This window comes from Acipenser ruthenus, chromosome 3 (genome assembly GCF_902713425.1).
Source record: "Acipenser ruthenus chromosome 3, fAciRut3.2 maternal haplotype, whole genome shotgun sequence".
Taxonomy (NCBI): domain Eukaryota; kingdom Metazoa; phylum Chordata; class Actinopteri; order Acipenseriformes; family Acipenseridae; genus Acipenser; species Acipenser ruthenus.
Genome location: NC_081191.1, coordinates 73,136,834 through 73,199,764, shown reverse-complemented (window position 1 = coordinate 73,199,764; position 62,931 = coordinate 73,136,834). Strand labels below are relative to the sequence as shown.

Here is a 62,931-nt window from a genome sequence, read left to right as displayed (position 1 = left end):
TAAATCCAGCTCAAAGTGTCCACACTAAAGTACCGTTTCATGTTTAGTCGGGCTTAATGCGTACACACACTATTAAAATTGTTTGGTTACAGTTCCTAGCAGCGCAATGGACTGTGGGACTTAATACGATAGTATCCCACCATGCACTGTCTGTTTACAACCTTGCAAATGTGGAGCCCGTGCCCACGGAAGACATTGCACTTCTTAGCATGAACGTTATGGGTTTATTTAAATACAGGTAAATTTGTATCATAATGTGTTCATTTCGTTTTGAACTGTGAAATTCTTCTTGACCTATTTCATCGCTCCAGATATCAATGTGCCTTGATTTTGGCATTTGATCACTTGGCTCCATGATCCACCATTTTACAACAAGCCTCGGAAATTGTATACAGTACAGCATTAGTGATAGTCGTTCTCAACTCCTTCAGGCGCCTGTTCTGAGTTCTGTATTTGTAATGTTCACGCGCCAAAACATCAGAAAGCGTTTGGGGATATTGGAGGATACACAAAAAATGTAGTTCGGTATGTAACTATCACTATTATCTGCTGTATTATTGAATTGTGGTTTGTCACACTTGAACAAAAGTTATTGTATTTCTTGCTCTTATTGTATTACTTGTATTGTAACACTTGAAATGTATTTGCTTACGATTGTAAGTCGCCCTGGATAAGGGCGTCTGCTAAGAAATAAATAATAATAATAATTACAGCATCCACACTTCTGACAAACCGCACTACCCGATGGGATCTAATTTAGAACCAGATTCGAGACTACCCCCTGAGGTGGTTTTGAGTCCGATTCTCAAGTATGGTATTAAACGCTGTGTAGTGTGGATGCTTACCGTATTTAACACTTGTAAGCCGGTTTAAAGGCATAGTGTGGACATGGCCTAATTATCTTTTGATTAGTATTCTGCAATTGGGACTAATCTTGATCAGGCTTTTTAGTCCAGAAGTAAGTCTGCTTGAAGGAGTAAATCACAGGTGCTCTGCAATTGATCCATCTAACTTATGCCTTATGTTAATGTTAGGAGAAAAGGGAAGAATGTTCCGATATGTCTTTAATTAATAATTATGTGAAAATGCTGCTCATATCCACAGGCTCAGTCAATGAGAATAGCCATGAACAAAACCATGAGGAGTAACTTCAGGGAGAAGTCACATCTTTGATTACTCTGAAATTTCATGTGAAAAGCAATCATCAGACACTAAAGGAGATTACAAATGAGCAGAATCATTTTCCTTCTTTGTTTCTTAAAGTTTACTGTATCATGTTTTATGGACTGTGACCGATTCATCTGTCTATGTCAAATACAGTAGGACACCGCTACATCCTTGAGGTCTGAATATTAAAGACTAAAACTGTTAACCCCAAAATGCTTTCTCCAAACAATGCCAACATTTTTGATAGCAGTTAGGTCTAGAGCACCTGTGAACTCCCTTGAAGCAATGGATTCAGTGCTGTGCACTGGTTTATCTAGCTCTGGTGCTGGAGCTCTTGACATGTTTTTAAGCAAATCATTCATAACTATGTGACAGAAACAGTTCTTGTTTTACATCATTCTTTAATGTTTTTTTGAACTTGCAGAGAACGGTTTTGATATTTTAAATTGATGCGTTGCTGATGTTAATTTGGTTGTCTACTTGGCTGGGTCTTGTTAAATAGATTTTTAATCTCAAGTGGATCCTGGTAAAATAAAAGAAGGTTACAAACACACACACACAGATTTTATATATATATATATATATATATATATATATATATATATATATATATATATATATATATATAATCAAGGGTGCCAACAATTTTGGAGGTGACTATATATATATATATATATATATATATATATATATATATATATATATATATATATATATATATATATATATATATATATATATATACACACATATACAGTCACCTCCAAAATTGTTGGCAATTTTCCAACATGTGGCATATATTTGACTGTATTAATGATTCAATGGAATCAACCAAAATTACACATTTCTCAAATTATAAATTTATTTTCAAAACAAAAAGTGTCACAATTATTGGCACCCTCCCTTTGCAAGGATAACGGCATTGAGTCTTTTTCTATAATGTTTAATGAGATTGGAGAACACATTGGGAGGGATCTTAGACCATTCCTCCATACAGAATCTTTCCAGGTCCTTGATATCCTTCGGTCTGCACTTATGGACTGTCCTCTTCAACTGAAACCACAGGTTTTCAATGTGGTTCAAGTCCGGAGACTGAGATGGCCATTAAAATGTTGATTTTGTGGTCAATTAACCATTTCGTTGTGGATTTTGATGTGTGCTTGGGATCATTGTCTTGCTGGAAGATTCACTTGCGGCCAAGTTTCAGCCTCCTGGCAGCGGCAACCAGGTGTTTGGCTAAAGTATCCTGGTACTGGGTAGAGTTCATGATGCAATTGACCTTAAAAAGGGCCCCAGGACCAGTGGAAGCAAAACGGCCCCATAACATCAAGGATCCGCCACCATATTTTACAGTAGGTATGAGGTTCTTTTCTGCACACGCATTCTTCTTTCGATGCCAAACGCACTGCTGTTGTGTGTGGTCAAAGAGCTCTATTTTCGTCTCATCTGACCATAGCGCCCGGTTCCAATCGAAGTGCCAATGCCGTTTAGCAAACTCCAGGTGCTTACGTTTGTTGGCTGCTCTCAATAAAGGCTTTTTTTCTGGCAACCCTTCCAAATAGCCTACTGGCATGGAGGTGGCGTCTAATTGTAGATTTGGAGACTTGGTGACCCCAAGATGCAACCAAGTTCTGTAATTCTCCAACTGTGGCCCTTGGATTTCTCTTTGCCTCCTGAACCATCTGCCTCACTGTGCGTGGGGGCAAGATACACTTGCGTCCTCTACCAGGCAAGTTTACCACTGTTCCAGTGGTTCTGAACTTCTTAATTATTGCCCTAATGGCTATTGTTTTGTACCCATTGCCTGATTTATGAAGATCAACAACCATTTGTCTCTTTTCATTCGTGAGTTCTTTGCCTTTCCCCATGGTGATGGATGACAAATTGATTTCATATGCGTGTTACCTCATTTTTATACCCCAGTGAAACAGGAAGCCATGGAATGCCACAATACAGTTCCCTAAGACTGAGATGAACTTAAAGTAGAATGTTAATGCAGATTTAATTTTGTTTGATTTTATTTATAAGACTCTTTAGGGGTGCCAATAATTCTGACACTTATCTTTTTGAGAACATTTTTTTTTATTACTTGTTAATAAAAAACTTTTTCTCTGAACAATTGTATTGGAATAAAAGAATATGGTTTTCCCATGTATTTGAGAATAAAATATAACTAATTACCTGTGTTGTTTATTTTATACAGCCTTTTTTGCTCATCTTTATCAAGGGTGCCAATAATTTTGGAGGTGACTGTATAGAGGAAATTACATTGAACCGCAAAGTCAGCTCAAAGCTTTATTATAAAAAGAAAAACACAATATTTTATCATAGCACTCAGAACCACTTCAAATGATTGCAAACATCACAAAAATGAAAATGGCAAGTAAAACATATAAAATGTAATTTGCAGTAATTGCTCTCTCTACTACCGCATCCTCACTCCTTATTTATATTGAAGAAAAACATGTAGCACATAGCAACAAAAAACGGTTTTATTGTATGAATTCATATCTTTTCACATAGGTGTCAGACTTCCAACATATGTTAATGCTGAATAATAAATGCTGCGGATACCAAAACTGCACATTGATAGAGTGAGAAAACATTTTGCAATAGTGTAAGATCGCTAGCAGCGTGATACAAATTTACCACAGAAAAAAATATTCTTCAAAATGATTGTTTAATACATGCAATGAAGGATCATTCTTACTTCAATTATAAGACGGATATATGTACACATTTCCAATTTCCCACCCATTGGGGGGCAAATCTTCCTCCCCAACATGGATGTAGAACTGAAATACTCATCATGAGTAAGATCCCCTGTCGGGACTCAATGTCCTGGCTCTGATGTAGAGATGGTTGGACTCTCACATTCAGCAAACTAGCTTCAAAGTGCTTCCAAGCTTCAGTGATCTCAAAAACTCCTAATGGGCTCTTTAGCTTTTAGATTAAAACAATTACATTATTCTGCTTATTTTTTTTTTTCTAAATGGTAAAACTAAAATAGAAATCCTAGACTGTAAAAGCATTTTACTAAACATATGATGTGTTTTCATTTCATTTTCTTGAACAATCTGAAATAAATACAGATGTAAATCCTAAAAACATTGACTGAATAGTCATTTTTTTATTGAAAATTCTTTGATAAACATGTAATATAACACACTTTGGGGTTCCATCTTACAATGTTTCTTTGATATCATCTTTTTTTTATTCCAAAAACTGATTTCTTCAGAACACACACAGCAGTGGACAATTAATGGTGTATTAACACCTCAAAATTGTATTTTGAATAAATATCAGTAAAATTAAAAATGGAAAGCAATACCTTGCAACTAATTAAAATCTTGTATTACAGTAATTGAGCTCAGAAAAATAACAGTGTACATTAAAGTAAAGTGCAGACTGACCCTGCCCAGGATTAAATCTATAGTGTTGCCATAGCCATTATAAAGTACAGTATAACTTAATTCAGGCCCCATCCTGTAATAGAAAAGCATTCATGACCATTGTTTGCTTAGGCTGGTAAGATATGTCCTGATACATGTTGCAGGGTAGTAAACTGTTGCTTACCCTATGTAGGGTGGCATCCAAAAGGTGTCTATTTGAAAAGCTTAAAAAAAACCCTGTAAAATGTAGTGGTATATTGGCACCACTGAAATGTCTTCAACATGATTGGTTGGTATGACTATATTCCATTAGGGTGATACCACAGCTGAATACCAAAGTAATGTGGTGGTGGGATAGTTAATAGCAATCATACAATGAAGGTGAATAATATAATACACAGTACAACCATTTCTTATAAAAAGTTAAAATGCCCTGTCCCTTCCCCCATTTTGTTTATATTTACAAACTGTGGTATGTTGTAAAGATGCCATCATATCACAGCCAAATAATAGATTTAGCATGACTTCTGAGGTCTCTTAGTAACATACTAGACCAAACTGAATTGAAATGCATGTGTAATATTATTGTATTATAAAATAATGCATTAGTGCCATTGTAATATTATATATTCTGATTTTATCATTCCTATTTAAGTTAACAATTTTCCTAATTTTGCCTCATATTTCAACATAAAACCATCCTCATCTTTTAAAAATGTGTACATGAAATTAGGTTAAAACAGTAATGTAAAGTTCCTCTGTAATAGCTTAACCTGTACCTCTATATACTTGTTTGTTCTCTTCAGAGTTAACCAGCATATACTTCAGTTCACTTCATTTTTCAGGCATAGGCATCCAATTTAACGTTCATTCCAGGTTCATTTAAGCTGAACATGCATTTTCTGAGCCTGAATGACTGACAGATTTCAGGCTGAATCAGGAAGCATCACAGATCAGCACACAACTGTGCACTTTATGCCAGCACCAGGTCACTGGAGCTGAATAAAATGGGTTCTGGCACCGATTCAATAGGGGATGTTTTAGCTTGGGTCAGAGCTGCATCAATTCAATTGTAGATTGAAATAAGGCAAATCGCCATATGTTGACAAACATGGACTTAAACGGCAAATTAGAAAATGGGGTTAACAACTTTTATAGCACATGCAAAGATTTACTAAACCGGGTGTTGCAAGTTCCTCTTTGGGAGGGATGGAGGCTGTAGCACTTGTATGCCAAGTTATTTACCGCTTGAAATATATTTTGGCAATTTCTTTCTGAAAATAGTGTTGGATATACTGAATAAGTATACATCATCTGGGCCATTTTTTGCAGAATTTGGACAATCTGAATTCTGAAACCACACTGAAACCTTTGGGGACTCACTTACCCCTAGCAAGCTGGAAATATACTGTATCTGAGCAGTATCAGTTTTTTTTTTAGTTTTTTTTTAAACAAATTAGAAAATGACAAATCAAAATTGTTTTAATTAGCAATAGTTGAATATTACTATTTCATTTTTTTTTTTTATCTTTGTACAGTTCTAATCTTAACCTTGTAATCATTCAAAGCAAGGCACACTTTAATTATATGCATTCATTTATTAAGAATATGTAGTGACTATTACAGAATTAATAACCGCTACAGATTTTTGAAGTTCATACAAAGCGTCCTGAATGGTTGTGCTCATCTCACAGGGTGTTCACTTGGCAAAATACAATATACAATTTCCTTCTTTTGTTTTGTGAAACTTACCAAATAAACATGCTTCTAACGATCTGCATAATAATAATAATAAAAAAGATTTTAATACATATTAGCACTGATTCTGATTAAAAATTAAGGGGCCAACCTCCCAGAACCAGATACTCAATGAATCCCACGAATTGCAGACAAGTCCATTGAGAGACAGCTCATTTGTATGTACAGTACCTGGGACATTCATTTTTCCACAGCATTGCTTTATAGATATTCAAACATGATGGAGTAGGCATGTCAAAAAAATATTAAAGATTTCTTTTTTGAGAGATGCTTTGTGAATTTGAAAAAGGGAACGTCTGAGGGCGTTAATAATAAAGGATTGAACCAGAAATAAGTAAAATATTTAAAGTGGCCGTAGCTAACAAAAAAAAAAAAATTCTATAAATCTTACCTGCCTTGTACTTCCATTTACTATACATATAAACATTTTAAAACATTATATGTTCACTTAGTTTTGGACAGTTTCTCTTACTAGGTCATTTAACTTCAGCAGTGTCTTTGGGGGCAAAGCTTCTCAGTGGCTGCAAAGCATTTCAGACAAAAACAAATAAATACAAATAAAGCATTGAAGGGGTGGGGACAATTTCACTCTGCAGGTGAAACAACTAAGTCTGCAAAACATCATGAAAGAAAGGATTTCTTATTTAATCTATAGTAATATCAGATATTTTAAAAGGACTAATATTAGCTAAAACAATGTTTCTAAATTAAATCTGCACATTTGGGAACAAAATAGCAAATGGAAGTGCATATTAAAACTAATGAATACTTTTTGTTAGTTACAACCACTTCAATGCAATGAATGCCACAGTATTGGAATGCAGGAAACAGTTTCATTTTGGGTAAACAAACTAGAACTCTCAGGCCATCAAAATATAAATTACTTCTGAAGAACATCTGTTCAGTTAAATGAATATATTAGAACTTCAGTGGTCGACTAAGTCCAGCTCTTCCAGCACAACAGCAGGTCTCTAAACTTGAACGGGTTCAATTCTCAGTCACTACCTCCTATTAGCTTATAGAAGCAGATGTAACAAACTTATTATTCCAGAAAGTTCCTCACTAACAGTGACCATATTTAGCACTATCTTGTCGAACTGTGTATTTTTAGTACTGTAAATTAAATGGATAAATGGCACATTATATGAAAAGACAAAGAAAAAACATAAAATAATGTTCTGGTGAACCCCCCCCCCCCCCAAAGACTATGCACTGCATTATACAAATGTAGTTACAAATAAATGTATCATGTAAAACTATGTTTATAACACTGTTTATTAAAACAGAGTCAAATTATTCTGCTTTACAAATTAACAAGTTCTCTGTGGCTGTATAGGAAATCTGCATCTGAAATACTTTACACATTGATCAGGTGCTGCTTATATTGTTTGATATATTATTGAGGATTAAAGTGGTTGCAACTAACAAAATAAATTGAGGTTATCTAATGAATCTTCATTGTGTACTGAGAATTCTCCCACTAAATGAGTCGAAGGGTTAATGCAACGATCTGTCATGCGCTTCTATTTGGCAACTGTCAAATGTCCAGTCTTAAAGGAAACATATTTTACAGCAAACTTGAATTTTCATTTTAAAACATGTGGTACTAGGTTAAAGAGAACTGCCTGCCATACTTCAAGGAAGTCTGTTACTCTTTCACTTCCTAGGCCATTTCACCTTAGCAATGTCTTCAACATTAAAGCATGTTATTGGCGGCAAAGCAATAGGGATTAATGATGGGAAGTGGCTCTAAAATTCACTCTCCAGGTGAAATGACCATCAAGGACTTCAATTGTAGTATCAGATATCATGTTTTAAAATGGAAATAACTGTTTACTAGAACTCATGTTTCTTTCAAAACTATAGAAATCAAATGGAAGTGTAGGTCAGGTAAGGTACTGGAATTACTTTATCCACAACCATTTTAAGGAAGTTACAAATTGTATGCAAGAAATGTCCTTTCAGCACTAAGTAGAATAACCTTGCATTACATATACAGTACTCCGTACAAATATACGTTAATTTATTTGATGTATCTACATAGCTTTCTTAAATCTCAGACATTCAGTTCCCTCTTCAGTATTACAAGCCTAATCAATTTTATTTGTGGTCTCAAACTTGTAAATTAAGAATTTATTTTTTGCCCAGTAAAATTACAATATAAAACTGCTTTGCTCCCCAAGAAATGAAGATCCTAGTTTTCCCAGATAAGGTGTCCATAGCAAGTTTAATTTTGCTGGCAACGTGTTTTAGTGGTCACAAAACACACCAAAGTAATGCAGTCAAAATGGAAAATGCATTTATTTGGACTGTACACATACCAACAGTATGTTCTGATTGTGCTCCAATGCTTGCAGTGTGATTTATGTAAGATGCCCAATTAGAATTTTATTTATATCAAAGTTTTAAAACAAACTTTTTTTTTTTCTTTTTAAATACTGGAGTATTTATAATTCAAGGGCATGCCATGATGAGCTCTTAATCCCAAAACTTCAGAAGATTCAGAATTTCATGAGATGTTCCACAAATGTCGTTTGATAAGAAATGCCTGTTTTCAGCAGTTCTCCTATTTCAAGCAGAGTCTGCAAATTAAAACAAAACAAAAAAAAGGACAGGAGCCCGCTTTACGTTCAGTATTGGCTGCTTGGGAACTGTCTCATGCTCTTTGAAGCTGAGCATGTTTGTTTTTTTCTGTTTAGTCCAGAGGCTCCTGTTTTATCCGGATGACAGAGGGGCCTCGCTGTGCCCTTCTGATTTCCCTCCGCAGAACATATTCGCTAAACTGCGAGGAGTCCACTCCCCCGCCACAGGACCCCACAATCTCGAAACCTCTCTGCTGCAGCCTCTCCAGAACCTGCAACAAAGCACACACACACACTTTACCCTACTAACATGCACCTCAACATGCTCTACAATAACCAGAGCTGCATTGATACAATGGCTACTTATTTCCCCAAGTCGAATAGTTAAGGTAAAAATAGTCGACTAGTCACCACTTTAAAAAAAACAACATTAATAAATCTTGTGTTTGACAATAAAGGTAGCATGGGGTTTAATTGGTTCTCCAATTGTGTATGTGCAGTTTTAGAACACTTGGCTGTTTGTTCACAGTATTTTAAAACGGCTCTGAATTTTTTTTTTTAACTCTTTATTAATGTTCTAAAGTGACAGTTACAATTGCACTTCATTTTTAAAGCATAGGATAGTGGGTAAATCACCATTGATTTTAAAGTTTTAAACACTTAATATATCAAATGCAAATTTAGAAATATAGGAATATATTGAACATTTTTTTGCTTTTTTAAAACATACACTTGTTTTTGTACATCTCAAGTTGTATATTCATTTCTATATAAACTATTAAAACTATAAATAACTATAAAAAAAACATGCAATTTCTGTTTACTTTGTTGGACTTTACTTTGTTGCTCAGAAGCACTCCGGGCTGGACTGTGTGCGAAACTACAAAGGTCTTGCACTGCTGGCAATTTCCATCTCCTCTCCATTAGCACAGTTATGGAACCCAGTGGCGGTTTGTTTTAATAACCAAGCAGGATTACACACCCCCACCCCCACCACCTCAGTGTTCTCCTGTAAGATGCAAGTTCTAGTCAGAGCCAACGAAATCCACACCTTCTTAACCCAAAAAGAGGTTAAAGTTTGAGAAAATGAAAACTAAGGCTGGAAGAAGTAATGAAATGTTAAATCTGGAAAAAATTGAGCTCATTGGAGGAGAATTTAAAACACAGCTGCTGTGTAATAAAAAGGACATACAGGGCTCGAGACAAACTTTTTGCCTTAGGAGCTAATGGCACCTTGTCCAAAAAAAGTTTGTTGCCAAATCCAATAATTGTGCGCCACTTTAGGAGCAAGTCATATTCAGCTGCTTAAAATACAACAACTTGCTAAGACATTAAAGTGAAACTAAAACAGTCACTTAATGTTTGTACTCACTTGTTTGTTGCCTCATTCTGCTGAATGGTTAATCTATGCAGCTGATGACTGCAATGAACTCAGCATGCAATTAAACTCCTGACTCTAAACAATACGACTGAATATATTATATCTGGGATAGATGTGGCTGCTAAAGAAGACGCAACAGACAACAGAAAATGTTCGTGTTGATTCAAAATGTTATATTGGCACCCTACAATTTGATGGCAGAAGACATTGTTTTAAAGGACTTCAAAGAAAACTTTTTTCAGTTTATGGTATGGTAACCTTTTCACTTTCCGTAAAAATCATTTTACAGGTCGCACTACCGTAAAAGTCGCTGCCCCGTTTTTAAGAGTAAAATGCATATGGTGCACTACAATTTCAATAAACTTCCAGCTGTGTAATGATACATCTGTTTTATTATTCAGAATCCTACTTTACATTTGTAAAGTGTTTTGCACTGACACGAAAAACAAATATGCAACAAAGTCATAAAAAGTACTTAATAGGAACAGTCTCAAACACACAAACAAAACAGTCTGTATAAAGTAAGTGGTCTGAAACGCAGTTTCAATGGCAGCCTTACTCAAAGCCAAAATAAATAAATAAATTTAAAAAAACGACTCACTTTTGCGGTCTTCCTAAAACAAAGCACGTCCTACCTCTGTAAGATGATCATCATATATATTTTCTCCATCGTCATCGGTGTGGGAATCAGTCTCAGACTAGACAAAAATAGTCATCCTCTGTACCATCCAGCCGATTTGAAATGTACGCTTTCTTAAAAGCCTTTATAATTAAATATGGGTTAATGTCTTCACAACAGTCTTTAACCCAGGAGGTTAAACCAGGTCACCTAAGGTTTCCATTTGGTGTGAAAGCAGCAGTGTGGAGTAGTGGTTAGAGCTCTGGACTCTTGACCGGTGGGTCGTGGGTTCAGTCCCAGGTGGGGGACATTGCTGCTGTACCCTTCAGCAAGGAACTTTACCTAGATTGCTCCAGTAAAAACCCAACTGTATAAATGGGTAATTGTATGTAAAAAAAATAAATGTGATATCTGTATAATGTGAAATAATGTATTATCTTGTAACAATTTTAAGTCGCCCTGGGTAAGGGCATCTGCTAAGAAATAAATAATAATAATAATATATTCACCTCCAGATAACCAATCCGCCCATTTCTGTCTGATATGATCTTAAAACAGCTTGTTAATTCCCACATCTAGCGACTGCAAAATGCTTGTCATGCCGCAGTGATAACTGCCACATCTGTTACAATCCTTTTGTTTTTAACACACAGAATCATGCAGATGACCTTGAAATGAATCGAAAACCAACAATGCCTTATTTTTCATTGCTCTCGGCCTTCTGTCCTACAGTTGTCACCCACTCCTTCATCCTTTGTTCCTCCATCCATCCTTTAACGCATACTTTTACAACAACACCGTGAGGCAATTTCTCCTTCGGCAGCGTCTTTCTTTTAAAATAGTCATTGGGCTCAATTTTGTTTCATTTGCACAACATGCAAGCACCACAGTGAAGTGGGATTTCTCATGCCCTAAAGTTTATCTAAATGGTTCTCTTTGGTTTTGTTAACGGTTCGATTGGAAGGCATATCAAAACACATTGTTTCCTTATTCATGTTTCCGATCTGGCTGAGCTCATAGTTGTTTGTTTTCTCTCATTTTAATAACAAAATCGCTGGAATTCCATCATTTTATTTTTGTACTTTCATGAGGCATTTTTTGAGAGATCTGTGTTCGAATATGCAGAGAATGTCCCTTTCTTCCCATGAATCTGTCGCACCAACTGAGGCAGCCTGTAAAACTGACTTTACCAAGTTCATTGGCTACCTGAGCAGCTTGCATCATGATCAGGTTTTTGGACACAGGGATGAGGTGGTTAACACAAGGTTTTCTACATCGGGCCACAAACACTTTCCTCCTCCATCAGCTCCTATCTTTCATAGAGATGGACAGTGATTGGATTAATAGTGAAGCAACATAGCTGTGTGATATCCTCATATTTTTTTCTCCACAAGCATAAGCCTGGGTCGAGAGGTAGTCAGGTCAAGAGTCTTTAAGCTTGAGTTTGACATTCAAGATCTTTAAAGGGGTATTGAGAATTAATTAAAATGTTTAATTAGAACAGTGTTTTTGTGTTTCTACCTAGCAATATGACCTGAATGCCGTAGATCCTGAAAAAATAAAAATCGGGTTGTTGACAGATAAGTTGTGAGCCATAACCATGGCTGTAGTAATCCCATTAGTATATTATTATATGTGGCACTACAGTAGTTTATTTTTATTAGATAGCCTATGTCGCACCATCACAACTGTTGCATGGCACTGGGGCTACATTATTCCTGTGGTGCTAATACAACACCTCTGGGCTTCCAGGCATCTGTATTCGATCAGATTTTTATTGTCGTTAAAACATGTGATATGGAGGCTTTTTTTCTTTACTAAGCGATGTCATAGCGCATTCATAAACATTGACACATGTTTTTAAAAAGGAAGAGGCAGCATTTGTGTCGCATTGGCGATAATTTTAGTCGCAGTCTGGAGCTCTGCCTATAAATGTACTAATGTTCTGAAAACACCATGTCATTTTAATAAAATGTATGCCTCAATGTGGGAGGAACCCGAACCATTTTTGGTTTACTTCTTGAATCGTCATTTTCAGTTTTCAGAGTATTATTTCTGTTCAAGCAAACATCATAAGCCTTCCCTTGAGCTTAAGCTCATCATCACAATCAACAAAGCAGACATGTGACCATGTTTCCCCAGGGTGTAGGCTGGTAGGGCCTCCCCTAAATCTCACCTGCACAGAGTTGAGGTGGCAGTAGCCATTGAGCGGGAAGCGTATGACATGTGTGGAGTCGTGGTTCCAGCCAGCGTTGACAGAGTTGCACATGACGTCACCGATCTCTGGGAAGACCTCCTCAATGAGGGACTTGTCTCCGCTCAGAGTGATTCTCTCGCCCAGGTCTGGCGCCACCCGCACTACCAGGCACTCGCAGGGGCGGGAGAAACGCCCCAACTCCCGGTCCTGCTTCCAGCGCTCCAGCTCTGCCAACATGGGCTGCAGCTGGAAGTAACGCGCCTCTTCATACAGGAGGCTGTAGTCCTGGTGGAACAAGAGGAGAAGGTCCTTAGAAAAGCAGCACCAACTGGAACGGATGACACACAGAGACCCGATTTTGAAGCACAAAGAGAAATGCATGTTACCCAAAAGGAATTCAAAAATTGTAATGGCATAAATTTAGCAATAAACAACTAAGTTACAGGAAGGATGATCTATTAATTTTTTAGTTTTTATAAATAAATAGTTTTTATTATTAAAATGTAGTAAAAACAAAACACACATATGCTAAAACACACATGCAACTTGAGAGGATGGCAATACAGGGGTGTCCAAAGTTAGCCCTTAACTCCTGGTCTTTGTTCCAGCCTGTTCAAAATTGTTTAATTGAACCAATTAAACCTCCACCCAGACTGCAAAGCAGTTCATTATCTTATTCTACCTGGTAAACCTGGAGTGGAATAGCCCTCCAGGACCGTGATTGGACATTACTGTATTTAAGACTTGGACATTAAAGTAACAACCCTTGACTATCATTACTCAATATTGTTGCCTCTTTATACTATGTATTGGTGCAAATGTATTTTTTAAACAATATCGCAACGTCTTTGTTATTTGAATCCACATACTCTGGCCATTGATCAGAGGGAGGATTGTCCACCACTGGTACTTCTGTGTTTAAAGAACCTTACACAGGTTTCGTAAATAGAAATTACCAAGGGCATATACAAACAGCAATTGTGTTTAAAAATAAATATTACTAGTTTTAATAATCATTTAAAATCAAAATACATTTCCAGAGGCTATTTTAATACCTACTTTAAAATCATCAGGAATAAGAAGTTTGGAGGTTCTGAGGAAATTTAAAATGTATCTGAACATGTGCCCATCTCTGTCAATGAAGTAGTGTTGTTTCAGGCTGTCCAGGACAATCGGCTCAGTGCCATCGAAGAGCCGGCCAATTCTGTAGACAAAAAACAAACCGAGTAGGAGTACCATTTTTACCTTTACATGCTCAGAATTAGGACCTACAAGATATATTCATTTCTTGTCCGATTGGATTTATTTTACTGTCTTATATTTTGTCACTTGACCGATCATATTTAGTATTAGAGAAATACAGGAGCTGCCTAAATTATATATAAACCAGGAAATAGGGTTTAAAGACAGATGGACTGTTAAAACTAAAATACAAAACAAATTAAAAAAATTATACAGCAACCAGAACACACTGGAACATATTAATAAGTGTGGAACAATATAGTGTCACGAAAACAAAATACAATACTCAGTCATGTTTTTTCTCAGGGTAATACATCAAATGCAGCATTTTACCAGAATATGCCATTTGCTTTTCTTTTTTGTTCACATCCAGGACCTTGTGAAAATCGACAGTTCCAGTTTAAAATGATATAGATTTTAAAATTTTAAAAAAAGAAAAAATAACTTCAAGATAAACATTTTGTATAGACATCTAAGCCCATCCTAAAATATATTTCTCTTTTAATTACAAATAGCTGCCTTATATGTTCTTTTCCAAACTTTTAGAATAAAACGCATAACACATTCTAAAAATAGAATTATATACATTTTTACAAATATTTTCAAAAGATTGACTGACTTATGAAGATCCTCAAAATAGACATGTTATTTATTGGAATACATAAATAGATACATACGTAAAAAAATAAGTTATGCAGTTAAGTAAAAGGAGACAGCATTTCTATATTTAATTAAGGTGACGAGTGTACAAGCCATCAGAACATAATCAGCAGGAAGACGTTCTATAAACATGTGGCTTGAGGGATTCAAAGACATAGCGCTCCAAGTGCTGGGTACAGCTGTGAAGCGAAATTATGTTTATTTAAAAGGAAGTGTAAATCTATTCGACTAAAGATGACTGTGGTGGCAGACTGGTTGGCTGGAGTGCGAAACGACTCTTGAAAAGCAAGCATCAGTACAGAGGCATGAAAAACATAAATCACGCACATTTTGTACTGGTATACAAGTTGTCCCTTGAAGAACTGATTCATTTCTTATACAACTGACATCCTAGGCTTGTTTGATGGAATACAGAAAAGTGGCATCTTCAGTTGCAGTTACAACGGCCTACATGGCAGACCTGATAGAAGGCATCGGTTGGCAGGACCTCTTTTGGTCAGTGTGGAGAACAAACTTTGCTATAGATTTTGATCCCCAATATAAACATTTTCAACAGTGTTTTAATTTTTAAAGATCTACCCCTGTATAGCAACTGGGATGCTATACAGGGATGCCACTAAACTGTATTTGAAACACAAGGGAACTATATTAGTACCCCAGGACACAAACAAATCATTTTTGTTTAGTTTCAAGGCGAGCAGCTGCCTCTTTGCACCATAACGAGTGGTGATTAACCCATCAAGAATTTGTAAACTGTACAGGTGCAGTTTGTCTGCCAGCTATGTTTCGGTTTTCTTTTGTCTGTTGAACAGGCCACTCTCACAAATAAGTAACATCTGAGAACCAAAAGGTTTCCCTTCTAGTAAAATATACATCATAATCATTTCAGTAATTAACCTTGAGGAAAGTTCAAATTTTGTATTTACAGCCATCGCATGGGATGTATTTTACCGTCCTACCTAATAAATGCCAGACACAACCTCACTTGGATGATGGCACTATTTTTTATGTGGCGAAAGGGGAATGTCTGATTTGTATCACTGATATGTACAAAGGAACATTATTGACAGAATAACTGAATACAGCAGTGTACCAACTACATATGCCAATATATCAAAGCCTGTGGTCTGTATCATTGGTTACTGAGGTTAAAACAATGCAACATTGAAGGAGTTACTATATTCCTTTGAATTTAAGATGCAGACCATATTTCCCACCCTCATTTTGAGGAGAAACAAAACTGCATTTACAAGACACAACCTCAATTACGCATATAAGAAAAAGATGTATGGAGGCAGTTTGCAGCCGTCTGCTATGACACAGAACAGTTATTTCCAGTTGTGGTTACTCGCATCTGTCTTTCTCCATTTTTGTGAACTGTGATATTGCTTGGCATGTCGAAAAATACGGGGGTCTTTTTACTGGACAAGGCCAGAAATGGAACATTTAACAAAATTAAAGGATACACCCATGTAACAAACATAAAGACAACAGGGCTAATTATAACGATAGGCGTAGTTCAAACATTTGCGGCTGCAAAATCCAAATTGCCTCGCAGCCAGGCAATTATATTACACTGCGGCCTATGTAAGCTTAAGAGCAATGCAAATTACTCAACACACACAAATAATGAGCTGCAATCATGATAATGAGGGTTGCAATGAGCACTGCCTGTGCATCAGGCTATTTAGCAGCCAGAGGTGAGACGAGTTGGGAGCACCGAGAGCAGTAGGTGCTGTATCAGATTTCTGGAGCACGAAAATCAAACCAAACAAAACAAAGTCAAGAGAAAGGGCAGCAAAGTCCTCTTGGTGCACGGAAAAGAAGTTTTCTGAAGAGGTTTTCACTGAGCATTAAATTGAGTTACTTAGAAAATCCTCAGCCAACATCAGTTATGCTACCAAAGAGGCTGTATGGTCCTCTATAGTGGAGAACGTCACTGCTGTCGGTGTTACCAGGAGGACAGTCAACCAGGTGATGAAAAGGTGGAATTCAGCTATCCGCTGCAGACTGAGACGATAACGCCTTACCACCGCATCCTCGGGCATCCCAAACAAAGTGACCCTGGGTTTGAATATGCGGGGTCTTCTCCATCTTGCCCTCCTCCGAAGGTTTTCCTGCCTCTCCTCAACAAGAGTCAAGTGTCACCACATCAGGAAGTGTACCACAGCAGCCATCCTGAGGCCAATACAGTTCTATACAGCTCTCAACTACTTGCTTCTACAATGCTCTGCACCTTGTAAGAGGAGGTGCAGGTTTTGGAAGGTCAGCAATTGCCCAAGTGCAAGGCAAAATCCTTACGTCTCATTATAATGTTTGCGCCCACCCAATTTCATGCTCTTTTCTTCATTTGAATGCATTTCAATATAATTTAAATGGATTAATGATGGCAAAGTGTTAGTTTGATAGCAGGTGAAAAACATTCTTTACATAAGCAGCATTTAGTGGCTGCTAAAGTCCCACTTTACAGCTGCTAAACATGGCCACAATTTTGGCCACAATATGGGTACTTTGCATGTATCCTTACATCAGCCCCAATAACTCAAAATGAGTCACACAATCTCACTAAGGCAACCATATTAAATCATGGTCAGCAACACATTTACATTGCAGGGTGCTGTAAAATGTCATTAGTACAAATTAAATACTATTTGAATTCCTGCTTCCTAAGCTATATCAGAGCTGGAGCATCCTTTTTAACATCCTGACTGACCAATGCTGCCACTGTGGTTAATGTGGCTAATCCCAATTGACTCTGTTCTTGCAGAGAACAGTGTGGCACAGTGTCATCATCAACAGCATCACTGCACATACAGAAAAGCCACACCAATAAATTGAACATGGCAGACAGTGGTAAGACCGACAAAGCCTACGAAAAAAACAAAAAAAAAAACAAACACCAGTTGAGAAAATAAAAGGCATGGTTATCCATTTCGGTTAAAAGTTTGTGAAAAAAAACAAACATTTAACAGAATCAGAAGCATCTAATTTGTTGCCAGCGAAATTAACAATAAATATATTAATTTATTTAAAAAAAATAAAAAAAAAAGCAAATGGTGTTATCAAAATACTCAAATGGTTTCTATTACATTACGTCACACTGAAGCAGCAGTTCTATAAGGTCTCGGTAATACCTTGCACTCACTGGCAACGTATAATGAAAACATTTTTGACCGATTTGCTGTTAAAGCAAATGGTGTTAATTTCTATTTCTTTATTTACACACATTGTAAACATTGCGCAAATACAGCCTGGTATTGTCTTGGCAATTTGTCTATATTGCCATTTGGTCATAAATCAAAATGTCTTTATAAATAAGTGGGAAGTCTGTTAAACTACAATCCAATAAGAGAGGCAGTGATTTTTGGTTTTATTTTATTTATCTTTGAAACACACCATGATGTATGCCAGTCATGATTTACTTTAGCCTTTTTATTTATATCATTGCAGTCATGTTGGTAACAATGGCAACTATTTTAATTGAAAATACATGCATGTACAGTAGCATTGGGGGTTGAATGATGTCCAAAGGTCAGTTTAAAATGTGGAACGTGGTTATGAAAAAATCAAACCGTGCATGGGAGTCTTTTCATTGTTTCTTTAATTTTAGATCCAACACTGCTAAAATGTATTAATAAATCCCAATAAGTTTAAAAAAAAAAAGTTACATATTAAATGTTTAAAAAATGTTACCTTATACAGTAAGATTATCAGCTCTCAAGGTGTTATGTCAGTAAAACAAATATGAATTAATAATTTGCAGGAGCTGGTGTATTCGTCTCAGCGGGATGCCACAGTGGCAAGCAGATTTCAAGAAGGATGGACTACGCTTGTGTCCCTACAGCAACCTTTGTGGAGTGTAAAGTCTGATTCAAGAACAGAAAAAGGTTTGACTGAATAAACATTAACATAACATTTATCACACTACAGCTTTATGCAATGTATATATTTTAGTGAAAAGTTCTCCTTTTAATTTTATTTAAAATTGTACTTATTTTGTATTAATTCAAATGTCAAAATTTCCTTCTTTGTGTAAGTCTTTAATATAATATATACCCCTTTGTCAACTTCCTCAATTCACACTTTTACATCCCATCTTAATTTTAGGATTTTTCTCCATATAGGAGAGTCTTGATGCATTCCAATGGACTCTTTGAACACCAAGCGTCTGTGCCCAGACTAAAACAGTAGGAACTATACCAGGATCAGAACACATTTACTCAAGCTGTCCCTAGTAATCAATTAGGGTATTTGCATCTTCGCTTCAATATTCACCCAATCTGGTCTTTCATTCCCTGTCTTTCTCAAAGAAGCTACGAGTTAAAACAGAAGGCAAAATAATATATAAAAAGTTTGGCAATTTAAGACCCCCTTTATTAACTGGGCCTTGTAATTTATTGAGGGCTTCGCCATGGTTTCGCCATGGTTTCCCCCTCCTCCCCCCAAAAAATAAAAATAAATAAACTGCAAAAAGCATTTGTTCAGTTTGCGGAAACAAAAGAGGTTCAATTGCTAAAGGAGTCAGATTTTTCCCAGATTAAAAGATTTTGCAAATTGGTTGTAATTGTATCTATTGTAATCTAAATTGGAGTGCACCATTTTTTCCAAGCTAGGGTTTATCAGAATTCCCAAGTATTTTAGTTTATCTTATAAACAATTGAATTTCCATTTACCAAACAGGGAAGCAGGGCAAAACTTTTATAATGGTAGGACTTTTGACTTAGACCACCTTATCTCATCTCTAGATATCCCAGAAAACTATTCCGCTATGCCAGGGGTCGGCAACCTATGTCAAGTAGCCAAATAAGGCTCACAAAAGTCACTCACAAAAATACAACCCCCCCCCCCCCCCCCCAAAAAAAAAACAACAAAAAAAACCTATTTAGTGTCATCGCACATCTACAAATGACCAGCTTGTGACGTGATACCTACTGCTCTTATTGGTGCTTGTATTCCTGGAATCTGTTCCATCATGTTTTGATTGGTCGAGATATCTGTAACCCCACTTTTACTGTGTTTTTCAGTTTCGAAGTGTAGTGTGGCGCTCTTCAGTTTCATTAAAAAAATGGGAAGAAGAAAAAAGTCGGATGAGGAATACCATTCTTATCAGCTGGAATGGACTGATATGTACACCTCTGTGGAGAAGTCAGGATTTCCACTTTGTCTCATATGCAGTGAACAACTGGTTTTAAAAATAATAATAATAATAATAATAATAATTTATAATGACATCTCGGGACAAAATATGCTGCATTTGCAGCAAAATACCCAGAAGGTGAGGCGCAGAAAAGGCCTGAGGAGCTGGCATTGTCAAAGAAAGGTGGAAGTTTAAATTCAGCAAGTTTCATAGGCTCTTTAGAGATTGTTCACAAAGGTAAGCCTTTCACTGATGGCGAATATATGAAGAGCTGTATACTGCAAATACATGATGTATCTGTCTGCAAAAACAATTCATGATCGACCTGTGAAAATGGCAGATCAGGTGGACAAGCAGCAAATAGAAAAAGTAAGTTCTGCTACATTTTTTTTTTTTTTGTGTGTTTGCTTTGGACGAGTCAACGGATGTCGGTGATGTTGCACAACTATGTATTCTCGGGCCATATATATGTGGCAACTTAGTACGAGAAGAAATGCTTGCAATTCTTTAAATGAAACATCAAACAAGAGGGGACGATATACTTAAAACTGTGCTGGATTTTGTTAGCGAGAAGCAGATCCAGTTAGGGAAGCTTGTTTCCGTGTGCACTGACGGTGCACCCAGCATGATGGGTAAACACAAGGGATTCGTCGTTCTTTTGTCAGAACAGAAACGTCCCATTTTAAGCTTTCACTGTATTACACACCAGGCAGCAATCTGTACCCAGTCGTGTGGAGTAGAACTTTGTGATGTAATGGCATTGGCATTGGTAGTGCATATTGTCAATTGGATTCTTGCATTTGAATCCAAATTGAATTGGTTCAGAGATAGAGACTGGCAGACTGACTCGCTGTGAACAGGATAGCATCACTGGCAAGGCTGTTACGACCAGGAAGGAAGACCCAGACACAGAAGTTGCAGTGCAAATGCACACTTTTAATAACAAATAATAAACAAAATAAAAAACAGGCACGGTGGCAAAAACAAACAGTTAAACAAAACAATACAGGTTAGCTTTCAATAAAACACAGCTTTTTAAACTCCCCAAAACACTCACGATACACCAACAGACAATTCTCCACAATTCACCTTCAACTCCAACACCAAAGTCACCAACACCTGTGATTCCCCTTCTTACACACCCGTGGCTGGAGCCTCATTAACCATTAATCATTCAATTATGGCCCCAGCCACATTCCCACATGTTTTCTCCTTGCACACCTTATACAGGCAGGGCTTCCACCCTGCCATACTCTCTTTGAGAGGTTATGAATATTTTGAGATTCATGCATGGTAGAGGATCCTAGAAACAATCTAGATCTGCAGCAGCTTGTTGCGTTCACATCTGACCTGCTAATGTCATTCAGGTCTTGTTTTGTGGACTTTTGCAGACACAGCACTTTGTTCAAGTTTATGATTTGTCCCCATGAAACTTGTGTGGAAACACTGGACTTGACAGTGATTCCGGGCATCTCAAAATTGGAAATTTGGAGCTGGAAGTTGCCGACTTCATGGAGTCAGACATTTGGGTTGATAAGTTTCTAAATTCAAATCTGGAAAGCCTTGCTCAGCAATGTGCAGAACTAGTAAAACTGCACAAATGGACTGATTTGAAGTTATAACATGACTTGGAAAAATATCAACCTCTGACTGGTTAAACGGCATCACATGGCTGTGAGTATATATAGCGTATACCATGGCTTGCATACTAATGCTTCACACCGACTAAAATCACTACATTCTAAATTCCATGTCAAACTGCCATTTTATTTGTTATTGATTACAAAACCACTGCCAAAAATGAGTGACATTCTACGTATCTCCTTTTAATAAATTTGGGGATGAAACTCCAGATGACTGGTACAACATCAACTTTGAGTGAAGACAGCAGTCCACCTGAAAAAAAAAAAAAAAAAATAAGTGCACCAGCAACTGTCTAGAGTAGACACAGAACAGTAGATGAGGAACAGCTAAATGAAAACAAAGACTGAAAAAACACTAATAAAATACAGCATGGGCTGTTAATGTACTTAAAGACTGGTTTAAAGAAAAAAATATGGACATTCAATTTAAGGAAATAAGTCAAACTAAATCTCAACAACAAAAGGGAGTTTTATGCCAGTGCAAGAAGTTCAACTGGGGACCAGTATTCATCTTTTGAGATCCGGAAGGATGAAAATGGAATATGTGTGCCTCACATATAACAAGGAAACAAACTCACCTTAAGACACAGCTTCAGCATCCATGGCAGCTTCTCCCCTTACTTCCTCTGTGCCATTTAAAACTCCGCCCATCAGCGTGTGCGCAGTCCTCTAGTTTCCAGTGAGATGCCACTTTTGATGCAGAAATTCACAATAAAATGGACATGTGCAATTTTTAGTAAGTGAACAATAAAATTCGGGACTCACTGCGGATGTATACACAATAAAAGTTTCTGGTTTTGTTTTAATTTAAAATGTGTTTTAATTATTTTTTCATCCCCCCAAAATGACAGGTAGCCGTGTTATAAGTGGGCTTTATCACCACCCCAGATGTGGTATATATCATGGGAACCACACGGTCCGTCATGGTTTATACCTTACAAATTGGAGTGCGAAGATAACCTTATGCAAACTTGTAAATGTACTTCCACTTGTATACGGCACAACGCAGAATGTCAGTTTTGCTCTTTAATGATGTTTGGCTCCACCTATACGTGTGAAAAGGCATTCTCCCACTTGAATCACATCAAACAATTGTGCTTAAGATTAACAGAAGAAGCCTGAATGCTTGCATGAAGCTAAACTTGACCAGCTATGAACCGGACTTCAAAAGAAATGAGCAAAACGATGCAGCAGAAGTTACATTAAAAGAAGCACAAATCAATTTCAATTTTTTTTTTAACTTTAAAAGTACATAAATTGTGCGTATGATTGGCTCTTTGCAGACCACTTGCTCTAAATTTCCATTCAGTTTGGTTCTCTTGCCCCAAAAGGTTGCCGACCCCTGCACTAGGCTAAGCAATGATGGAACTGACCTCTAGGGGTCAGAGACAAGCATCAATACCTTATTTTGTGTTCCTGGGCCCCACAGAAATGCCCTTTATGGTTTTGCAAGATCCTGTGGCTTCTGCTAAAAGCTCTAAGGCCAGTATAAATAAGAGGGGGAATAAAGGGCAGCCCTGCCTTGTGCCCTCACCCAGTGAGAAAGCGGGGGAGAGCAGTCCATTTGTTAAAACTACTGCAGATGGCCTTTATCAAAGTGTGAAAGAGGGGGCCAAATCCAAAAAGGTGTCCAGTAGGCTAAATCTTTCAATGTGGGGGAAAATCAAATGTAATAAAAATGGTATGTGCACCACAAGTTAACTATATGATGTATATGATCCTTCTAGCAGCTGAACCTCATTTTTTTTCCGCAAACTGAACAAACCCTGTCAAACGCCTTTTCTGCATCCAAGGACATTACTGCAACTCGGTCATCTAGGTCCCTAACCTCCCATATCAAATGTGCTAGACTTCACAGATTGTCCGAGGCATTTCTCCCTGTGACCAAGCCTACTTGGTCTGGTTTAACCAACAACATATGTATAATTTTATTTAGTCATGTACCCCTTTCACACAGACGAGTTATGACTGCTCAGAACCGGCACAGATGTGTTATTTTGGTCTGTGTGAATTGCCTATACCGTCACAGAGCTGTCATATTTCATGCCGTCTCTGAACCACCTTGCAAGGTGGTTTAGAGATGGCACTGAAGCATCTTAACTCCTGTGTGAAAGGCTATGCCGGCACTGAAGCGCTATAGTGGGCGTGGATTGAAAGTCACTATCCCACGTGACTATATACCGGACGTCGTTGGTGTTAAGCCCGCTGTACACAACCCGACTCAAGCCATCCCAACTCAAGCCATCCCAACTCATCTCATCCGAGTATGCACAGACTTTACGATCAGTTGTGCTAAGTTTTGGTTTGATGTCACAATTGAGTTTTTCCTGACTGGGTGTCGCACACTGCTAAGACTGAATTAGACTGACCACAACTAGATCCTGGTGATTACTATGTATGCAGATTTAATTAATACTGCCCTGTACACATTTTTGTATTAACTTAGCCCAACATAGCGACCCTCATATTATGCATGGCATTGTATGCCGATTAGATGGCGGAGACAGCGCTGCGAGGCAACCAAAAGAAGCGCTTAGCCTGTTAATTAATTGACCATTTACACCGTGCAAACGTTTCAGGCAGTGTTTGACTTTTTGTATAGCTTGTCTACTACACTTTAGCCTGTGGTAAATAAAATCCAACCTGTTGATTTTTTATTTGACTTTGGCGGGTTTTTTTTTCTCAGCGTGTAGATCTAGGGGCTTGTGATTTGTGACCTATTGGAGATCGACACCGGTTACTTCTGTTTTAGCGCAGTAAGAAAATATAGGCTGCCAGAAGATTGATAATAAAAAGGTAAATTGATAACTTACCTTTGGATTAGTAAACGCCCCAAAAAAAAAAAAACTATTCAAACGTGCACATATCTGATATTTTTGAAATCGGGACACCCCGTACAATTCAAGACTAATGTATTTTTTACCTGTGAAACTAAAGCTGTCAATATTCCGCCATCTTGTGACAAGTTACATGACAAGCTACGTCACTTAAACCTGCTTCACCATTGGTTGACACCCTTATGACTAATCGGTCTCAGTCACTCTTGGTCGGCAACCGCCGCACACAGACAGACTGATCACATCTGAACGAAACTGCGTCTGAAAAAGATTCAACATGTTCAATCTTCAAATCTGAAGACATCCCGACTGAAATCTGCATAATCTTTGTTTTAAGGGCACGCACACTGGATACGATTCATCCAAACTCTGTACGGCCAGTTGAGATGAGTCGAGGCGGCTTGAGTCGGGCTGTGTGCGGCAGGCTTTACACACTTTAATTTTTTTCAAATACAATGGCTGATCAAGAACAAGATAGTAATTGGAGACCCGAAGAAGTTATGGAATTGTTTATTTTACAGTAGTGGCAGCTACTAAACAGATGTGGCACTTTGAACTGTGCAGGAGAACTCGGGGGGGGGGGGGGGGGGCACAGACCCTGCGCAAATCCAGTTATTGTGATCGGGGGACTTCGAGAATGCAGAGAAAGCTCAAAGCAGACAACAAGAGACACAACAGGCTGTTAAACATATACATAAGAAAAGCGCATATGCAATTTTTTTGTAGCTGTTGACAGTATATGTAATAGGTAGAACTTTTTTTTTTTTTTTTTGCTGGTCGAGAAGCCTACAATTTTTAATACACTGCAGTTGGTATCAGATGGCTGAATGCAAATATTAATAAATGCATCCCGACAAATATTTTTATTTCAATTTTCCACATTTATATATAGTATTAATAGAGAGAACAAAGCGAGCACAGGGAAGTTTACAGTACACTACAGTTCTCCAGCTCCATTCATTAAAAGATATTGATTATATATATATATATATATATATATATATATATATATATAGAAACTTTTTTTGTTTGTTTGTTTTTTTTTTTTAAAGTAGCTTACCCACATTATTCTGCTTATTTAATTTATTTAGTTTCTGTTGCCATGGTCAGGAAAACGATCTGTTGACTGACAGGTTTGAAAGTTGTACTCACATGATCTCTTTGGCTGTGTGAAAGCGTTACGACGGCATTACAGCGGCATAGATTGTGCAATTTCATGCTGTGTGAATGGGTATTTTAAAGAATTTTTGAAACATCTGAGACGGCTCAGTAGCGGCATTTGTGTGTGAAAGTGGTATTATAGCAATAACTACATGCTTTCGTATTGCCATATTGCAGAACTTGCCTTTCAACAACATTTTACAGTTTAACTTGAAGTTAATGTGACTTAAAGGTCTCCTTTTTTCTTCTAGTTCTCCTCTAAAGCCTGGGAGCTGTGCTTAGACATTCAAATAAGGATAAGAAAAGAAAAGAACCTAAACAGTTTGCCTTCCTGTTAAGTCTTAAATGTTGTGTTTGTTACCCTTCTTTTTTCTTTGTATTCTACTAGTATAACATTTTGTTAATGTAACTTGCAATTACAAGGCACACCCACTAGCAGAACTAGGTTTCCAAAAAGACATCTGAACTTTCAAAATAGTTAAGCCATTTGACATTTTTTCCCCCCATAGAAAAATAAAACAGTCCATTTCACTTCACTTTTAAACAAATGTTATCTTGTGACATTCTTTTTGAACGCTCCAAAGGGAGCACTCGCGTGTTTCTGCGACGTGCAGATGCAGTGCCATCTCCAGCCTGTCCCCGAATTGCCACAGTCTTTACATATTCTTTGGCTTCCTCTGCATCTGTGAATTGTACTCTTTTTCTGTTGTGATCTTTAATATTGATGGGTACAGAGTAGCAGATTTAAAGTCCCTTTATCTGCAAAGCCTCAGTGCTTCAGACTTTATCCTTTTTTCTGCAAGCTCCCACAATAGATCCTGAAATATCATGATTTTGTGTCCCTGGCACTGCAATCCCCTTCTCCGTGGATATCAGCATTTAAAAAAAATAAAATAAATAAAATCTCAGAAATCCTGCAATCAGAGGTTGTGGTCTTTGTCCTGCTTGTGGTCTAGATGTCAGTCAGCGATGTGCTCTCTCTATTTTCATATCAGGTTCGCCCTGCATGTCAAAAATGTCTCCTCTGCTCTCTCAGGTACACTGATAATCCTTCTATTTTGATGTCGACTACAATTTTCGAAGTCCTACAACTTGTCCCATAGCTTTTTCTGCTGCTTCTCTATTATTGTGACTATTTTCTATGGCCTCCATTTTGTATTCGATACTTGATATGCAGTCCTCCGTTCTCATTCTTGAACAAAGGTCACATTTTATTTTGTACAGTTTCTACACTAGTTTTTATGTCAGTGACGTCTTCAGCCACCACCTATATCATAGCCTGCAAAAGAAGCCTGTACCTTCTTTAATTCTTTGACTATTACTAAGTCTGTCTCTGCTCTGCTTTCAAGATGTTGGTCATGTTTTCCCTTTCCTCCTCTGTTTTCACTGGAGAAGGAGCAGAATATTTAATCCTTTTTAGACTTGGCGTGCTGGTTGGAGTATTCTGCATTTGCTAAAAGACTTAACCATGTTGGGTTTGATAGTTTTATGCTGTAAATGCCCGGATTATAATGAATTGTGGGTTACAGGAGCTTTCCTAACTCGCGTCTGCTCACTCTGACATCATCACGTGATCCTCCGAAAAGTATGTGATGCATGGAAAGATCAAGATAAAACAAGACAATCATATCATATTGAGGGGTACAGGTACAGCAATTAAAGCAAAAAGACCCAATGAAGTGGTCACGACCATCTGGCAACAATTGCCTTGGGAAATAAGCTCAAGGCAATTAAACTGAAGACGATCATTAGTAGATGGTAGAGACCGCTACAGAAAGTCTTACTGATAGAATTACTTTGTTTACATTTGTTTATTTAGCAGACGCCTTTATCCAAGGCAACTTACAGAGGCTAGGGTGTGTGAACTAAGCATCAGCTGCAGAGTCACTTACAATTACGTCTCACCCGAAAGACGGAGCACAAGGAGGTTAAGCGACTTGCTCAGGGTCACACAATGAGTCAGTGGCTGGAGGTGGGATTTGAACCGGGGACCTCCTGGTTACAAGCCCTTTTCTTTAACCACTGGACCACACAGCCTTTAAAAAGCTATTGCTATAAATTATATATATATATATATATATATATATATATATATATATATATATATATATATATATATATATATATATACATACATACATACATACATACATACATATATATATTACACACTTTATTTTGTTCACATGCAGTATCAGGACTATGTCACCAAAACATTTGCATGCTGTCTGCTAAAGATAATTGACTTTTTTATGCTTCATGTCATGATGCAAATTAAGACAATTGTGCTGGCTTTATCTTATGCAACCATAAGTAAAGTAGTAGATCAAAAGTATATTATAAATCATGTATTGAAATTAAAGTTCAAGCTTTGTTTTGCGTGATGTACAAGTTAAATTAGTATAGAAATACAGCAACCATTTCAGCAACCTTGCTTTGTGATCTCCTCCTCCAGTGGTTAAAGTCCAGGGCTTGTAAGCAGAAGGTCACAGGTTGGCTCTACATGGTCCCCGAACAGAACTGTACCTATTCTCCTGGCAGTCGAACAATGCTGTTTCCAACAACTGTGAGACTGCATATAGGATCAATGCAGCTGGATTTGCAACCAGAGTCAAATGAGAAATGGAACAAGAGGCAGGGAAGGAATGAAGAGCTGTCAGACAGCAAACTGACTGGTATTTTTTTTATTAAATGCATTCAACAAGAACTAAAGTGAAAGGAGAGCTGACAGATCACTGAAGGCTCCCAGCTCCTTCACACAGCATGCACTAGTTAGCTGCAACAAGGGGACCAGGCATGCTGTCTTTATACATGGATGATTTTACAATGAAACATCATATCTAGACAGGTAATGAAGATAATTTGCTTCATGTCCACAGAATATATATATATATATATATATATATATATATATATATATATATATATATATATATATATATATTTTTGGTACATCAGTACATTGCAATTGCACATAGGCTTTAAGACATGACATGCTTTCCAGAAGAATGTCCACTTTAACATATCCTTTTACATTCCAGAATGTTTTAACATTGCTGTCAATTTACAGAAACAGCAAAGGGGCAACACCTCTTTTGACAATTATAAAGCCTACAAACCTAGTTTGTATTGTGTTTTTTCTCCCACAAAAGAAACTGTCATTGAAAATTTCTGTATTCATGAAACCACTGTTTTGTGGTGTGTGTATTTGTTGATCTACTGGGACATCTCATGTTCTAGGGAATCCAGTTTCTACCCATCCAAGAAGCTGAATGACAGAATCGGGCAAATTAAGGGATCACATACTGTACTTGCCCTGTAGTCACAATATTTGCCAGCAGACACTCTGTGCCCAGCTCTAACAACTTGGCCATTCCTTCACGTGGTTTGAAGCAAGGTGTATATCGAAATGCCACTTTGGGAGTTTTCTTTTTAATCAAAGGTGTACTATCAGTAATGCTTTACTTTTCATGCCAGTGCTGATTTTGGTTCTTTGCCTTTACACGTTAGCACATTTAAGACAAATGTGCCAAAGCATTCTGCAAAACAAAATTCTATACAGTATTACATCCTATAGGTGCAGGATGTTGCTCACTAAAAAAAAAAAAATCCTTCACCCATAACCATAAACACTCAGTTGTAAATGTCAAAACACTAAAAGAAACCAAATTCATTCAATGGCAAAAGTTTCAACAAGAAGTCTTCTCATTGCTTTGTATTTGTTATACAAGCACTGGTAAAGCTTCAATGTTCCAGAATTATTTTATTTTCTGTGTTAATATTAAAAGTAATTATTTGCTATCTGATCACCACATTCTTCCATAGTTAAGCCTTCTGTGCACTCAACTTCATGAGACGCCAAATCTTACACATTGCCCAAAAGGTAGTTTACTGTAGTAAGCTTCCTTGACCCTTAAAACCTCCTTGACACATGCCATTCCATGAGCGCTTGCACACCAGCTACTACTGAAACATTGGAAAGGTATGTGTGTGTGTCATCTAGAAGCTCAGCCACAGCTCAGGAGGCCAAACAAACATTTAAAAAGGGGATTGGCATGCCTCTGCTAGAAAGCAGGCCAGTACTGAATGGTAGGGGATATTCAGGCCTGAGGGCAGCAGTGTGGAGTAGTGGTTAGGGCTCTGGACTCTTGACCGGAGGGTTGTGGGTTCAATCCCCAGTGGAGGACACTGCTGTTGTACCCTTGAGCAAGGTACTTTACCTAGATTGCTCCAGTAAAAAAAAAAAAAAAAAAAAAAACCCAACTGTATAAATGGGTAATTGTATGTAAAAATAATGTGATATCTGTATAATGTGAAATAATGTATAATGTGATATCTTGTAACAATTGTAAGTCGCCCTGGATAAGGGCGTCTGCTAAGAAATAAATAATAATAATAATAATAAGCTGTAGTGTCATCTTCCCCCACCTTCTAGAAGCACTACATGTATTGGTTAGCTACAGTAAATTGCTAAATTACGCTTTGGACACTAAAAATAGTTTGCTGGTCATGACTCCCTGCCTGGTAAACAGTATTAACTTCACAAACCTCCAAGAGGTTGTCATGCACGTTTTAAAATGGTAGACCAAGATTACTAAACAGACCAGGACTGCAGAATACTGTCAAAGCAGGTGCTGTGTGGACAGGCATACCATATATGGTACAGTGGCCAGTACTGGTAATCAATGACATTACTAGGCTTGAGCCATTTCAATTTCTCGTGTGGAAGACGGTGTGCTTACCTGGACTCTGGGTACTTTGTGAGTGTTGCCAGGCTGCTGGTGTACATGTGGCCGCCCACGTCAATATGTACTGGTGCATTGGACTTGGTAAGCTGTGCAGATGTTGGAATACCCTGGTTGTTCAAAGGAGATGCAGGAGACCTGGTTATCATGGGTCTGGACATATTGGCTCGGTTATCCTAAAAAGAAATTGAAAATTGGAATAAATCTACATGTATGTATTTTTAATATTGCCTATTTCAATAGTAACCGAATATACAAAAGCTTTGCCAAAATCAGGAAGAAATATCACAACACACCACAAGAATACAATAAGAGGGATCAGTATCCCAACCAGACCCAGAGGAAGAATATGAAAGGTAATACTAAAAACAAATGTAGCAAAATTAAAACAGAGACTCCTTCCATTTAGCAGAATAACAGACAGGGTAGGGACAATAGTGTCATATTCTGATCATGCATTAGAGTTCAGCCATAAAAATACTGCAAGTAACACAGGATAAATAGGTCAAAGTATATTTATGTCGGTACACATCATTGCCGACTAGTGGGCACCTAAGACCAGTAACACAAAAGGAAACTTGATCTACATAAGAGACTTTAGTTACCAATGTCTATGGCTGGCAACTTAAGTGAAGAGCAGCTTCTAAACTCAGACCAAAGCACTTAACACAGAAATATATATTACAAAAGTAAAAACAGATTTTTTTTTTTTTAATCCAATACTTGAGTGAGTTATTGCAATAGGATCCACTCAGAATGATTGCAAACATCATAACAAGGAATGGGAACTACTGTTTTAATAGTAGCCCTTTTGGAACACACACTCAGCATTCCAATCATCCTTCCTATCGCCTTAGAGGGCTGCTCGGAATATCAGAGTATGGTATTGTCACCCATCGCCTATGGGGGTTAAGACCAGCATACTCAAGGAAACATGTTTCCTCATGAATGCCGGATATTGCCACTTTTCCAGAAACAAAAGGAAACATGTTTTCCGGAGTAGACCAGGGGCCGGTTGCACAAAAGGTCTTAAATGCTTTTAAGACCACTTCTTGGACGGAGTTAAAATTTAAGCACAAAGTCTTAAATTTGAGCCTGGTCTTAAATTTAAGTCATTTAAGCCTCACTCTCACCAGGCTTAAATGGGAAAATATATAAATGTTACTATAGAAGCCAACATGGCAGCACAACTGAGCTTTTGCTGAATTTATCTATTGTGGAAATGTTAAAAGATGAATTGGAGCCTGCAACTAACAGAAGCCACAGCATCCTCGCAGTCATTCAAGTTTGTGTGGCAATTAGTTTCTATGCCACGACTCAAGAATACTGCTCAACAGTTCAATCCACACTGCTTTTGACAGCGGAATTGTGCAGGGATTTCTTCTTGGGGATAGTGGTTATGCCTTAAAACTGTGGCTTATGACGCCCTATCCCTATCTCAACCCTCAAAGTCCTGCACAGGCCAATTACAAATCGGTCTCATTCCAAAACACAGAACACAGTGGAAAGGTGCATCGTGGGGTGGAAACGGCGTTTTCACATCCTACACGGAGAGATCCGAATGGCTCCAGATAGGGTGTGTGCAATTATATGTGCAACAGCAGCACTACACAATTTTGCAAGGTATGGAGGATTTTTTCAAGTTATATTATGATGTTTGTCTAATGCAAAGCTTGTTTAACGTTCAATTTACAATATGTATATAGATGTTTTAACACGTTTTTGTAGGTTACTTTACAATTATAAACATTTACGTATGGCTATGACAAAACTGTTCCTACTTTATTACAGACTACGAAATCTTGGAGATCCTACAGATTTCCCTCTCCCTGATGACTGAGTAACACAGGATACATTATTATTATTTATTTATTTATTTTTTATTATTATTATAATTATTGTTATTATTATTATTAATTTCTTAGCAGACACCCTTATCCAGGGTGACTTACAATTGTTACAAGATATCACATTATTTTTACATACAATTACCCATTTATACAGTTGGGTTCTTACTGGAGCAATGTAGGTAAAGTACCTTGCTCAAGGGTACAGCAGCAGTGTCCCCATCTGGGATTGAACCAGAGCTCTAACCACTACTCCACACTGCTGCCCCCATGCAATGCAGAAGCAGAGAGTGTAACAAGAACTGTGCTCACTAATCATTTTCCCACCCCCCAATAGAAACAAATTTTACTTAATTATACACATTCAATATATAAACTGCTAATAATAATAATAATAATAATAATAATAATAATAATAATAATAATAATAATAATAATAAAAGCCCTGTATCAATCCCTTCCCGTTTATTGACCCTGTTCTAATTGGGCTATTTTTAATTTTAGCATTTTCATATCGAGTTTTTCCCTTTCCAACAAAATATTTCCCTTTTGCAATTCCAGCACTGCAATAAAAATGTCTTTTTACTTTGGTGGAAACGGGGCGGTTATCTTCAGAATTTGTAAATAAATCAATAAATTTTTAAAAATTCAATTTTTTGTATGTAGAAATCTTGTGATTTGCTTATTTTGTAAATGAGTGCCGAGCACCTGAAACAAAGAGCCTATATTGTGGAAATGTTTAACTGTGGTTAATAAACAAGGGGACGTGTAGGCAAAGTGTATTTCAAAAACTTTACCAAATCAAGAAAATATAAAACATTTTATTTTAAATCCACAAGCTATAGTATTCCCCACCACAAGACCTCCAATAGAACAGAGTGGGATTTTGAATATAGGAATATTTTTAATTTACCCGATGCTTTGATCACCGTGGCTTCCTCAATTCCCGTCTCTGCACTCCCTTCAATTCCACTGAAAATAGGACGTTTCCCATAAATATCAAGTATTAAAAAGAAGCTAACTGGGAGAGTTTTTCAAAAGGGCAGCCTCCAATTTTTGGTTTCTTTTTAAATATTTTAGAATAGATTTCTCCTCTTTTTTTTAAAATGTAATTTACAGTACGATTTATGGCTGGGTTGATGGCATTTACTATTTTAAAAATTACTTCTACAATTGCCAATTTTTCTTCTTCGCTAAAAATTAATTTTCTTCACTTTGCCGTCAGCCTTCCCCCCCCCCCCCCCATTCATTGCTGAAGACCTGCTAAGTTTTGCTTTGTGCAACAGACTGCAAGGTCTTCCGCAAGACCAATTTTGCAGGACTTAAACAAAGTCTTAGACTCAATTTAAGACTTTTGCAACCAGCCTCAGGATTCTACTTTGAGAAACAATTTCAATAAATAATTTTGCCTTTAGCCAATCAAGAGAGACTCTGTGAGCATGAGTCATCGATTATGCGACTGCAAGACGGTGACTTCTGTAGAAGATATGGTTTTGGAATCCCTGCTACAATCAATCGTTTTATTGATATGTACGCTGACACATTGTAGTGTTATTTCTTCTTGTTCGTGGTCCTACAAGCCTCAGGAGCTCTTCAAGTGTGTCTCGATCCATATGAGCAAAATTGTGAAAACTTTAGCAAAGATAAGTCCTCTCTCCTCTCTCTCTCCTCTCTCTCTCTCTCTCTCTCCTCTCTCTCTCTCTCTCCTCTCTCTCTCTCTCTCTCTCTCTCTCTCTTCTCTCTCCTCTCTCTCTCCTCTCTCTCTCTCTCTCTCTCTCTCTCTCTCTCTCTCTCTCTCTCTCTTCTCTCTCTCTCTCTCTCTCTCTCTCTCTCTCTCTCTCTCTCTCTCTCTCTCTCGATCTATTCAATTGTGCACACGACTTCCTGTACTTCCATCTTTTTTAATTGCAATTATAACTGCAGCACCACTCAGTGTAATAAGGCTTTCCTCCATTTTTGAAGATTGCAGTAGGAATGATCACATGCTTCTTAAAGTTTCCCCTGACAATTTTTGAAGAAACACACACATGGAAACATGTTTCCATGTGTATGCTGGGCTTTAGACCAAACATTTCCAGATATTATCCAATAATTAAAACTACGGCTCATATAAGAGAGCGATCCACCCTTCATAATACTCCTCACCTTGTAAGGCTGTCTGTCTCAATACTTGCAGAATCCTCCCTTGAATTCCTGATGAAATGGTCAATACTGTACATTAAGAGTAATGCTTCATGTCAGAGGCTGAATTGTTTATGGCGTTTGTCTGGCAGTGATCCCTGGCTAGGGACAAAGCAGTGACTGGGAAAGGGCAAAAAGGAGGTCACTGAGCCAGAGGGATATAAACACCAATCTGCAGGCACAATAAAATGTCAGGCCTGTCTGTACATACTCTAAATGAACACTGAAGCAGAGTTTTATTTCTGGATGGAATTGCTAAATATATTATATAAAAATTCAAAACCTTCATACCATGTGTCCTAAAGAACAGGCACACAGGGGAAAATAGCAAACCCTTAATATCATTTGGAAAAGTTCATTTCATTTGCATGTGTACCTATTGTATTAAAGTTCCTTTCTATGAAACTCCCACATGGGGGGTTTATTGCATGTGAGAAATCAATAGCTGCGACTCACAGAGCTGCATTAAATGCACAGTGTTTTGTCTTTGGAAGGTAGATACACACATACATACTGTAGCAGTTTAAACCAGGAGTAGCACTAGGCTCCTTCTTTCCTCAAACCCCCTCCTCCTCATATCCCCAGAATCTGATACTCAAACGCTTAAATAATGTTTTTACCAAGTTTAATGGCAATTGGAAAAGTGGTTACAAGTTATAAAAACAATGCAGGAAGCTAGCTGGCTTACGAGAGCAGCCTGTAAATGGGCTCGACTAGAACAAAAAAATGTGATCTGAATTAAAGCGTGACCAATGGTGGACTTTCCCAAACTCTAAATTCTTACCTTCTGTTTCTCTTGACGAGAACAGGCAATCACCCGTTTACAGCTAGACCATGTCATGAGCTGTTGCCATGTCACTTGCACGATGAATACCAGAGCCCCTTGCTGCTATGACAAATTCTTGTTGTGCAAATGTCCAAACACACATCCACAACACTGCCAGACAACATTTTTCTACTACAGTACACCAATACAGTACTTAACCACACACACTATATATATATATATATATATATATATATATATATATATATATATATAATTCTAGATGTCTCGATAAATTACATGTACAATATATTGTTTTTAGCCAACTTAAAACCTACTCGGAGGCATAGATATTTCACTCCAGGGAAATCTTTTTTTTATTCAGTACACGATTGTTTCCAAACCTGGCTGTCTCCGACCTCTAACATTGAAGAAAACCTCATTACTCGTCCTTGTTCTTTTTCTCCTCCTAACCAGTTGATTAAAAATCATATTAGAGTGTGTTCTGTAAATACTGCCGTTATAATGGTATTCTGATTAACTAAAACATGAATTAAATCAATAAAAACTACAAAAATATAAACTGAAATGAGAAGAAATATCATGAAAAGACTTATATGTTTGTTTCTGGCCAATACCAAGAAAAATACTTAATCACTTTGTATTAAGTGTTTATGTATCTCTTGGGTCAATCAATTGTGATACACACCATTAACATGTATGTCCACGATGAACTGCATACCCTAACTATATGACATCAAACCATCTTTCTGAGGGGTAGGGAGTGCAATTTCTAAATAAACCTTCAAGTTGAACAATCTTTGATTATTTAAAAGAGCTTTCAAAATGTATTTTGTAGACTTGAAGAATCCAATGCCACGTCCCTTGGATCACTCCAAAGTATCTCCAGACATTTGCATGTCTAGAGAGACCAGACATCACCCTGAATGACCGTTAACCACATTCACCCTTAATGGAGCTTCCCGATTGGCAGATGAACGTTCTGAGGTTTCTAACAGAGCCACTCCATCTTACCTCAACATGGTCTATTTGATTTTGTATTTATTTCAATAGAACAAATATCTAGGCTACTTAAATGTGTTTAGCATTCAGAGTTTTTTGGCAATATGAAAATACCACAGCATTTGTACCGTTTTTCTTTTTCTTTTCATTTTACATCAAAATAATTAAATCCAGAGAAATGTTATTCTAAATTTACTTTTTGTTGCATAAATGGATATTCCCAAATAAAAGGATAGCTGAACTGGGCACCTATGTCTTGTTAAACAAAAGCCTTTCTACCAAATGCTGTAGTTTCTGATATCTTGAAATTAACAGCAGCTTTGAGAACAGTCAGCACATTTAAAAAGTTACTTCATAAAACCATAAAGTGCATGTCTGATTTCAAAACCAAAAGTAGTTTAGCATGCATCTGCAAATGGGACATGGCCAAATATGATTTTTGTACATGAAAATACCTCTGATGTAATAAGACACCCAAATTAATTTTTATATATATATTATATATATATATATATATATATATATATATATATATATATATATATATATATATATATATATATATATATATATATATATCCAGTAACAGCCAGGACATCCCCTCCATCAACATGGGAATGTAGCCCACCAGGGACACCTCCACAGTATTCACATGCAAACCTGTTACATAGCAGTGTTACATTCAAACTGGTGTTATTCAAACTGTGGGAGGCTAGGGGGAAAAGTAACTCCTACTAATTATTAGTACCCAACAACATACAGGCTTTATAACATCCTTTCACTCTGCACTAAGTCGTCCATAGCCAGTAAAGAGGCATCATTAGGTACAGAAACTTGAAAGCAAAAAAAAACACAACAACAACAACAACAACACACTCTTGTTCTGTGACTTGGCATTCAAATCAGATACAAAATATTGCTATATAAAATAGGCGGATTTAAATACATATCAACTTTTTAAAACAATATTAACTTACTGTAGTGTAAAAAAAACGCATTGCACAAAAAAAAAAAAACACTAGCAAAAAAAATTAAAGCACATGATTTAAACAGCACTTACTAACTTGTAGAAAAACTGAAATTGTACACGTATGTTACTATTGGAGTGCTTTACAGTTATGGTGAACCTTTAGTGAAATACACAAACGAAAAACGTGTAATAAATCATTGGATAAATGCGCCAAATAAATTCATCTTAAAAAATGCAATATTAAAAGTATGGTGTACTTTGTGAAACGTGATGTGTTTTATCACAGTTTAATAGCAAATATATTAAACTTACAAACCCCCCACGATAAGTGATTGAAGCAACTTTACCTGCACAGGTAGTACAATGGCTGGCGAGGGTGTCCCCGTCTGCCCATTGGACTCGGGGGGAACAGCAGGAGCAGGTTGTGTGTCAGCTCTCGCTGAAATCACAGCAGGCGTGTCCACGTGCTGCTCAGTACGGCTCATACATAGCCTTTTGGGAGAGGACCGGCCAGTCACTTCAGCGGGGTAGCCGGTCTCATGCAGTGTCCGCTTGGGAGCTGCGGTTGGTTTAATTTCTACCTTGCCAACCTCAACCTGCTGCACAAACGGGTCCACCAGTTGGAAATTATACTGGGTGCCAATGACCGTCTCCGGAGCAATTTCATAAGACGTTAATTTCGTCCCAATGCCAGCTATGCTGTTTAGAGTTGCGATAGACACAGCGCCGATGCAGTGGTTGGTATAAGTCTTTGACAGCTTGGCAGCCCTGGATAACATCTGCATCCTGGTCCCCAGCAGGTTTTTGCCAATCGCTTTGTTTTCATACCAATTCATGTCGCTCTCACTGCAATGATCCCTCGGCCTCTGAAAGAAAGCCTTGCAAAGAGGGTTCCGCTTGGAAATGTATTTCACAAAACTGGCATAAGGGCAGAACTCCGTTCCAGTTTCGTACATGCGAGGTAAGTTATCCTCATCAGAGTCCGTTCTTTTTTTAGTCCAAGACGCCGACCTGGATTTATGGTAGGGCCCGAGTGCTTTAAAGTACACAAACTTTCTGCCATCCTCATCTATTGCCAAGCCGAAAGAGTCCTCTTCTAACTCTCTCTGATTCTCTCTGCCTCTGGTGCAGAAATACATGCATGTTTCAAACCACACTTTGTTGAGCAAGCCGAAAGGCGTGCTTGTGTTAAACACACTGGAGGTGTACAGTTTTCTTAAGTCAGCTCGAGTGATTGCTTGCTTCTGCACAACAGGACCTGCGCCTTGCTCTTCAAGCTTTCGGATCACCGCTGCCAGGGTCAGGTTAGCACTTCTGAGCTCGGGGTCTTTAGTCAGATCCAAAGTGCGACAGTAAGGCGGCTCATTCAGGTACCTGTTCAAGGAGCTCCTAATACTGATCAGAGAAGACTTGCTATATAATTGCCCACTTTTTGAGCGTGCCTCTGCATAGAAAGACCTCAGCACCTTGCACAGCGCTTCCTTGTCCATATTCTCGAAGTCGGGACTTTGTGATTTCTCACTCAGGTATTCCCGGAAGATCCTTACCGCATACCTGGTGGCTAAACGAGTGTTTTCGCTGAGCCTGGATCGGTCTGAGCGCTGCAGATCTGATCCCAGGTGCGAGTCCAGTCCAGAGATGTGAAACGAGTCCAACTCACTCCCCTGGTCCGTACTCTGCATAAGGACCACTTCCCTTTCCATAATACAACAATTCTCAGGGTCCTCACTCCCTGCCTCCCATTCCAGCCCGATATCCTCCTCTTCATCCTCCTCGTCCCCCGTTATCTGGATTTCCTGGATCTCATCATCCTCATCGTCGCTCCTCGACAGGTAACTATTTTGATCATTTTCTGTCCTCTCTGTGTCTGCATAGCTATCTCCGCTGCCAGGCATTCTCGCCATATTGCAGTCTCTCCGTCAGTCCTCGGGCAGGGCGCATGCGCTATATTGGACCGCAGCGCTGAGAGCCTTTGTATTTAGTGACCTTCAGCTAGTACCGGCAGACAGCCTCTTAAAGGTGCAGAGACAAACTCGTTTCAAACAGACAACAGGGATATTTTACAATAAATATATCGTAATTCCCCACAGAAACAGGCATAAGTAATCCGTATTGGACCTAATGATGCATTTCAACTTCAGGTAGACATCTTTAAAGGCTAATCACTTTACATGCGCAAAAACAATTATACTCAATCAGAACACAATATATTGGTCTGGTCTAAAATATGTATAAATCCACGTTCAGACCGGTTCCCTCTATCAAAAACAAAACATGAAAAACTATAGATTCTCATTTTCACACTCAACTTGTTTATAACACCAGTCAGACTAGGTGTACTACTGGGTACACACATGCAAAGGGTTAAGTTCTGTAACGCTCTGCGATTTAACTCCAGGGGGAAAAGAAACAAAGAATACAAATTATAATCAAAGCGTGTCCACCCGCCAACCAGAAAGCAGAATGATCAGGTATCGAGGATGTCGCTTTTTTCTTTTGAAAATACCTTTCTGCAGCCCATTCATTCTAAAACAAAGGGGAAGAAATGAAGTTCTTAGTTTCTATAAGGAGACACTCGTGCAAGGACAAAAAAAGTCTGTTGTTGTATCGGATATCACAAATAGCTCTAAACAAACTATGCGGCAAATCTACTGTTCTCAAATGACAGTAGATTTTACATCAAAATGATTTAAAACAAATCTACAAAACAACGACGAGGCGTCCGAGTCAGACTAACTTATCTGATCTATTACATAATGTTTTTCAATTATTTCAACCAATTTGCCAGCCAGAGAAAGGTGTGTAAATAGTACCAAAACAATTGATCAGCTGATAAGACGCTAGTTAAACTGTGATCCAGCATGTAATTAAATACACATAAATATAACAAAAACTGAAATTCTATCATGCTTGTTGGCCAGCGGTACAATAAAAGTAGCAGCGGACACATTTACTTCAGTGGAATGGCCTCAATTACTATAAATCAAAAACATAAATACAATAACCTTAACATGTACCATTTATTCAGTAAAATACATTGGATAACCCAGTAAAGCGCCATACGGCACCTCTTTAGCCGTTTAATCTTTACATTCATTTTTTTTTTTTTTTTTTTATAAAAGTGGATTTCATTCATCAGCACCAATTATGTTTTTGAAAGACTTTATTATAATAATTCCTAGGTATCTGTGTCATCATCATCTGAATTTTAATTCAGCAGCAAATGTAATAGTTCATCCTTAAATCAACATATAAAATCGTCTGGTGGGGTACTGGTGACCTCAATTGAACAATACATTCCTCCCTGGGCTACCTTTATTATTGTGCAGAAACCCCCCTGGTTACTTTTTCTATGGGCCAGAGTCTCCTTAATGACTTCTGATCTTGAAGGATGCAGCAATTCCATTTTAAAATAATGGGTTTTTTTGATATTATGGATTAGCTCAGGCACTACCGTAAAAGTAGTGCCTAGAATCCATTTAACTATAAAAACGAGTGCCAAGCTGTGTTGTCAGACTACATTGTGGACTGTGGATTAATCTGAAGCAAACAGATGATTGCTACATCCTTCAAGCGCAAAAGAGTTATATATATTTCTTACGGAAAAGTCATACTCTGCTACTTATTCAGCTTACTGTACAGTAGCTATCCCTGCTAGAAAGATCATTACAAATTTAATTGTCTGTAAAAATCTAATTGACTGCAGAGGTTTGCTATACTCTAGTGGTCAGCCAAAATGTACATTATATGCAATTGTATAATAAACTGTGTTTGTTTGTGGTGGATGAATACCAGAATTTAGTATAGTTGTATTGGAGCATTTTGACGGGCGTCAGTAGTCTCATCACAGACATGGGAATTGACAGGGTGAGGTAACCCGATGCACACAGACGGAGACTGGGCACAAATCTTGTGCTTACTGGCCCACATCTTACCTGCTTTGGATAAGCAGCTACAGTCTTGGTGTACAGTATTATATTCTCATGCACAACCACAGGGGTCAGTCTAGTGCCAACTCTCCCTGCATCCCCCAGACCCGCTACAGTATTATTGCAAGGCATTGTGTTGAACTCCATCAGGACACGGTGAAACTCTGGAATCTGTTGCATCCTATTACCTTACCACTTCCTGTGATAAGATCAGATGGTTTAACTCCAATCCAATTTTGTGATACACTGTATGCATTTGTAAAAATGTAAGCAATGTCTAACACTTTCACATCTACAGACACGCAAGTTTTATGTAGACCAGATGATGCAGTGCAATGGAAGTTCAATTCTAAACAAAAACATACAATTTGTTCAACATCTTTGATGGGTCTATTTTAAATTATCTAAACCTCGTTATCAGATCACTAAATAATTCAGATTTTAGTTATGTGATGCATAAGAATGAATGATAAAACTGATCATTTGTTGGGCCTGTCTGTGGTGCAGAATGATTACACTTCTGTTAACTCTCAGATACATATAGTATGATAACATACAACATCCTTATGCCAAAACAAAAGATGTCTATAGGCCCATTTTGGCCCAAGGTTTGCAAGTCAATTCAGCTAATTGACAGCTCACTATATTACAGAGGCATCATTCCAGCTTGACCGCCTGAGAACATAATGGGGGGGAAAATAAAAAATAAAAAAACAAATACTGCACAGAGAAACTACACACCCCGAACGGTTCCCAAGAGATCACAACTTGGCCTGTAACCTGAAAATTATGTCAGATCAAAACATAGCTAACCTGTTTGTTAGCATTTATCAAGAGTCTATGAAGGACTTCAATTAAGGCAGAAAGAACCAAATGATTATCCCTTATATCCTGTTTACCCAAATCTCCACCTGGGGCGGTCACAGAAAGATTAGAATGTACGTATAACAGTGCTTGTGCCAAGAAGCTCCACTAGCATCAACTGGACCTGAATACTTGCACAACCCATCTGGTAGTCTGTGCTCTATTCTTATCTTCAGTGTTCCAAGAAAACATTTTCCTGGATGTTTCGGCTCATTTCCTCACTTCTTCATCAGCCCTGTTTTGGGCAATTACCTCAGTCTTTCCCTCAGCTGGTATGCAAAAATCTGGATTATTAGTGTTTTTTTTAAAATCATCCTTCATTACATTTTTAAGCCTTTAATAAACTGCTTTTATTAAAATGATCACTTCAATCATTTACTTTTTATTGAGGATTTTTGTATTGGCACTTTTGCTTTTCTTGGTTTGTTTGATTTCATTGTAGTGTGTGTGTGAATAAATGATCGACCCATTTCTTGCAACTTTGTGTTATATACATATACACATTATATATATATATATATATATATATATATATATATATATATATATATATATACACACACACACACACATATATATATATATATATATATATATATATATATATATTCCAACAATACTGAACTAAATCATTATACAAAGAAACTATTCGGTGATAGTTAAAGAACAAATTGGTATGGGTATACACACAGTATCTTAACTAATGCATTCTTCCTCTTCATTAGGAGTCACTTTGTAAATCATTTCCTGGTGACTTAAAAGAATACCAGCTCTCCAAATAAGATTTTGGGTCATTGAGTAACTTACTCTCCAATTTAAACACTATGAGTAAAATGTATTTTGGGCGAGTAAAATGCAACATTACCTTGAAGTCATGAGTATGCTCAATAAATACTACACACACACACTTTAATGCTAACCTATGGGGTATACATTAACTACAACCTTACATTAACTAATACTTGGTCTACAATAAAAACAATTTATTTGTATTTGCTTTATTGACCACAAACAATATGGCTGTGAAGCAAATAAACACAGAAACAGATTTTTATTTATTTTTTTTAATTCCAACGCTGCTTTTGCAATATACTTAAACCTGCATGCAGGTACTATATATTTCTAAAGAAACAATAATATTGTATTCCTGGTTGATCGTCTTGCTAGAGCAATATAAAGCATTCTGGCTCTCTCCAAACACAGAATATTGTATTTATTATATAGCTATGTTCCAAAAATTGGTAGGTTAGGTTGATGGGGACGAAGACGGCACCAAAAAATCCAAAATCCAAAATCAGGAATCCAGCTGCTTATTCACCAGTCACAAACACACATTACAAGCGATCTCCTTTACAGGGTCGCGGTGAGCCGGAGCCTAACCCGGCATACACAGGGTGCAAGGTGAGACTACACCCTGGACGGGACACCAGTCCATCGCAGGGCACCACACACACACACACACACACACACACACACACACACACACACACACACACACACACACACAGGGCAATTTAGAGTGACCAATCAACCTGGACAGCATGTCTTTGGACTGTGGGAGGAAACCGGAGTACCTGGAGAAAACCCACGCGAACACGGGGAGAACATGCAAACTCCACACAGACAGTACCCTAGGCCGGATTCAAACCCAGGACCCTGGCGCTGTGAGGCAGCAGCGCTAACCACTACACCACCGTGCCGCCCTCAATGCCATCACAGTCGCCCTCTTATACTCGTTATAAGGTGGAACACAAATAGCACGGTCTTGTAACTATGGCTCCACTCTATAGCGTTATAAAAGGGTGAGCATTGTACTATGAAAACTTTAAGATCAGTCATTTTATGTGCTTTCATGCATGTTGTCACCCAGGAATGAGTTGGTTTACACGTTTTAAATTACAATTAGAGATTCCACACTTTGATACCCGGTTAGCAATTAGCTGTCCTTGGAGTTGAGACCTCAGCTGTGAGGTCTGGTCCTCTCCTGATTTGTATGCCGTTTATATGTATAGTTTTAAATGTAATTTTATAATCATTTGCAAGACAGAAGCCCTGCAGGGAGCAAGGGAAAATAAAGAGCTTGCTCTTCAAAAGAAGATCTACATAGCACACATGGTGAAGTGTGCAGGATTGTGCTTTGTGAATCCAGGTCATTTGTTTCTCAGGAGATAGAAACAAGTTATGTGAATCATACCAGGAACAGGCAGCAATGGCAAGTAATTATTTATTTTTTTTTAAATAAACTTCAAAGCATGTTCAGTAACATTATAATGGGTGGGTCACAGCATGACACCTAGGAACCAGCAGTTTGTAAATATACAGTATGCAGATAAAATAAATAAAGTAAAAACACCACACATCACAAATGAAAGCACAAAAAACACAAATATCTTCAGCACACAAACAAATCAAATGCTTTGAAGGTTGAAGACACAGATGACATGCAATAAATAATACTGGCACCAGCCATCATGTAGTTTAAAAATTATTCTTTGTGGAAATCACCTATACAGTATACATGGGATATTGCATTGTCTGTCTATTGCATTGTCTGACATTTAGACCTACTATATGCAAATTATGCAAAACAAAGTAACATTGCTTGTCTTTATTTTACGTGGAAGAATGCAAATGGTTATGCAAGGTTTGTTTTACTTCAAAACAGTCCTTAAAAGACCTCAATATACTCTTGTAATAATGATAGACGTTCCAACCCAACTCACGTTTCGTTAAGATAACCTCCAGAAGCATCCTTCAATATACCGAGCTTCAGAACCTAACACCAGGCCCCAGAAAATTGTTTTTGTTTACTTTCAGTTAACTGTGTCCCAAACCTCTGCCATATGTTTGCAATGATGTGCAAATGCACCCCAATAGAAAAAAATGACATTATTAGTTCAATACAAATTCCTGTGCAATTTGTGTAGCCGAGTTAATGTTTATAGTGACGGGGTGTGTCTGTACAGCAAAGCAACTGATATGGTTAACTAAAATTAATTACAACAAACGTAAAATGTGATCTAAGCATAATTGGTTTGACTATGCAGCCAACTGAAGTCCAAGTTACTAATGCCATTAGCAGAGTGCCAGTTGTCCTTTCAGCGAGTAGTCTTTAAAAAGATACAAAACTTTTACTACAGATTGGTTACATGGTAAAATCTTTGCAACGTTCATCATATTAAAGTTGAAGGTACCCGTTGTATGATTTGATCCAATCATTGTGTTTAGCAATTCTCCGTTCTTATGATTTTCACATATAAAAGAGTTAATCATAAACACTGCACCATATGGGAAAAAAAGGTTGAAATGGTTCAAAATGAGCTCCGCCTGGCACATGGTAATTACTTGATTCCAGTTAGCTACAGCTATGGCCAAAAGTTTTGCATCACCTATAATTTTAGGATTGAGACATACCAGTAATTTACTAAATAAATAAATAAATATATGAACATAATTTAGATATTTTATGTAATCAAAGAAACTACAAAATCATATTGCAAGTCTACCACAAGCCATAATAGTAGTATTTATTTTTTATTTTTTTTTAACTGTAGTTATGTAATATGCATTGTTTTTTTACTGTATCTTATTAGATAAAGATAAAGGTAAAGTGCTTTGTGATGGTGGTCCACTATGAAAGGTGCTATATAAAACTGATTGATTGTACATTATTACATGTTAGATTTTGAAATGTCACATCTTTTCATTTTTGTTGGCTTTTCATAAAGTATATAGAAAACTACAAAGCAGTATGTAATTCAATATGTTAACGTAACATTATTCTGCAGGCTTCATTCAAATTTATGAAGCAAAATTAGTTAATTATATAGGGTGATGCCAAACTTTTGGTCATAGCTGTAGGTCACCGACAGAATGTCAGGTTTGATGTTTAAACATCCTGACTGCATCTCAAGGGAAACTGTTTAATGGAAGTAGGTTGTGCCCGCAACACTGCAGATGTTATGTGTATGCTGTCTTACGTAAACAGCAACAGATTCTATATATATTTTTAACATTTTATTTAAGGGTTGTGCTTTACTAAACAAAAACATAAAACTATCAATATTCCTTCCACTGCAACCAAATATTGCAACCCCTCTCCTGTAGCTCTAAAGTACTGTGGACTAAAAGTGCAAAGACACTGCATGTCTACACAGAGACGTAGCTGCAACCAGGGGACTGAAACGAGTTGGCAACATCAGAGAAAGGGGTGGTGACATTAAAAAAAAAAAAAAGAAATTGTAACAGGTTTGTGACTCATATCAAATAACCTAAACATCAAATAACCTAAATATTCTCAACACAAAGCAGAACCAGTAACAACAATAATAATAATTCTAATAACAGGCAAGACCATGGCTGTAAAAGCATTGGTTCGCACTCCTTTAAATGCAAAAAGTATAAAGCATTACATATTTTAAACTCTTCCTTTCAATAGCAGATGAAAGCATTGCTTGATCTTAAGTGGATTGTCTGTAAAAGAAAGTGTACAGAAATCAGGCCTAACAAGGTGTCCTCTATATCGATAATAACCTCAATCCGTCCATCAATATATACCCATTCCTTTGAAAACATTAATTGGTTCAGTTCTCGCAGTAGTCAAAAGAAATATGAAGTGTAGAAGAATTCCAATATTTTTTCCATGTTCTCAAATCAGTTGTGAGAGATGCAAATACAGCCAAGATTTAGTCCACCGGGTCAATGAATATGATTTTAACATGAGAGGGGCAGAGTCGCTGGTATATGTCACAGCATATCTTAGTTTACACTGCAATAGGATGCTGTGTGGTCCGGTGGTTAAAGAAAAAGGGCTTGTAACCAGGAGTTCCCCCGGTGGTTCAAATCCTGGCTCACTCACTGACTCACTGTGTAAGCAAGTCACTTAACCTCCTTGTGCTCCGTCTTTCGGGTGAGATGCTGTTGTAAGTGACTCTGCAGCTGATGCATAGTTCACACACCCTAGACTCTAAGTCGTCTTGGATAAAGGTGTCTGCTAAATAAACAAATAATAATAATCCTGCCGCGGGCAAAACTCATACAATCCCCAATCACAAATCAAAGGGCCAGTCAGTTATAAAATTACCATACAAGACACAACTACAAAAAATCATGGCTTGCTGGTCAGTACTGGTACAAACTCAAATCCTGGATACAATGCTTATGATTTGGATCTCTACTGGTAGAATAGCCACAGTAAAATACAGAGGTAGTGTAGTACTCAAAATTAAAGAAAAAAGTAAACTGTGCCTTCAATAACACATCATGTACTCACTAGAATATGAAAAGGAACTGCATGCACTATAATGCTCATCAATGCGCAGAACAACACTCAAAGGGGAGAGGACAGTAAGACTATGAAAATGCAATTTGAAGCAACTTACTCTTAAAACAACATTTATATAGTATATTTTATTAATGCAAAGGTTTCTTTTTTAACAAAAGTACTCCTCTAGTAAGTTAGCTGAGCCACAAACTAAATTTAGCAGCAATCTAAAAGAAATACCAAAAATAATGAGGATTGTCCATTTAGATTTTTTGCTCATCCATAACTTCCATAATGTAGGTGGTCCAAAGAAACCAAGTCACGAAGGTATAGGGTTTTTATTTTTTTAACGAGATTTTTGGCCATAAGTTTCTTAAGTTTTCTTGTTACTCCAGTATACAAAGTGCATTGTTACAAACTCAAAAAGTTTGTTTAGGACTACAAAAAGGGTTCCTACTACTTTTGAAAATTAGAAAATAATTGTTGGGCCAAAGTCTCAAACACAAAGAGCTTTTATAATCTTGTTTGTATTTCATACAAATATAAAATCTACTGGGATAGAGCAGCAAACTATTTCTCCATTTGGTTGGGAGGAATAAAAAGTAAATAATAAAATCACACCCTAATAAACATGACAAACGTATTCTACTTAAGTCAAAAGAGTGCCCTCTAGTGTACAATTGTGATTATTTTTCTAGTGGCATGATCACAAAGATCAGCTGCAGTCATTTTGAAGCCAGAATTGTATTGTATTATATTACATAACATTAGTTACATGTATTACTGCAGTATGAAACGTTATACACTTACACAATGATGGAAGTGCTTTAAAAAAAAAAAAAAAAAACAACATTAACATATGTTTTTTTGTATTGATCTGATTAACAATAAAATACATTTCCACTGTAAGTATACAGTATGTTGTTTGTTTGTGTTATTTAACTGCATTATTATACTTTCAGATTTCTACCAGATATTAAAACCGATTCTTATTTCTATTTAAAAGTGCACATTTTCAAAGTCTTGCCTTTTACGATAACACTTTTTTTTGGTCCATTTACTAAAATAAAAATGTTTTGTTCAACGAGGGTAGCTGCTGAACTAACATGTCGTTAGCTGCCAGCTCAACTGATTGGAAACAAAAGTAGGACGATTTCTTAAAGGAACGCCAATAACTTAGGCAACTCGTTATTATCTGGGGAACTCATCCTAACCTAGGCGATATTGTCAACAGCAACATTTTACACACACATTTCTTAAATTTTCATTGGAGACAGGGCATTTCGGTTTGCAACGAAACTTACGCTAAATATTAACCTGGTCACACTCTTACTGCATGTTTACATGATTTTAATACCAGTTCAGTCAGATGTTAACCATCGTTTTTGGTTAATTTGGCTGAAAGCAACAAGACTGTACTTACACTGAAATAGCGGCTATCGTTTTAAAACGTGTAAAAATGCATATTCTGTAGGCTATTTTAGGAGTAACAATTGCTCGTCGTTTAAACTTATATCAAGACAATCTAATCAAGTATACCCATGTTTGCAATCAACTAAAGCGAGTTAGCAACTCAGAACTCTTTATTGTAACATTTTAAATAATTAAATCAACAGGACACATTTAGCAAATTACATCTAATATTCTCTTTCCGTGTAGATCCAGTCCAGGACGTCCTATACCTTTACCGGTATCCAAAATGCATCTTTGCAATACAAAAATCCCAAAGGGTGCACTTATTGGAAACGGCAAGATTGGCTCATTCCCAATTTGACAACTTGTGGGGAAAAACAAAACAAAACAAACAAACAAAAAACGTCAGCTGGTAAAAGTAAGTGCTATGGCTATCCATTCGTGTGCACTGCTGGATTTAAGCTTTGTCTTGAAACCGTAGTGCAGCATTTCGGTCACCCTGGCAAGAGATACGATTCCCTGCCTGGCAAAGAAATACGAGGTTTTTTTTTCGTTCGGGGTTTGGAGTTACAAGGAAAATGTCTCATTGCAATAGAGACTGTAAGTACAAAGAGGTGATTCATTGGATTGGCATTGATGTGTGTGGAAAATGTACCTTCTGTTTAACAAAATAAAACAACCCCCCTCCGGCAGAATTACTGCACAATGGCGTCTTTCATTAGCAAATCTGGGGCACTTGGGAATTGAAACTGGCATAGAACAATCGAAGATCAGGAAAAGCCTCTACCGAATCCCGAAAACTGCATGTTATAATACACGACTTAAGAGTTCCCCGAATGGAAGAACATCAGTTTCCAAAGCTGTACGCACCATAAGGAAAGCTAATTCTGACCGAGGGCGCAATGATTTCTAATCGTACGGGTCGAGATATTTTCGGCTAAGCTGAAATCCACGTTTATGTATTTCGGTCTGAAACATATTTAAACATATTGCGATTAAACAGGTATCAATTCCCATTAAGTGGTTAAAAATGTTTGTTAGAACTGTGGCGCTTCAATCCTGGCACATGCGTAAAAGCAGCTGTGCCGTAAAAGTCCCAGCCATACCACAGCTTCAGCATATAATAGCAAACCAAATCTATCAGTCCTGGCTTACCTGAAACATTGATGAACATCCAGTGTCCTTTTCACCTCCCTTTTCCTTCGATTTCTTTAGCGGTCTGCTTCCCTCGCTACACCAGAGAGAAATGCAATAGCTTGGCTAAGGTAGACAGAACAAAATACAGAGAATACTTGCTTCAGGGCTTCGAAACCCCTTAAGGCAAAGATCAGGATACAATTAGCTCATGCCTCTACCCCAGTCTAAACCAATCTGCAAAATAAAACTTCAATTAAATTAACTGATCACAGAGGCAGCACGTTGGCCTTCCACAAAATTGATGTAATTTAGTTCATTTTTTTAAAAAAGATCCTGCAATTTCTACATAAAGCAGTCTCACTCCAGCCTCCAACTTGCCTATTGCCCCTCTTGTCTTGCACAGAAAAGCTGATTTTAATCGTTGTGATTAGTTTTGATGTAACGTTTCCGCAGGCGATTTCAGCAAATGGATGGAGTGTTTCTTTGCCAGAAAGGGAAAAGCAGCAGATGATGATAATTATATAGATTGTTGGTTGTGTCTTTTGATTTTGTGTGTGTATCATTTCATGCCTCTTTCTCAAGTGCGAGCTGACATTGCAACTTGTTGATCAGTACCGTCTCGCTTTTAATCAATGCATGGGGGATAATTTGGACAGGAAGCAAAACATTTTTTTTCTTCCCTTGGCTATGTAACTTCCAAAATGACGTATATAAATAAGCACATGGAGTCTGCTTTGCCCTGCCCCAATCATGTCTGAATCAGCGCCTCGGGGAAATGCACTAACTCATTTCAAATGTTCAGCCATGCATAATTCTAAGAGATTGAAAGAGTTCCAAGCTTAGTTTAAAATAGTGGGGAAATTATATTGGAACGTATAGCGCCACGTGCAGTTTATTGAACTGTAATATATAATACAGCATGAGTAAATAAATACATAACTACCCGTTCGTTAATAAGTATTTGGTATATGTTACACAGTATATGCTATTTAGTATAAACGGCTATAATAAACACTTTGCATACACACAATGCGTTACCATAATGGTGTTATACAGCGTCTATGGTAATAGTCAGATCTGGAAATTCTAAATTAGCTTGCCATAATTAATTTCAATGAAATCACAATTCCCACTGATATACAGCCTAATCCCTTGGAGACACTGTCACAATAAAAGTGAAAACGTCATCGTCATCGCAACCGCAGCACTTTTCAAGATGGCAAAGCATGTGTGTTTTGGTTACATTTCATCCAAATGAGTAATGAATGTTAAACCAATACAATCACGACGTGTCTCTTGTAATCTGAGTTCTAAACCCGTATACTTGTCACACTTTTAATACTTATCGCTGGCACTGTTCTGAAACTATGACAAAGGTATGAGTAGTAACAGGTATTAATTACATTTCATTGTTTTCCTTATCAAAACAGTAATTTAAACGAGCTACAGAAACTGAAAAATAAAACAAACTACAAAAAAGGAACTCGATTTGCAAGTTCATGCAGTGTCCAGTTACAGTACGACATTTCTTAATTATTAATAATAATTCTGCTTGGGAACAATTAAACATCGTATCCTGGTGTCCAGTATTAAAACTAAACGAATATTTTTTTTTTCTTTTAAATCAAACCTTTTTACAATCAGTATCACTGTGTCCTGTTCCAGTGGTTTATTATGTGCCCCTCTGGCGTCCCCTGTTGTTTGAAGCTAGGCAGGGACAATGGACTCGCAACATGGTGACTGAGATTCCCTTGTTCACTTATACTTAGACCCTCTGTCAGTGATGTATGTTTATAAAGCGTTCATGATCAAAAACAAAGAAAACAAAAAATAATTGAGACAGCTGTATTACATTCACACAAAAAAGGGTAATACCTTGTTATCTATTATGCCAGAAACACATACACAGCATATATTTTCAGCATGTGTTTATGACAGCCATTATTAATTTAAGACAACTGATATTTTATTGATCAAAACAAAGATCAAAATACAGCCACTGTTTAACTCTAAATTTATTCTGCTGGTGTTTTTCCCCAGAGTGATATATTGAACTCCTTGTTATCTTTAATAAATATAACAAAAATAAACAGAAATTGGGTTTTCAGTCTGTTCAGGAGTTTTAGGTCAGTAATATTTAGATCTGCTTCTATTAAGATCATTAAGAACAAGACTTATAATAATGTTAAATCCAAGTTTTAGTAATGTCATTTTCAAAAATGAAAATCCCATACAACAATGCTTTCAAGCCTGCATTGTTAAAACTGAGAACATTATACTCTAGGTATGAATGTGATCATGTCTGTCTGGATTCCATAAAGGTGTGTCCAAAACATGAGAAAACAGTTGGATACAATAGAAGAAAAGATTGGCATTGTCACTCACAGCACCACCCATCTGTTGTGCAAAATGCAGTGCTCACTCTTTAAGGTGGTTGTTTATACCGAGGAACAGGTAATAGGTGGTGTGGTCATCATGGCTCCCAGTTGTCCCATATTGCTATTCCACTAGCATTTTCAAGACGTAACACAGATAGCACGGCCTCGGAACTATGGCTCCTGACTATAGCATTATAAAGGGGGAGCACACTATGCACATGTTTAAACACAAAGCTTGTGTTTAACAACAATTCAGTAAAATAAAGGCTACATTCATTTTCTTTCTTTTAAATTATGATGGAATGTGTAGTTTGTGTTATAGGCTGTATAGATCTACATAGTGGATTTCCCCAGGAAAACACCATAGTGGTGTGTGGCGTGGTAGTGTCACAGCCCAGATAGTATTTGCAGGGAGAGAGACTCCAACACAGAAAACTGCAAGTTAAATGCACAAATGGGCTTTTTATTCAAAAGCAACACGGACAAAACACTAACAAAAACACATTTGACAAAAGACACATGGGCCAAACCAAAAGGGTCTACAAAAACTCACAAACACAAACACAAGATGGGACGGCACAGCACGGAAGACAAACCACGGACCTCCACCTCTATCACCAACATTAATTCTATTAACTCTCACTAACACCCGTGAACACCTATTTTATACAGCAGTGGCTGGAGCCTAATTAATAATTTATTCAATTGTCAATTCCAGCCACATTCCCATGTGTTTTTGAACTGTAGCCCCCCTCCTTGCCAACCCAGTATTCCACTGGCAGGGCTTCCACACTGCCACATGCCTCCCCACTTGAAACACTAACCCCACTCCCATGGATGTGATCGGGGCTGAGATGGAGGTGGTCTCTTCACCTCCTTCCCCTCTCTATACCTGGCAGCTCTCTTCCATGGTGACACTGGGCACCCCAGTAGTGGCGACGCTTGCAGTGGCAATACTGGCAGTGGTGGGGAACACTCCATCAGCGGAAATTCTGCTATTGGCAATGCTGGCAGCAGTGGGCAACATGCCAGCAGCGGAAATTCTATGAGTGGCAATGCTGGCAGTGGAAATGCTGACAGTGGTGCGGGGTATTCCGGCAGCAGCAATGCTGGCTAAGTGTTGGGCACTCTGGCAGTGGTGGCACTGTCAGCGGCAATGCTGACATCAGCGCGGGGCACTCCGGACATGCAGCTGGAGACGACTCCCCCTTCTTGGACGGTGAAGACGACTCCCCCTTCATTTATTCAGATGTCGGCTGCAGCCAAGTTCCCACGTATTATGACAGGGAGAAATTTAACCCCATCCCTGCCAACCTAATATTCCCCACACAAACACCGGCAGGATAAGGATTAGAGTTTACAATTGGGGGAAAGCATGGAAGTTTAGCTACATGCATATCTAAGTGAATTAGCTTGTGTAAATACTGGATTTTAATGATACTTAATACAAGTAGAAAGTAAAACAAGGTCATTTGGTTAGGTTATAAAGCAGGGTTATGTGTTGGATAGTAAAAGCCCTTAAAATGTGTTACAGACAATACAGTTTGATTTAAAAGTACTAGTTTAAAAATTAGTGACAACACATTCTTTAATATTCTATCAGATAGGTTTAAATCTGGTAGCTAAATACTGGTATTCCTAGAACATTTCTGACAACATTCTTACACATTAGTAAGTTTTCTATAACTGTATCACAGCCCAGAATACCTCACGTGGAATATTAGTGACCTCATAATGCCTACTACACTACTCGTGGTGGCTGCAGAGTATGGCATTATTAAATATCCTTCACTGCATGATGGTTTAAAGAAACATCAAGGCTTGTAGTACATTTGTCAAAATACACATTTCTGTTTGTTCTTGGTTGAACATCGAATGTGAAATGATACAGAAATCCCTATACAGGTTCACCTTACCACAGTATTTCTATTTATGGTTAGCTGCCATATGCACTGTAGCATTGTGTAAAAATTATGCTTTTGTTATAAAACAGAACATTGGTTTCCTGTCAAGTTTCTGGTACAATAGGTGCTCGATTGGCAGATGCTTCCTCAAGTGATGATTCTAAGAGCCATTCGTTAGCTGCAGATTTCCACCTCCAGAGTTGATCATGTATCCCTCCAGAACAATTTAAATACTGGCAAATCAATACCGTTCTTGCTGTCCAACACCATTTCCAAAGCGATAGTTCAGGGTTTTTTTTTTCCGTCTCACCCTATGCAACATGTTGTTTACAACTCGCCAATATTGGGAACCACAGGGCCAGTGTACTTCTCATAATTTAGAATAAGTTGCTTGAGAAACAAAATAATAAAAAGTTACTGACTTTTTGGCTGGTGTTAGTTAGGTTGGAGGCACAAAGTAGTTAAATTAAATAAAAGCAGCATACAGTAGGTTTCTGTGCCGTAATAAACCTGCATTGAAAAGAATGTATATTACCAAGAGTAGGGTGATTTTTTATTTTTTTTTCTTCCCTGATTCAATATATGGTATTGATTATTTATTAAAAATAAAACACATCTACTCCTCTTCTGGAGTTTACTGGGAAGCAGGAGTCATTCCCCATAACATATTTTTAGGCTTAGGCATATGCTTTTATATATGGTCACATCTGTATGGAAATAGGACTAGGAGTAGGATTGTATAGCAGTTGATCCATTCCAGGTTTTACTGTGAGTTTATTAAGACACACCTGAACTTGATACTACACTGTATACTTAATCAAGCTTGTAGTAAAACCTGGAATGGGTGAAACTGCTATGCAATAGGTCTTATTTTCATCCATGGTCTAGAGGGACAGGGGTAATATGTCAGTGCAATACATTAGTCCTCAGCAACACACTTCAAGGAAATTTAGTTCCTGAAGTAAAATGAAGCTGTTTTGAAGTTCATACTCAAAGGAAATGACCCAAATTATGTAGCATCGCTATTACATAACCCAACTACAAGTTGATTTAATTTGAAATATTCAGCAGTGCTTTGATCACTGGGAATCTCAAGCTAAAGGTGTCACACTATTTTAAAGAGACCATCTTATTTTAATAAAGTCTTGATTCTTTACAATTTTTTTTCAATTTCCAATCTCCTATTTTAATGTATTATTTGTTTATATATATCACTCACACACACTTGGAATGCATAGTGTATGAACTATTAGAAATGTTGTGCGAGGTGTAAGGCTGTTCATAAAAGGAGTTCTTCAGATGAAAATACACATAAGTGACATCAACAAAATTAGAATTTTCACAAAATGTTTATTGATTAAATCAGCGATTGATTACTCTATTGTGATTTCCATTACACGAGAGTAGATGTTAAAACTTCATGCTGATTTGAACTCGGCTCTCAACCAAGCTAAGCACCAAAACGTAGCTTTACAGTAAACTAATGTGATCCATAGGTGTCTCCATCCATTTCCGCTTCCTTCCATATAATGATGTAGCTATCCTTCTGTCTGGTGTTAATGGCTGAAGTGTAATGCTGGCTCCAGGGATCCCTAGCGCATCAGCACACACAACGGCTGCGATGCTGGCTCCGGGGATCAACCACAGTGCGGTCTCCCCAGCGCATCAGCATGACAACCGTCTGGATTGAGCTAAGTAGGGTACATCTCTGGGGTCTTCAAGTGGGCACCTTCCATCCTTCGTCGACTAGCCCACGACACCTCAAGAGGGCTTGACGGTGATTCTGGCGTCCCAGAATCACCCCCCTCTGTCCCCCACGCAACTCAGCCCAGCTTACTTACCTGTACATGTAAATTACCCAGTCAGTTTATTAGGATCATCCCTTGTATATGTTTAATTTCTTATCGCAATGCTGTCTGATTTTATTTGCCAGAGTTGACCTTCCTCCTCTCCCTGTCTCATTGTGTTTGACTATTACTGCTAGACACGAAATTAACATCAGTTTCTTTCAGCTCCTCATTAATCTTTTAGGCTTTTCTGTATATTCTCCTGCAATATTTTTTTATATCCAGAAAAACAAATGGCCCAATTTTTCTTTTATTAACCCAACAAAGTTACAAATTTAATTTAATTTCAAGTAGTCAGCGTTCCTTTTGATCACTGGCAATAGACATGAGTAAGTTAGTCTTTTTTGAAGCCAGTCTAAAAAGAAAAAGGCACATTTTCAGAGTTGACAAAGATGTACAAAAAAAAAAAAAAGAGAAACCACCTTTTTCCAGGACATAGGTTCTTGCTATTGAAGCACCTGCCCGCCGGGCAAGCGCCAAAGAATGGACAAAAAGTATAGCCTGACTACGCCACAGAGGGAATTTCGCACTCAGAATTAAAACAAACAGTAGTTTAAAACACGCACAAAGCAAGTGGGTTATCATTGACAGTGCACGTCATTTATCAAGTAATCATATTGCGAGCTGGAGTCTAGTCCTATTACAGGAAATTAACGAAAACAGTCATAATAAAAACAATACCGTACATAAAACAAAATAAAACAACCAGGGGGATATCTAAAAGAACGGAAGCTTAAAACACAAACTAATCGGGGGAACAGCAGGCTGTTAGGACATCAAACGTGTGGTGGTCCAAGAGTAGCCGGCCACGTAATGTAAACAAACTTGCTAGTCAGTTCATTTAAGGATTTCACGACAACCAACGAAGGTTGTAGTTGACTAGAAGATCATAATTAAATTGGCTTACTCACGTCTCGTACTTCAATGTTATTGCCGCTACTCGCAGACCACACACAAAATTATTTTAAACATACCGCCATTGCACAGACTGCCGCCGTCACAACCTGCTTCCTATTCCGTTCTTCGCTTGTCTGTAAAGCCAGCCTTTTAAATGATCCAGGTAAGGGAAATAATCCTTTGACTGGCGCGGGGAAAGGGACGAAAGATGAGGGGGCGTTCTAAAAATGAAAGTAATGAAAACAATAAACACACAAAGTAGCGACCTGCTGCACTATATTTGTAGTGTTGACATTATTGTATTCCTCTCTGAAGATTTGCCTTTGTCTTTGCATTTGCACTTGCTTCACAATCAGGGCCCAGTGCTTCCCCAGATTTGAATCAACATTTTCCATTTGAATCTCCATGTGAAAATAGTACATGTGCTGAGTTTCCCTCAGGAATTTAGCTTTTTCCAACATGAGAGATAAGCAACTTATTAATCACTCCTACTGTCATTTCCACACATAACTACTCATTTAGGCTTGCTTCTCGTTTTCAAGGGGGTTATGGCGGATAACAACAGCACAATGTCACAACTGACCAATGAAGTATGAATACCATACATTTCCAATACAGTATAATTCTAAAAAGTGGTAATCATATCAGCTACAGTACAGTAGCTGCTGTTAAAAGAACAAATGTTTTTATGCTCTTGCTGTAAAATGGTTCATAAGTATAGTTTTACCTCAGAATTGTTACAAACAGCAGTGGCTTGTTCAAAAGTCACTTCGGTTGGAGCCAGACAAAAAGGTTTGATATAACATTGAGTCGCCAGTACAACCCCTGCGTGTTTACGAATATCAATAAAAATGTCATTTTTTCAATGACATTGACACCTTGAGCAGCCATCAATCTTAAGAAGCCACAATTGAACTATACTTTTGCAGTTTTTACTCAAAAGCAAGACAGACCAAGACATATTAATACTGGCTGACTCATCAACCCTCTAATGTATGGCCATTATTTCCATAAAACAGCACAGTTTAGCTTTATTTGGTTTTTAGCAATAGTTTCCATTAATACGTTTTGACTCAACTTTGTTAAAGCAATCATGCGAGACAGCCTGAAGTCAACAGTGTATAACCTAGTGTGATCAGTATACACTTCACATGCAGTGTGTCTCGGCATGTTTTACAAGGATAATCGTGACAAAGTGAGCACAGATAGGGGTTCCCTGGAGACCCCAATTGATGCAGGAATGATTTGTATGCAAGGCTGTTTTTTGTGTATTGCCTGTCAGGTACCAGCCACTATACAATACCCATATTAAACCCCAGGGTCTTTTATTTCATACTTACAGCAGTATTAGGACAGTATTGAGACATTACCCAACTAAAGACATCGGCCAAACCTCAAACAATAAACTATAAAATATGATGTCATGTTCGGTTGCATTCCAAAGCAGCGACATTTTCATTATTTTTTGTTTCTGAAATGAAACTATGTAGGACACTCACCTTTAAGCTATTATAAACCACTTTCAGGCAATTTATTTCCCACCTACTATAAAGGGGGCTATCTCAACACCTGTAACACACAACAGCATACTGTATAGACCATATCCTGGTGTGATATGCATAACTTTGATATAGATGATCTAGCCTGCTCACTTCCCCAGGCTCATACCTCTGGACAGAACAATGCCATTAGTTTCCACCTTGCACAGGTAGTTTCTGAAGATGGTCTGTCCATTTTTCAGCTTGCATTGTTATAATCTGATTTAGCATAACTCTGTTCGAGTCTCAGGGTGCAGTTGACCATACTGAGCTGGACAGAGTATATATTGTGCGCCGCCCCCTGGGAGCTCCCGTCCACGGTCGGCTGTGGAATAGCCTGGACTCGAACTCGCGATGTCCAGACTATAGAGCGCATCCTACACTCCACGTGGAGCGCCTTTACTGGATGCGCCACTCGGGAGCCCCTTAGCCTGTGCTTTCTATCTGCTAGTTATCAGAGCCACATCTCTTAAAAGTGCGATACCTGTCCACATAATCTTTTCTTACTTTTTTTCCATTATTAGTGCCAGGCATAGTAATGCAACCTACACTACTGAGTCAGTATGACAGCTAGCATATTACATGTTATAGAAAACAGACGGTAGCAATCCTCACACTTTGTTAGCTATTGACGGTTCCTGTAAAAGAGAGGAAAGGGAGTTACCTGACTGGAATTGTGTTTGTATGTAATCTACAGCCCCCACCACAATGTCTGAGACATTTTGGCTGACAAACAACATAAAATTGTTAGCAGATATAGTATCGCAAACAAAAATATCAATGACTGTGCCAGATTACATCACAGTCATGATATAATGCATATTTAATATGGAAGAACATGAAAGGCTCTTGTATATATATATATACACAAATTTCAGTATTACAAGCATTATGGATGGCATGGGGTGTTTGTTAACGTGTAAGATTGTGGCAAGTAATAAATCCCCCCCCCCAACCCCCCCCAAAAAAAGACCTAATTATTATTTAAAATTCTAATCAATACAGAAAATGTATTACGCTTTGAAATGTGGCTTCCGGCACTCGCATTTGCTTACTATAAAACACACATTCAGAATGCCGTTGGCATTCATTTTGCATGTGCAATGTACAGGGTTTGATACATTACAGCTATGTTGACTTTTTAAAATGAATTCCCATGGCTTGCAACATTACCTTGTAATGTAAACATTAATCATCACAGCATAAAAAAAACTGATGCAGCTGCTATTCTTAGTCCCAAAAGGCATTAACGTCAATATTTTTTGTTCATTTTTCTGAAATGGCACTTTGCCTGAAACTCAGCTGGCTTGTTTGTATGACTATCAAACCAACTTTTATATGTTGACAGCTATGCCAAAAGTGCTGCATTATTTATTTTCATAGGAGGTCACCTGTTGGCATCTCAGTCACTTCTGTTGTTATTTTGGGGGCTGGAGCTATATTGGTATTTACCTATGGAGTATTACGCTCTTACAACACTTTGCTCAAACTGTGCCTGCACTTAACTATGCTGCTTTGCAGAGCTAAGTTGCACAGTCTGCAACCGTGCTGCCCATGCACAGGAGCATGCACCCTGCTGCAGATACTGGACTATCGCTGCAACCTTGCACCAGCACTGACTCCTACCAAGCTCGGGAAAAGGCTCCCGGGATCATTACATACACCTGGCAAGACCCAGGAGGAGTGGGGCTGATAGTGGTCACTGATTGGTGGGGGTTAACCTACAGTGTTGCAATATTGTAAGGGTTGTGGGATATGAAATAGATGGCCTGCGTGTTTGCTGGGTGTGTTGGAGAAGTAACCTGTTTTGCTGAGAAGTGTTGCTGACATGCGTATCCTGTGCTTTTATGCAAAATAAGTGATTGCTGCTTTTGAAGAACTCTTGTTTCACGCTCCAGTTCTTACCATGCCATTGCAATATGTTAATCTGACAACCTGAGCTGGAGAGCTGCTCCTGAGTATATTAAAAAAAAAGTAATTCATATTTGTGTAATAGCTATAAGAATGATTGCAAGCATTGTGGCTGAAAAAGCAAAATAACCCAGCGCTTTGTAAACAAAGTTGTTTTTTATGGTGTGTAGACCAAAAAGTAAACTATAAAGAAAACCAAAAAAGGTCTGCACTCAAAAATGAGAAATTATTTCAAAATAAAAACATTTTAAAAAAAGTTCTCTGTCATGAACGCTGATGAAGCCTACTGGTGAAACGTGTTCATGACTGAGAACTGCACATTTTTCTTTTAAAAATGTTTTAATTTAAAATAAAGGACATCATTTCTAATTTTGAGTGCTGACCTTTTTTTTTGGATTTCTTAAACAACCTCTTTCTGAATTTACTCTATATTTATTCATGTAGAATGGCAAAAAGGTGCTTATTATCACAATTAACATACTGAAAAGCAAGATTTAAACTAATAAATAACAACAAAAATTCCCTTCAAACAAACCTCTAAACAAAAGAGGGACACTTGGCTACCCTTAAAATAAAATATGCTGCAGTAAGTCGCCCTGACGCTCTACATTGCAAAATGAAAATGCTCAAACACTGAAAAACTCCAGACGTTTGGAAAGCCCATCTGACCTGAAAAGCAATGCAGTTTTGATAAAATTCCAATAAAAAGTCTAGATTGAAGTCACATGCAAAGCACAAACAATCCTGTCCAGCGCTTAAAACCTGATTACAGATGGTAATTGAAGAGCCTTTGTTTTCTTAGCTAACTGTTGCTATGCCATCAAGGATTACCTGATCTATGTGACCCAAGAAGTTACATTAACCCTTTACTGCATAGAGTACTAAAAAAAGTATGCTTCATTCTAGTCAACTGCTGTCACTGTGTTACACTTAATATTGTGTCTCTGTTTTGATAATGGTACTGTACCAATACCCCTCCAACGTAAGTCAGTTCGTTTCCAGGGCAAGTCCCTCTACTTATTTTGAGAGAACTTGTTTGTAAACAACACTTTTCTATGGCTTCAGTAAAGAGGTTAGTATTTTTTTTTACCCCATTTCATTAAACTAGAAGATTAGGGCCACAATACAAAGTTAGAATAATTGGTAGTGATCAACAGGGATCATTTAGTATCATGACATCTTTAATAACATCCCATAAATGGACAAAAATAGAATGTCCCATTTTTAGGTGTGTGTGCACTGTAGGCCTGGGGTTCCTTTTTATAGCCATCAATTTACAAATTTAGCTTTATTCTCTGAGGATGTAGATGTACATGCTGTTTTAAAATGTTTTGTATCAGCTACTTACTACCATGAGAAGCTGTATTAAGTTCTAAGGATAATATATTGCATATTTAGGGTTTCTGAATTGATTTATTTTCTATTTCCATTTTTCCAGCTGGGATACATTTAAAGCTATTACTTTAGAACCATCCATCCAATTATAATGACCCTGGGTGAGAACATTATCTTGTTCTTTAGAATGTAATAATTCTGGTCATGTTTACCTATTTTTGTATGAATTCTGGTCTCTGGTTGGCTATATCCTCAGAACCGCTCAGCAAATTTTTCAAAAAAAATGAAAAAGCTATTTTTTGTCAGTTTTACACGGGTTACTGATTGCCCTACAAGTACTTGATACATTAGAAGAGGATGGATTTTGTTAATCAGACAGAATTTAGCTGGAACCCCTGAATCTAGGGATATACCAGATGCAGATAGTGGGCCAGAAGAAGGACCAGGCTCTGTAAATAACTTGTTGCTTATGACAATGCTTCTATTCGGTATCCAGGGGACAAGGCAGTGAACCTTAAGCCCTTGTTACACGAGTCAATTTACAAGCAACTTTTATCGCCTGCGATCAAATCCCGTGAGGATTGCCCCGTGTAACAGCCCTGACAACGTATTGTCAACGTTCTGGCAACTGCGTGGCAACGCGATTGCTTGAGTGGACAGCAATCCTACTCCAAGCAACAGGTTCCAGGCAATATCCAATCAGAGCACTGGTGTGTGTCACGTGATTCTGTCTGCTACAGTGAAAACAACAGTTGAAATGGAAACGAAAGCCGCAATTACCTGGACTCATGAGAAATAAATACTTCTCATAGAGTTTTATGAAGGTTGGTCAACACATCGTTATTTTGGTAGTGGACTGTTTTGATAATAACCAATGCTGGGACTAGAGTTACTTTTAACAAGTTTTTAAAACTACTTAAAATCTTTGTCCATCTATCATTAACTACACCCTAGCTGCACCTTGTTCAGGTCTCCCCTTCTTAATATTTAAAATACCTTTGTATAAAAGACAGCAATAATAATAATAATAATAATAATAATAATAATAATAATAATAATAATAATAGGGGAATAAAAATGTAGCTACTAAACTGATGTCCATATTATGTTATTTTATTACCTTTTTTTAAACCGTTACTCCGCAGCACTGTGATAATATAATCATAAAAGGCCGTTTTTTTATTATGAGTGATATATATTTTACAGC

At 37.6% G+C, this 62,931-nt stretch overlaps 1 protein-coding gene across 3 annotated transcripts; it reads right to left on the bottom strand.

Annotated features, from left to right (window-relative positions):
- Positions 1-6,137: 6,137 nt before the first annotated feature.
- Positions 6,138-57,064, bottom strand: LOC117395065 (BTB/POZ domain-containing protein KCTD1). 3 transcript variants are annotated; one of them, XM_059016435.1, is made up of 5 exons: positions 57,018-57,064; positions 30,519-30,697; positions 14,156-14,300; positions 13,076-13,381; positions 6,138-9,171 (listed from the first exon to the last, which is right to left on the bottom strand). In XM_059016435.1, the coding sequence occupies exons 1-5, from the start codon at positions 57,021-57,023 to the stop codon at positions 9,013-9,015; spliced, it is 795 nt and encodes a 264-aa protein (XP_058872418.1). In that variant the 5' UTR covers positions 57,024-57,064; the 3' UTR covers positions 6,138-9,012. The 3 variants fall into 3 exon arrangements, with proteins under 3 accessions (XP_058872418.1, XP_033849819.1, XP_033849818.3); XM_033993928.3 differs by lacking the exon at positions 57,018-57,064 and adding an exon at positions 49,933-50,533; XM_033993927.3 differs by lacking the exon at positions 57,018-57,064 and adding an exon at positions 37,656-39,315.
- Positions 57,065-62,931: the final 5,867 nt, after the last annotated feature.

Coding starts and splice junctions, on each gene's coding strand:
- LOC117395065 (XM_033993927.3), bottom strand. CDS start 39,212: ATGGCGAGAATGCCTGGCAGCGGAGATAGCTATGCAGACACAGAGAGG. Junction 13,382..14,155: donor TTATTCCTGATGATTTTAAA/GTAGGTATTAAA, acceptor TTGTTCCACCAG/GACTACAGCCTCCTGTATGA. Junction 9,172..13,075: donor GCCACCTCAACTCTGTGCAG/GTGAGATTTAGG, acceptor GCTTTGTTGCAG/GTTCTGGAGAGGCTGCAGCA.